This window comes from Triticum aestivum, chromosome 1B (assembly GCF_018294505.1).
Source record: "Triticum aestivum cultivar Chinese Spring chromosome 1B, IWGSC CS RefSeq v2.1, whole genome shotgun sequence".
NCBI lineage: Eukaryota > Viridiplantae > Streptophyta > Magnoliopsida > Poales > Poaceae > Triticum > Triticum aestivum.
The window spans coordinates 489,800,085-489,872,173 of NC_057795.1; positions in this window are offsets into that span (position 1 = coordinate 489,800,085).

Here is a 72,089-nt window from a genome sequence, read left to right on the forward strand (position 1 = left end):
TATTGTTCAGCCACCTGATTGGAATTTACCCTTTGAAATTATGTGTGATTCTAGTGATCATGTTGTTGGTGTTGTTCTAGGGCAAAGAGTTGATAAGAAATTGAATGTTATTCATTATGCTAGTAAAACTCTAGACAACGCCCAGAGAAATTATGCTACTACTAAAAAGGAATTTTTAGCAGGTGTTTTTGCTTGTGATAAATTTAGATCTTATATTGTTGATTCCAAAGTAACTATTCACACTGATCATGCTGCTATTAAATATCTTATGGAAAAGGAAGATGCTAAACCTAAACTTATTAGATGGGTTCTCTTGCTGCAAGAATTTGAGTTGCATATTATTGATAGAAAGGGAGATGAGAACCCCGTTGCAGACAACTTGTCTAGGTTAGAAAATGTTCTTGATGACCCACTGCCTGTTGATGATAGTTTTCCTGATGAGAAATTAGTTGTCATAAATGTTTCTCGTAATACTCCATGGTATGTTGATTATGCTAATTACATTGTTGCTAAATTTATACCACCTAGTTTCACATACTAGCAAAAGAAAAAGGTTTTCTATGATTTAAGACATTAATTTTGGGATGACCCACATCTTTATAAAGAAGGAGTAGATGGTGTTATTAGACATTGTGTACCTGAGCATGAACAGGAACAGAGAGATTATTATTAGATATTGTGATATCATCCTCACCTAGTGGTCAAGTAGAATTGAGCAATAGAGAGATTAATTGATTTTGCAAAAGACTGTTAATAGATCTAGATAGAATTGGTCTAAGAAACTTGATGATGCATTATGGGCTTATAGAACTTCTTATAAAAACTCTATGGGTATGTCTCCATATAAAATGGTTTATGGAAAGGCTTTTCACTTACCTCTTGAATTATAACATAAATCTTATTGGGCCATCAAAGAGCTCAACTATGATTTCAAACTTGCCGGTGAGAAGAGGTTATTTGACATTAACTCACTTGATGAATTGAGAACCCAAGCCGATGAGAATGCCAAGTTGTAAAGAAAAATTTAAAAGGTGGCATGAAAAAAGGATACAAAAGCGTGAGTTTAATGTAGGTGATCATGTTTTGCTATACAACTCTTGTTTAAGATTTTTTGCAGGAAAGCTTCTCTCTAAATGGGAAGGCCCTAACATTATCGAGGAGGTCTATTGATACGTCCATTTTGCATCATGCTTTTATATCGATCTTTATTGCATTATGGGTTGTTACTACACATTATGTCACAATACTTATGCCTTTTCTCTCTTATTTTATAAGGTTTACACGAAAAGGGAGAATGCTGGCAACTGGAATTCTGGGCTGGAATAGGAGAAAATATTAGAGACCTGTTCTGCACAACTCCAGAAGCCCTTAAACTCCAGAAAGTCAGTTTTGGAATATATTAAAAATATTGGGCGAAAGAAGCACCAGAGGGGGGCCACCCACCAGCCACGAGGGTGGAGGGCGCGCCCCTGCCTCGTGGGCCACCTAGCAGGCCCCCGATGCCCATCTTCTGCTATATGGTGTCTTTTGCCCTAGAAAAAACCATAAGGAAGCTTTCGGGACGAAGCGACGCTATCTCGAGGTGGAACCTGGGTGAGGGAGTCCTGGACTAGGGGGTGTCCGGATAGCCGAACTATCATCATCGGCCGGACTCCAAGACTATGAAGATACAAGATTGAAGACTTCGTCCCATGTCCGGATGGGACTTTCCTTGGCGTGGAAGGCAAGCTTGGTGATACGGATATGTAGATCTCCTACCATTGTAACCGACTCTATGTAACCCTAGCTCTCTCCGGTATCTATATAAACTGGATGGTTTTAGTCCTTGATCTGGCAAGACCAATCTAGGGCTCCGGCGGAGCTATTCTGTCGGGGAAACTTCCCTCCGAGAGGGGGAAACCGTCGCCATCGTCATCACCATCGATCCCCTCATCGAGAGGGGGTCAATATCCATCAACATCTTCACCAGCACCATCTCCTCCCAAACCCTAGTTCATCTCTTGTATCCAATCTTTGTCTCAAAACCTCAGATTGGTACGTGTGGGTTGCTAGTAGTGTTGATTACTCCTTGTAGTTGATGCTAGTTGGTTTATTCGGTGGAAGATCATATGTTCAGATCCTTAATGCATATTAATACCCCTCTGATTATGAACATGAATATGATTTGTGAGTAGTTAAGTTTGTTCCTGAGGACATGGGAGAAGTCTTGTTATAAGTAATCATGTGAATTTTGCATTTGTTTGATATTTTGATGAGATGTATGTTGTCTCTCCTCTAGTGGTGTTATGTGAACGTCGACTACATGACACTTCACCATTGTTTGGGCCTAGGGGAAGGCATTGGGAAGTAATAAGTAGATGATGGGTTGCTAAAGTGACAGAAGCTTAAATCCTAGTTTATGCGTTGCTTCGTAAGGGATTGATTTGGATCCATATGTTTCATGCTATGGTTAGGTTTACCTTAATTCTTCTTTCATAGTTGCGGATGCTTGTGAGAGGTGTTAATCATAAGTGGGATACTTGTTCAAGGAAGGTAAGTACCCAAGCACCGGTCCACCCACATATCAAATTATCAAAGTAACGAACGCGAATCATACGAGCATGCTGAAAACTAGCTTGACGATAATTCCCATGTGTCCTCGGGAGCGCTTTGGTTTATATAAGAGTTTGTCCAGGCTTGTCCTTTTCTATAAAAAGGAGTGGGACACCTTTCAGCACCTTAGTTACTATTTTTACTTGTTACCCGTTATGAATTACCTTATCACAAAACTATCTGTTACCGATAATTTCAGTGCTTGCAAAGAATACCTTACTGAAAACCACTTATCAGTTCCTTCTGCTCCTGGTTGGGTTCGACACTTTTACTTATCGAAAGGACTATGATATATCCCCTATACTTGTGGGTCACCAAGACTTTTTTTGGCGCGGTTGCCGGGGAGTGAAGCACCTTTGGTAAGTGGAATTTGGTAAGGGAACATTTATATAGTGTGCTGAAATTTACTGTCACTTGTTACTATGGAAAATAATCCTTTGAGGGGCTAGTTTGGGGTATCTTCACCCCGACCAAAAGTGAAAAGAGTTGCTCCTCAACCTACTGAAATTTTTTACTTTGAAATTCCTTCGGGTATGATAGAGAAACTGCTTGCTAATCCTTATATAGGAGATGGAACATTACATCCCGATATGCACCTAATCTATGTGGATGAAGTTTGTGGATTATTTAAGCTTGGAGGTATGCCCGCGGATGTTGTCAAGAAGAAGGTCTCCCCTTTATCTTTGAAGGGAAAAGCATTGACATGGCTTAGGCTATGTGATGATATTGGATCATGGTTCTACAACCGATTGAAATTGGAATTTCATCAGAAGTTTTATCCTATGCATCTGGTTCATCGTGATCGGAATTATATATATAATTTTTGGCCTCATGAAGGAGAAAGTATCACTCAATCTTGGGGGAGGCTTAAGTCAATGTTATATTCATGCCCCAATCATGAGCTCTCAAGAGAAATTATTATTCAAAAAAGTTATGCTCGACTTTCTCATAATGATCGCTCCATGATCGATACTTCTTGTACTAATTCTTTCAAGATGAAGACTATTGAATTCAAATGGGATTTATTGGAAAGAATTAAACACAACTCTGAAGATTGGGAACTCGATGAAGGTAAGGAGTCAGGTATAACCCCTAAGTTTGATTGTGTTAAATCTTTTATGGATACCGATGCTTTTAATGACTTTAGCACTAAATATGGACTTGACTCTGAGATAGTAGCTTATTTCTATGAATCATTTGCTACTCAGGTTGATCTCCCTAAGGAGAAGTGGTTTAATTATCATCCTCCCATTGAAGTGAAAGTAGTATAACCTATTAAAGTTGAAGAAAAAGCTATTACTTATAATGTTGATCATATTGTTCCTACCGCTTATATTGAGAAACCACCTTTTCCTGTCAGAATAAAGGATCATGCTAAAGCTTCAACTGTGGTTTGTAAGAGTTATACTAGAACACCTACACCTTCTGAGCAAATTAAAGTTGAACCTAGTTTTGCTATGGCTAAAGATCTCTTGGTCTATAATATTGATGGACATGTTATTTACTTCTGTGATGAAGCTGCTAGAATTGCTAGACCCGATACTAAAAATAAACATAGACCTGTTGTTGGCATGCCTGTTGTTTCTGTTAAAATAGGAGATCATTGTTATCATGGCTTATGTGATATGGGTTCTATTGTGAGTGCAATACCTCATTCCTTATACAAAGAAATTATGGATGATATTGCACCTGCCGAAATAGAAGGTATTGATGTTACAATTAAGCTTGCCAATAGAGATACTAGTTCACCAATTGGGATTGATAGAGATGTTGAAGTCTTGTGTGGGAAAATTAAATATCCTACTGACTTTCTTGTTCTTGGTTCCCCACAAGATGAATTTTGTCCCATTATATTTGGTAGACCCTTCTTGAATACTATTAATGCTAAGATAGACTGCAAAAAGGATATTGTTACTGTCGGGTTAGGGGATATGTCTGATGATTTGAATTTTGCTAAATTTCATAGACAACCCCACGATAAAGAATTGCCTAGTAAAGATGAAATTATTTGTCTTGCTTCTATTGCCATGCCTCCTGATGATCCTTTAAAACAATATTTTCTAGACCATGAAAATGATATGTTTATGAATGAAAGAAGGGAAATAGATGAAGTATTCTATAATCAAGGACCTACTTTGAAACACAATTTGCCTATTGAATCCTAGGGGATCCTCCTCCAGCCAAGGGTCATCCCGAGCTTAAACAATTACCTGATATTCTTAAATATGCTTACCTTGATGAAAATAAGATATATCCTGTTATTATTAGTGCTAACCTTTCAGATCATGAAGAAGAGAAATTATTGAAAACTCTGAAGAAGCACCGTGCTGCTATTGGATATACTCTTGATGATCTTAATGGAATTAGCCCCACTCTATGCTAGCACAAAATAAAACCGACAAAGATGCTAAACCAGTTGTTGATCATCAACGATGGTTAAATCCTAAGGTGAAAGAAGTGGTAAGAAATGAAATACTAAAGCTTCTGGAGGCAGGTATAATTTATCCTGTTGCTGATAGTCAATGGGTAAGTCTCGTTCATTGTGTACCCAAGAAGGGCGGTATTACTATTGTTCCTAATGATAATGATGAATTGATCCCACAAAGAACTCTTACAGGTTATAGAATGGTAATTGATTTCGCAAATTAAATAAAACTCTTAGAAAATATCATTACCCTCTACCTTTTATTGATCAAATGCTAGAAAGACTATCCAAACACACACATTTTTGCTTTCTAGATGGTTATTCTGGTTTCTTTTAAATACCTGTGTCACAAGAGGATTAGGAAAAGACAACTTTTACTTGCCCTTTCGGTATTTTGCTTATGGATGTATGCCTTTTTGTTTATGTAATGTGCCTACTACCTTTCAAAGATGTATGACTGCTATATTCTCTGACTTTTGTGAAAAGGTTGTTGAGGTTTTCATGGATGATTTCTCCGTTTATGGAACTTCTTTTGATGATTGCTTAAGAAACCTTGATCGAGTTTTGCAGAGATGTGAAGAAACTAATCTTGTCTTGAATTGGGGGAAGTGCCACTTTATGGTTAATGAAGGTATTGTCTTGGGGCATAAAATTTTTGAAAGAGGTATTGAAGTTGATAAAGCTAAAGTAGATGCTATTGAAAAGATGTCGTGTCCTAAAGATATCAAAGGTGAAAGAAGTTTCCTTGGTCATGCTGGTTTCTATAGGGGGTTTACTAAAGACTTCTCTAAAGTTTCTAGGCCTTTGACTAATCTCTTGGAAAAAGATGTTCCTTTTGTTTTTGATGATGATTGTGTAGAAGCATTTGAAATACTTAAGAAAGCCTTGATTTCTGCACCTATTGTTCAGCCACTTGATTGGAATTTACCATTTGAAATTATGTGTGATGCTAGTGTTTATGCTATTGGTGCTGTTCTAGGGCAAAGAGTTGATAAGAAATTAAATGTTATCCAATATGCTAGTAAAACTCTATACAGTGCCCACAGAAATTATGCTACTACTGAAAAATAATTTTTAGAAGTTGTATTTGCTTGTGCTAATTTCAGACCTTATATTGTTGATTCCAAAGTAACTATTCACACTGATCATGTTGTTATTAAATATCTTAGGGAAAAGAAGGATACTAAACCTAGACTTATTAGATGGGTTCTCTTGCTACAAGAACTTGAATTGCATATTATTGATAGAAAGCGAGCTAAGAACCCCGTTGCAGACAACTTGTCTAGGTTAGAGAATGTTCTTGATGACCCACTACCTATTGATGATAGCTTTCCTGATGAACAATTAGTTGTCATAAATGCTTCTCGTACTGCTCCATGGTATGCTGATTATGCTTATTATATTGTTGCTAAATTTATACCACCTAGTTTCACATACCAGCAAAAGAAAAAGTTTTTCTATGATTTAAGACATCACTTTTGGGATGACCCACACCTTTATGAAGAAATAGTAGATGGTGTTATTAGACGTTGTGTACCAGAGCATGAACATGAATAGATCCTACGCAAGTGTCACTCTGAGGCTTATGAAGGACAGCACACTGGAGATAGAACTGCACATAAGGTATTGCAAAATTGTTTTTATTGGCCTACTCTTTCCAAAGATGCCTGTAAGTTTGTGTTGTCTTCTGATGAATGTCAAAGAATTGGTAATATTAGTAGACGTCAGGAAATGCCTATGAATTATTCACTTGTTATTGAACCATTTGATGTTTGGGGCTTTGATTATATGGGACCTTTTCCTTCCTCTAATGGGTATACACATATTTTAGTTGTTGTTGATTATGTTACTAAGTGGGTAGAAGCTATTCCAACTAGTAGTGCTGATCATAACACCTCTATTAAGATGCTTAAAGAAGTTATTATTCCGAGGTTTGGAGTTCCTAGATATTTAATGACTGATGATGGTTCACATTTTGTTCATGGTGCTTTCCGTAAAATGCTTGTTAAGTATGATGTTAATCATAGAATTGCATCTCCATATCATCCTCGGTCTAGTGGTCAACTAGAATTGAGTAATAGATAGATTAAATTGATCTTGAAAAAGACTACTAATAGATCTAGAAAGAATTGGTCCAAGAAACTTTCTGATGCATTATGGGCCTATGGAACTGCTTATAAAAATCCTATGGGTATGTCTTTGTATAAAATGGTTTATGGAAAATCATGTCACTTACCTCTTGAACTAGAACATAAGGCATATTGGGCTATTAAAGAGCTCAATTATGATTTTAAACTTGCCAATGAGAAGAGGTTATTTGACATTAGCTCGCTTGATGAATGGAGAACCCAGGCCTATGAGAAAGCCAAGTTGTTTAAAGAAAAAGTTAAAGATGGCATGAAAAAAGGATACAAAAGCATGAGTTTAATGTAGGTGATTATGTTTTGCTATACAACTATCCTTTAAGTTTTTTTGCAGGAAAACTTCAATCTAAATGGGAAGGTCCTTACATTATCGAGGAGGTCTATCATTCCGGTGCCATCAAAATCAACAACGCGGAAGGCACAAATCCGAAGGTGGTAAACGGTAAAAGAATCAAACATTATATCTTAGGTACTCCCATAAATGTTGAAACCAATGCTATTGACACTGTAACCCCGGAGGAGTATATAAGGGATGCTTTCCAGAATGTTTCAGACTCAAAAAAGGAATAGGTATGTGGTATGGTAAGTAAACCGACTCCAAAACTGCTCAAATAGCATTTTTCTCCGTTTTGGAATATTTACAAAATTAGGAAAATTAAAAGTTGTCCGAAAGAGACATGAGGCATCCACGAGGGTGGAGGGCGCGCCCTACCCCCTGGGCGCCCTGGCCAAAAAATAAAAATAAAAAAAATTACGGAGGAACTTAACGAAGGAACTCGTTCATTAAAACGATCTAACCAGTGAACGTTTACTAATTAATTAAAACAAAAACTAAAAACCGATCTAAACCTAAACTAAAATAAACCAAAAAACCAAAAAGAACCGAATGGTTCTTACTGGTCAACGTGGTTTTCGGCACGGTCAACGGGGCGGTGAGATCAGGCGGGCGGCGGCGGCGGGCGGAGGCGGCGAGGCGGCGACGAGGCAAAGCGGCGACGCGGGCGGCGGCGACAGTGAACTATGGCGGCGGCGGCGCGACTACAGTGCGGCAGTGGCAGTGGTTGCGCGGGGCGGCGGGGCGATGCGAGGAGGAAAGGAGATGGGCGACGGCGGTTTTTAAAGGGGATCCCAAGGAGGTCGCTGACTTGGCAGAGGGGTCGGCGAGGCAGGGCGGCCCCGGACTCCGGCGAGTCCGGCTCCCGCACAGCATCGCGGCGGAGGAACGCGGCGCGAGCGAGCTGGGCCTGTTGGGCCTTCGGCCCAATTCGATTAGGAAGCGTTTTTATTTTTAAAAATAATTTCACCGTGAAGAAAAAATTCTAATAAAATATAAAAAATTCTAAAAATTCCAGAAACAATATTCACCATCCAAACCTAATACTTAGGACAAGATGAACATTTTTCTAGACTAAAATGCAATTTTAAAAAATGCAAGTTTTTCTCTAATTCTAATAAAATATCAAATAAAATTCAAATAAAATAATAATTTGATTTTAAAATTTCTTATCCTATATTTCTCTTCTGTTGAAGAAGTCATTTTATCTTCTCTCATTTACTTTTGTTGTTGGAATTAATTAGAGAGAAAATATTAAAATCAAATTGATCCTCTTTTCAAATTTGACATAAATTCAAATATGAAATTTTTTTGAAACCTCCAACTCTCTCCTTGGGTCCTTGAGTTGCTTAAGATTTCTAGGATCACAACCAAAATGCAAATAAAATTATGATATGCATATGATGATCTATGTGTAACATCCAAATTAAAAATTGGGATATTACATATTTTATTTTCAATATAAACCTGATGTTAATTCAACTTGAATATAACGTTGATCGAGTCATGGTGCCACTGAATCGAGGATTTCCCAGTGCGACCACATTTGGCTTTATGGGAAGGTCTTGATTTGGTCTGTTGTCATGCCTCTCGTTGGTGCCTCCAACGAGGGAAGTTTATGGGTGTGATGTACCCTGGCCCTGTAAACAGACATAACCTTGTGTGCCTGTTTGTTGTTATGGTACCTTGTCCTTGTTTGGGACCGTTTTTGCCACGACGATGGTCGTTGATGCCTTTGGTAGGCACGAGGTCACCCATGACTTAGCCCAAAGGGGAGTTGGTCAGAGTGGCTCGGGGAGTGTCATGGCAATGGGAGGGTTTCGTCGGAATGTTGTTGGTCCACCTGAATGGGATGCTGAGGCCATGGATTTCGTGGTGTGGGTAAAGTGCGCTACCTCTGCAGAGTGTATTTAATCTATCAATAGCCGCGTCCTCGGTTACGGACACAGCTCGTGAGTAAGTCACACCATGAATCAACATTAATAAGTAATCTTGCACACTAAAGATTTATTGTTGGCACTGGTTATGTGATGATCTGTGGGATCATGAGATGATCATAGTTGGCATAAAAGTGTTTACTTCATTTGTGATCTGGGTATGATCACCGTTAAGTTACAAGGTAACCCGTCTGGTAAGAGAGTCTGAGGGACTCGATGCACAAGTTGATTTCACCGCATCAGTCGCATGAATTGAATTGCATTAATCTGAATAATTGTCATGATATTGTTTGCAATTATGCTTATGTTTGTTGTGAGCTTGCAAGTACAGTCAATGTACTGACCTAGCGTGTCATGCCAGATTTCAGGCAAGTCATATCGGATCGAAGAGCTTCCCACATCTAGATCATGTCCACATCAGTGTCCCTATGCTATGGAGTTCCACTTCGTCGTTGTTCCAATTGTTGGGGAACAAAGTAATTTCAAAAAAAAATCTACGATCACGCAAGATCTATCTCTAGGTGATGCATAGCAACAAGAGGGGAGAGTGTTGTCTACATACCCTCGTAGACCGAAAGAGGAAACGTTATGCCAACACGGTTGATCTAGTCGTACGTCTTCACGATCCGACCGATCCTAGCACCGAAGGTACGGCACCTCCGCGATCTGCACACGTTCAGCTCGGTGATGTCCCACGAACTCTACATCCAGCTGAGGTCGAGGGAGAGTTTCGTCAGCACGATGTTGTGATGACGGTGATGATGAAGTTACTGGCACAGGGCTTCGCCTAAGCACTATGATGATAGGACCGAGGTGTGTAACTGTGGAGGGGGGAACCGCACACAGCTAACAAATGTCAACTTGTGTGTCTATGGGGTGCCCCCCTCCCCCGTATATAAAGGAGTGGAGGAGGGGGAGGACCGGCCCTCTCATGGCGCGCCCAAGGGGGGAGTCCTACTCCCAGTGGGTGTAGGATTCTCCCTTCCCTAGTTGGAGTAGGAGAGGAAGGAAGGGGGAGAGAGAGGCAAGGAAAGGGAGGCCGACCCCCACCCAATTCGGATAGGGCTTGGGGGGGGGGGGCGCTCTCCACCTGTCCGCCTCCTCCTCTCTCCCACTAAGGCCCAATAAGGCCCATACACTCCCCGGGGGGTTCCGGTAACCCCCCAGTACTCCGGTGAATGCCTGAACTCACCCGGAACCATTCTGATGTCCAAACATAGTCTTCCAATATATCGATCTTTATGTCCCAACTATTTAGAGACTCCTCGTCATGTCCGTTATCACATCTGGGACTCCGAACAACCTTCGGTACAACATATCACATAAACTCATAATACCAATCGTCATCGAATATTAAGCGTGCGGAGCCTACGAGTTCGAGAACTATGTAGGCATGAACGAGACACGTCTATGGTTAATAACCAATAACGGAACCTAGATGCTCATATTGGTTCCTACATATTCTACGAAGATCTTTATCAGTCAAACCGCATAACAACATATGTTGTTCCCTTTGTCATCGGCATGTTACTTACCCGAGATTCGATCGTCGGTATCTCAATACCTAGTTCAATCTCGTTATCGGCAAGTCTCTTTACTCGTTCTGTAATACTTCATCCCACAACTAACTCATTAGTCACAATGCTTGCAAGGCTTATAGTGATGAGTATTATCGAGACGGCCCAGAGATACCTCTCAGAAACATAGAGTGACAAATCCTAATCTCAATCTATGCCAACCCAACAAACACCTTCAAAGACACCTGTAGAGCACCTTTATAATCACCCATTTACGTTGTGACATTTGGTAGCACACAAAGTGTTCCTCCGGTATTCGGGAGTTGCATAATCTCATAGTCTGAGGAAATTGTCTAAGTCATGAAGAAAGCATCAGCAATGAAACTGACACGATCATAATGCTAAGCTAACGGATTGGTCATGTCCATCACATCATTCTCCTAATGATGTGATCTCGTTCATCAAATAACAACACATGTCTATGGTTTGGAAACATAACCATCTTTGATTAACGAGCTAGTCAAGTAGAGGCATACTAGGGACTATATGTTTTGTCTATGTATTCACACATGTACTAAGTTTCTGGTTAATACAATTATAGCATGAATAATAAACATTTATCCTAAATTAAGGAAATAAATAATAACTTTATTATTGCCTCTAGGACATATTTCCTTCAGTCTCCCACTTGCACCAGAGTCAATAATCTAGATTACATAGTAATGATTCTAACACCCATGGAGCTTTGGTTCTGATCATGTTTTGCTCGTGGAAGAGGCTTAGTCAACGGGTGTGCAACATTCAGATCCATGTGTATCTTGCAAATCTCTATGTCCCCTCCGACACTTGATGCCATATGGAATTGAAGCGTCTCTTGATGTGCTTGGTTCTCTTGTGAAATCTGGATTCCTTTGCCAAGGCAATTGCACCAGTATTGTCACAAAAGATTTTCATTGGACCCGGTGCACTAGGTATGACACCTAGATCGGATATGTACTCCTTCATCCAAACTCCTTCATTTGTTGCTTCCGAAGCAGCAATGTACTCCGCTTCACACGTAGATCCCGCCACAACGCTCTGCTTGGAACCGCACCAACTGAGAGCTCATTCATTCAATAAAAATACATATCCCGTTGGTGACTTAAGAGTCATCCGGATCAGTGTCAAAGCTTGCATCGATGTAACCATTTATGACGAGCTCTTTTTCACCTCCATAAATGAGAAACATATCCTTAGTCCTTTTCGGGTATTTCAGGATGTTCTTGTCCGCTGTCCAGTGCTCCACTCCAAGATTACTTTGGTACCTCCCTGCTATGCTTATAGCAAGACATACATCAAGTCTGGTACACAACATTGCATACATGATACAACCTATGGCTGAAGCATAGGGAATGACTTTCATTTTCTCTCTATCTTCTGCAGTGGTCGGGCATTGAGTCTGACTCAACTTCACAAGTTGTAACACAGGCAAGAACCCTTTCTTTGACTGATCCATTTTGAACTTCTTCAAAACTTTATCAAGGTATGTGCTTTGTGAAAGTCCAATTAAGCGTCTTGATCTATCTCTATAGATCTTGATGCCCAATATGTAAGCAGCTTCTCCGAGGTCTTTCATAGAAAAACTCTTATTCAGGTATCCCTTTATGCTATCTAAAAATTCTATATCATTTTCAATCAACAATATGTCATCTACATATAAGATTAGAAATGCTACAGAGCTCCCACTCACTTCCTTGTAAATACAAGCTTCTCGAAAAGTCTGTATAAAACCATACGCTTTGATCACACTATCAAAGCATTTATTCTAACTCCGAGAGGCTTGCACCAGTCCATAAATGGATCAGTGGAGCTTGCACACTTTGTTAGCACTCTTTGGATCGACAAAACCTTCCGGTTGCATAATATACAACTCTTCTTCCAGAAATCCATTCAGGAATGCAGTTTTGACATCCATTTGCCAAATTTTATAATCATAAAATGCAGCAATTGCTAACATGATTCGGACAGACTTAAGCATCGCTACGGGTGAGAAAGTCTCATCGTAGTCAACTCCTTGAATTTGCCGAAAACCTTTCGCAACAAGTTGAGCTTTGTAAATAGTAACATTACCATCTGCGTCGGTCTTCTTCTTAAAATCCCATTTATTTTCTACGGCTTGCCGATCATCGGGCAAGTCCACCAAAGTCCACACTTTGTTCTCATACATGTATCCCATCTCAGATTTCATGGCCTCTAGCCATTTTGCGGAATCTGGGCTCATCATCGCTTCCTCATAGTTCATAGGTTCATCATGGTCTAGTAACATGACTTCCAGAACAGGATTACCGTACCACTCTGGTGTGGACCTTACTCTGGAAGACCTACGAGGTTCGGTAGTAACATGATCTGAAGTTTCATGATCATCATCATTAGCTTCCTCACTAATTGGTGTAGGAATCACGCGAACTGGTTTCTGTGATGAACTACTTTCCAATAAGGGAGAAGGTACAACTACCTCATCAAGTTCTACTTTCCTCCCACTCACTTCTTTCGAGAGAAACTCCTTCTCTATAAAGGATCCATTCTTAGCAACAAAGTTTTTGCCTTTGGATCTGTGGTAGAAGGTGTACCCAATAGTTTCCTTTGGGTATCCTATGAAGATGCACTTCTCCGATTTGGGTTCGAGCTTATCAGGTTGAAGCTTATTCACATAAGCATCACAACCCCAAACTTTAAGAAACGACAACTTTGGTTTCTTGCCAAACCACAGTTCATAAGGCGTCGTCTCAATGGATTTTTATGGTTCCCTATTTAAAGTGAATGTAGCCGTCTCTAAAGCATAACCCCAAAATGATAGCAGGAAATCAGTAAGAGACATCATAGATCGCACCATATCTAATAAAGTATGGTTATGATGTTCAAACATACCATTTCACCGTGCCATTTCAGGTGGCTTTAATTGTGAAACTATCCCATGTTGTTTCAAATGAAGACCAAACTCGTAACTCAAATATTCTCCTCCACGATCAGATCGTAGAAACTTTATTTTCTTGTTATGATGATTTTCCGCTTCACTCTGAAATTCTTTGAACTTTTCAAATGTTTCAAACTTATGCTTCAATAAGTAGATATAACCATATCTTCTCAAATCATCTGTGAAGGTAAGAAAATAACGATACCCACCACGAGCATCAATACTCATTGGACCACATACATCGGTATGTATTATTTCCAACAAGTCAGTAGCTTGTTCCATTGTTCCGGAGAATGGAGTTTTAGTCATCTTGCCCATAAGGCACGGTTCGCAAGCACCAAGTGATTCATAATCAAGTGATTCCAAAAGTCCATCAGCATGGAGTTTCTTCACGCGCTTTACACCGATATGACCCAAACAGCAGTGCCACAAATAAGTTGCACTATCATTACTAAACTTCAATCTTTTGGCTTCAACACTATGAATATGTGTATCACTACTATCGAGATTCAACAAAAATAGACCACTCAGCAGGGGTGCATGACCATAAAAGATATTACTCATATAAATGGAACAACCATTATCCTCTGATTTAAATGAATAACCATGTCACATTAAACAAGATCCAGATATAATGTACATGCTCAACGCTAGCACCAAATAACAATTATTCGGGTCTAAAACTAATCCTGGTGGTAGATGTAGAGGTAGCATGCCGACTGCGATCACATCAACTTTGGAACCATTTCCCATGCACATTGTCACCTCGTCCTTAGCCAATTCTTTGCTTAATCCGTAGCCCCTGTTTCGAGTTGCAAATATGAGCAACAGAACCAGTATCAAATACCTAGGCGCTACTGCGAGCATTAGTTAAGTACACATCAATAACATGTATATCAAATATACCTTTCACTTTGCCATCCTTCTTATCCGGCAAATACTTGGGGCAGTTCCGCTTCGAGTGACTAGTCCCTTTGCAGTAGAAGCACTCAGTTTCAGGCTTAGGTCTAGACTTGGGTTTATTCTCTTGAGCAACACCCTTTTTTCCGTTCTTCTTGAAGTTCCCTTTCTTCCCTTTGCCCTTTTTCTTGAAATAGTGGTCTTATTGACCATCAACACTTGATGCTCCTTTTTGATTTCTTCCTCCGCGGCCTTTAGCATCAGGAAGAGCTCCGGAATAGTCTTGTCATCCCTTGCATATTATAGTTCACCAGGAAGCCTTTATAGCTTGGTGGCAGTGATTGAAGAACTCTGTCAACTCCCAGCTGAGTTAAGTGATTATGATACCCAGACATTTTGAGTATGTGTTCACTGACAGAACTATTCTCCTCCATTTTGCAGCTGTAGAACTTGTTGGAGACTTCATATGTCTCAACTCGGACATTTGCTTGAAATATTAACTTTAACTCTTGGAACATCTCATATGCTCCATGACATTCAAAACGTCTTTGAAGTCCCGATTCTAAGCCGTAAAGCATGGCACACTGAACTATCGAGTAGTCATCAGCTTTTCTCTGCCAGGCGTTCTTAACGTCATCAGTAGCATCTACAATAGGCCTGGCACCTAGCGGTGCTTCCAAGACGTAATTCTTCTGTGCAGCAATGAGGATAATCCTTAAGTTATGGACCCAGTCAGTGTAGTTGCTGCCATCATCTTTCAACTTAGCTTTCTCTAGGAATGCATTAAAATTCAAAGGAACGGTAGCATGGGCCATTGATCTACAACAACATAGACATGCAAAATACTATGAGGTACTAAGTTCATGATAAATTAAAGTTCAATTAATCATATTACTTAAGAACTCCCACTTAGATAGACATCCCTCTAATCATCTAAGTGATCACGTGATACAAATCAACTAAACCATGTCCGATCATCACGTAAGATGGAGTAGTTTTCAATGGTGAACATCACTATTATGATCATATCTACTACTAGCGAGGTAAATAGGCAAGCATCCAAATGCTCCTGTACATGCGCCGGGTTAAAATGATTCGTTCAAACTAAGATAGATTATGGGCTAATTATTTCCATCTATTTTTAACTTGAGTATAATATCCTTTTCAACAAAAAATATGTATCTTTTAATCTCAACCCTCAATTTGCATCGAAAGTTGTAAACATTTTAAAAAGTTCTAAAGCGGAAGTGAAAAAAGAGAGTTGTGTCTCAAATCCTCCTCAAACGTTCGGACGGACAGTTCGGTCACCGGCCCGATAGGAGAGAAAAGGAAAAATGTGACCAAACTAAACCCCCCACGTTGTCCTCATATGTCAGGACAGTCCGCAAACCCTCATACTCAAACCCTATATGAGAAAAAATTTGAGGGCTCGTGCGCACCCGGTCAACACACCACATAGGACGCGGTCCACTTCGGACCATCTTTTCTCTTCTCTCTCTCTCTCTATCTTCATCAATTATATGCATGTGACCGAACAATTTAAAAACAAAACCGGAGGATATGACTATGCATGCACAAAAGAGGGCTTAAAACAAAACTGTAGGATATGACTGCACATTTTTCATAAATTTTCTCAAGCTTTGAGTGTATTAGTCATTACACGGTGCTTAATGAAACCTTTATCATTCCTCTAAAATTTGAGATGATGAACATTAGAATTTCTTCCTTTGCATACAAAAATGCTAGTGGTACTACTATCTAGATCAATTGGACATGAGCTCTATCATATCACTTAAAAAAAGTTATTACTAGTAGTTGAGTCAGGTACCAGCTTAGTCAAGCTAAAAAGAATCAATTTCTTGGACTCTTGGGCAGACGTACAAGCATCTAGAAAAGTCACCTATCTTCTTCCACATAACTGGATCAACATTGGTGGCAGACCTGCTGCTCGCGGCGGCAGAGGCGAATCTGGCGCACGCTAGTTGTAGGATTTGTAAAGCTGGTGGCCGATGAATGGTAGATGTCAGCATGTTTTGGCAAATCAACGGCTGCAATTACTCCAACGACATCTTGGCCGGAAAATTGAGAGGGAGGTGGTAAATCCAAATTTGAAACTGGTACACTATAGTAGTATCTACTATATGATTCACGCTCGACCTTTCGGTCTCAGTGTTCTGAGGCCATATCTGCATATACTAGGCTCATCAAGTTTCGAGTATTCTGCATGTGCAAAACTGGCTTGCACCCGTTGTATGTGTACGTAGAGTTTATCACACCCGATCATCATGTGGTGTCTCGGCACGACGAAATGTAGCAATGGTGCATACTCAGGGAGAACACTTGTACCTCAAAATTTAGTAAGGGATCATCTTATAATGCTACCGACGTTCTAAGCAAAATAAGATGCATAAAAGATAAACATCACATGCAATCAAAATATGTGACATGATATGGACATCATCATCTTGTGCTCATGATCTCTGTAGCGACCAGACCTCAAACAGTCTAATCTCTGTGCATCAGTGTCATCCCTGGATCAGTAATGCTGACACGCACAATACTCGATGATTTATAATAGAGTAGCAATCACACACTTATTACATCGAATGTCTCAAAAGAGAACTTATTACAATAATATGGCTTAAGGCCATCTAAAAACGATAACTGCGGAAGGCTTGGAATATAAAGTGAGTCCATCAACTCCAACAGCATCACTGAGTGAAAGATCACGACCTAAGGCACCTTACTTGTCATCTGAAAAGTCTGCAACATGAACCTTGCAGCCCGAAAACGGGTCAGCACATGGAATATGCTAGCAATGTAACACATAGAGTAATGAACATAATAATTGCTATCACTACATGCAATATGGCTGGTGGACAACTCTATGGTTACAGTTTTGCATAAAGCCAATATTTCCCTACAAAAAAGGAATAAATTTTATTTAACTATCATGGTGGTTGTTAAACATTGAGAAGGTTCACCCAATTCAATCCCAATTAAGCATCATCATTAAACCCAATCAAATTATATTAAGTGTGATGAGATCAACTTGATAATCCAAGTACCAGATACTCAAGATGTCCATAACCGGGGACACGACTAACATGGTTAGTTTGTACACTTTGCAGAGGTTTGCGCACTTTTCCTCACAAGACTCGATCTCCGCCGTTGAATTTCTCGCACTACATGATGTTTGAGAAACGGATGACCGAGACACAGTCTTTCAGAAGCGTTAGCACCTTACAATGGGTAGACAGTTATACCTACTTTCCCCTACATATGCTAGTCTACCACTTTAAGAGTTCACACGACTAAATCAACTATGCTAGAGCCCATAATAGCTTGTGGCTGCACACGTCTAGCATGAATAATCTTATGATCGCTTTGAGCCTGGATGGCGGTCCATAGGATAATCACACGGTACCCCGGGATTTCCAAAAAAACAGGCAACACTGGGTTCCCCAGGTGTCTCAATCCACCCAGATGTGTATTTAAGTAGCCACCTTAAGTTAACCATTAATTAACAAAACTCACATCTGTCATGGATACACTCACCCAATCCACGTCTACTAGCATAGCATAGCATGATAAGCAATACGTAGAAGTAACTCCCAAAGGTTTGATAATAAACAGGTGAATAGGTACTACCTCATCTACTTCCCAAAAACCACATATTAATCAGATCCTAAACATGCAATGTGTAAGGATTGATCTAATGCAACAAAACTGGGTAGTAAAGAGGTATGATGAAAGTGTTACTTGCCTTGTTGATGATCCGCAAAACCTAGAGACTCGTAGTAGCACGCTTCGCACTCTGGGTACTCTATCGCAAACAAACAAGCATACAATAAGCACTCAACTAGAAGCACGGGTAAAACTCAAATAAGTACTCTTACCAGAAAGTTCAACTTAAGAACTCCGGTTTGCAAAAAGAATCAAATTAAACGAAGCAACGAAACTCAAACTGTGAAAGAAACAAGATCCGTTTACTAATCTGAACTAAAGTCAAATTTTACAGTACCAAAATCTTGTTCAAGTTGGTTAAACACAAAGAGGGCTTCGAGACAAAGATCTAGCCGCTTGAATCGGCTGATTCCGATAAACGAGCGAAAAGATAAACTAAAACTAAGATCCGGGCTGAAATCGCGATCGAAAATAATCACGGAAAACCCTCGAAAAAAGATAAACTGACGAACAGGCTAACGAACGAACGTTCGCTGTCTGCGGCTAAACGGTGAAAACCGTTCGTTAAAACGAACATACGAACGGGCGTTCGCTAAATAACTAAACCGGAAAAAAATAAACCGATCTAATAAAAAAAACCTAGGGTTTTCTAAAAAAACCTAACGGTTTTTCTTTGAAAACCGGGACTACCTCAGGACGGGCGGCGGGGCGGCGGGGTCCGGCTCCGGCGGCGGCAGGCTCCAGCGGCGGCGCGGTGGTGCCGTAGCAAAGTGGCGGCGGCAGGCTAGGGTTAGGGTTCGGCAGCGGCGGGCTTGGTGGGATGCAGGGTCCGGGTGGGCGGCTTATAAGAGGGCCGGCCGGGCGACTCCTAGTCGGGTACGGCCCGACTAAGTCGGCTGACATTTTTTTAAATAATTCCGCGAGCAGAAAAACAAAGAAAAGAAATACTAAATGGACTCCAAAAATCCTGAAATAAATTTTCCACGTCCTTTAAAAATAAGACGGACTGGGTGAACATTTATTTGGGCCTCTAATGCAATTTTGAAAAATGCAATTTTTTCCTATTTCAAATAAAATAGCAATAAAACTCCGAATAAAATTCTTATTTGATTGTAATATTTAATCTCCAATATTTCTTTATTTTGGGGAAGTCATTTTATCCCCTCTCTTTTATTTTCATAGAAGAAATATTTGAAAAAAAATTAAAATGAAATGATCCTCTTTTTCATAATTTGAGAAATCTCAAATATGAAAATAACGAAATCCCCAACTCTCTCCGCGGGTCCTTGAGTTGCGTAGAATTTCTAGGATCAAGACAAAAATGCAAGAAAATATGATATGCAGTGATGAACTAATGTATAACATTCCAAATTGAAAATTTGGGATGTTACAATCAACATCACCGAAGCATCGTCATGATCTCCAACGTCACCGACGCGACACCTTGATCTCCATCATAGCATCGTTGTCGTTTTGCCAACTATTGTTACTATGACTATCCCTACCGCTTAGTGATAAAGTAAAACAATTACATGGCGATTGCATTGCATACAATAAAGCGACAACCATATGGCTCCTGCCAGTTGCCGATAAATTTGTTACAAAACATGATCATCTCATACAACAATTTATATCACATCATGCCTTGACCATATCACATCACAGCAAGCCCTGCAAAAACAAGTTAGACGTCCTCTACTTTGTTGTCGCAAGTTTTACGTGGCTGCTACGGGCTTCTAGCAAGAACCGTTCTTACCTACGCATTAAAACCACAACAATTTTTCGTCAAGTGTGTTATGATGTCTACTACGCAACCTTCTCCTTGTAGACGTTGTTGGGCCTCGACGTGCAGAGGTTTGTAGGACAGTAGCAAATTTCCCTCAAGTGGATGACCTAAGGTTTATCAATCCATGGGAGGCGCAGGATGAAGATGGTCTCTCTCAAAAAACCCCGCAACCAAATAACAAAGAGTCTCTTGTGTCCGCAACACACCCAATACAATGGAAAATTGTATAGGTGCACTAGTTAGGCGAAGAGATGATGATACACGTGCAATATGGATGGTAGATATAGGATCTTGTAATCTGAAAATATATAAACAGAAAGGTAACTAATGATAAAAGTGAGCGTAAGCGGTATTGCAATGCTAGGAAACAAGGCCTGGGGTTCATACTTTCACTAGTGCAAGTTCTCTCAACAATAATAACATAATTTGATCATATAACAATCCCTCAACATGCAACAAAGAGTCACTCCAAAGTCTTTTATAGCGGAGAACAAGCGAAGAGATTATTGTAGGGTACGAAACCACCTCAAAGTTATCCTTTCTGATCGATCTATTCAAGAGTCCGTAGTAAAATAACATGAAGCTATTCTTTCCGTTCAATCTACCATAGAGTTGGTACTAGAATAACACCTTAAGATACAAATCAACCAAAACCCTAATGTCTCCTAGATACTCCAATGTCACCTCAAGTATCTGTGGGCATGATTATACGATATGCATCACACAATCACAGATTCATCTATTCAACCAACACAAAGTACTTCAAAGAGTGCCCCAAAGTTTCTACCGGAGAGTCAAGACGAAAACGTGAGCCAACCCCTATGCATAAGTGAAAGTGCAACTATCCCTAGGTGGTTTTGGTAATTCCTAACAACATATAGCTCATTGAGCTAACAGTATTTCAAGATAAATATTTCAGGTAAAGCGCAATGAATGGCATGGCATGGATGAGAAAAGTGGACACCTCAAAATGCTAAGGATAAAAGGATTGGCTGAAGCTCAAAGTTCAAGACTCTACATTTTATATTTTAGTGATCGAAGATCACATTGAGTCTATAGGAAATTCCAATACTATCAAGGAGGGATGAGGTGTTGCTTAATGAGGTTCTTGCTTCAAAGTGCTTAGTGATATGCTCAAAAACCCTGAACTACTTTCTCACATCCACATTTGACCTAAACCAAAAGTCAAACTCGGCCCCACCGATTCTTTCTATCTGGCACCATCGAGTTTAGATGTCATAGCCACTGCCACAAACCCTAGGCAAATCGGTCTCACCGATAGGGATCTCGGTCTCGCCGAGATGGAATTGTAATATCTTTGTTTCCCTTCGTAACGTTTCGGTACTACCGAGATGAGCGATCGGTCCCACCGAGATTCCAATGTAAACTCTCTGTTTCCCTTTCGTAACATTTTGGTCCCACCGAAATGAGCGAACCAGTCCCAGCGAGTTTACCTGACCAACTCTCTGGTTAGCTTATTACCAAAATCGGTCCCATCGAGTTTGTGTAGTAGGTCTCACCGAGATTACGTTACGCCCTAACCCTGACCATATCGGTCCTACCGAGTTGCATGTCGGTCCCACCGAAAATCCTAACGGTCACTAGATTTGTTGAATCGGTCTGACCGAGTTTCTCAATTCGGTCCCACCGAGATTGGCAAGTTGTGTGTAATGGTTAGTTTTTCTCTGGAGGCTATATATACCCCTCCACCTCCTCTTCATTCATGGAGAGAGACATCAGAACAAACCTACACTTCCAACTTACATTTTCTAAGAGAGAACCACCTACTCATGTGTTTCCATTCGTACCATATGAATCTTGATCTCTCGCCTTCCCCAAGTTGCTTTCCACTCAAATCTTCTTTCCACCAAATCCAAATCCTGTGAGAGAGAGTTGAGTGTTGGGGAGACTATCATTTGAAGCACAAGAGAAAGGAGTTCATCATAAACACACCATTTGTTACTTCTTGGAGAGTGGTGTCTCCTAGATTGGCTAGGTGTCACTTGGGAGCCTCCGACAAGATTGTGGAGTTGAACCAAGGAGTTTGTAAGGCCAAGGAGATCGCCTACTTCGTGAAGAGCTACCGCTAGTGAGGAAAGTCCTTCGTGGGCGACGACCATGGTGGGATAGACAAGGTTGCTTCTTCGTGGACCCTTCTTGGGTGGAGCCCTCCGTGGACTCGCGCAGCCATTACCCTTCGTGGGTTGAAGTCTCCATCAACGTGGATGTACGATAGCACCACCTATCGGAACCACGACAAAAACATCCGTGTCTCCAATTGCGTTTGAATTCTCCAAACCCTTCCCTTTACATTCTTGCAAGTTGCATGCTTTACTTTCGCTGCTCATATACTCTTTGCATGCTTTCTTGAATTGTGTTAAGATTGCTTGACTTGTGCTAAGTTTGCTAAAATCTGGCAAAGACTAAAATTGGGAAAAGGATAGATTTTTATTTGCTCAAGTAGTCTAATCACCACCCCTCTAGACATACTTCCGATCCTACAACTGGTATCAGAGCTTTGGTCTCCATTTGCTTTGATCTCCATAGCTTTTGTTGGTCATAGCCTTTGTTTCACAACCTAGGAGAATATGGCGTCTAGCAAGGGAAACTACCACCGTAGAGGTCCTTACTTTGATGGTACTAATTTTGCTAGTTGGAAGCATAAGATGAAAATGCATATTCTCAGACATAACCCTGCCGTTTGGGCTATTGTGTGTATTGGCTTGCAAGGTGAATTCTTTGATGGGAGAGAACCGAACCGTGAAGCTAGTGCGGAAGAGTTGAAGATGCTGCAATACAACACTCAAGCTTGTGATATACTCTTGAATGGATTGTGCCCCGAAGAATTCAACAAAATCAGCCGTCTTGAGAATGCAAACGAATTTTGGGACACTTTGATTGACATGCACGAAGGTACCGACTACGTGAAGGAATCCAAATTGGATGTGCTTCAAATTCAACTTGACAAGTTCAAGATGAAGGATGGTGAAGGCATCGCTGAAATGTACTCTAGGCTTGCTCTCATTACAAATGAGATTGCCAGCTTAGGAAGTGAAGAGATGACCGAAAAATTCATCATCAAGAAGATACTAAGAGCATTGGATGGAAGATATGATACCGTGTGCACATTGATCCAAATGATGCCAAATTACAAGAATCTCAAGCCAACAGAGGTCAGTGGAATAATTGTTGCTCATGAGATGTTACTCTAGGATAAGGAGGAGCTCCACAACAAGTCAAGTGGTGCTTACAAAGCCTCATGTGAAGCTCCCACATCATCAAGTGAGAACCAAACCTTCAATGAAAAATTGAGCCTGATTGGGAAGAACTTCAACAAGTTCTACAAGAGTAGAAGCAAGTAAAGAAGTTCCAAGTCAAGGTCCTACAATGACAAAAGATTTTCTAGTCGAGAGCGCAATTGCTACAACTGTGGAAGACCCGGACACTACTCCAATGAGTGTACGTCTCCCTACAAAAGAAGAGAAGAATCACCTAAGAGGAGAAGTAGAAGAGAAGAATCACCACCAAGAGCGAGAAGAAGTAGAGATGATCGTTATGAACGAAGAACATCTCGGAGAAGCAATGATTTAGAAAGGAAGGACAAGTCATGAAGGAGCTACACAAAATGAAGACATCAAGCTCATGTTGGTGAATGGGTATCCGGTTCCGACTCCGACAATCACTCCGAGAGAAGCTATCACTCCGACTCTGAACATACTCAAGATGAAGGTGTTGTCGGTCTAGCACTTGTGTCAAGCAACTCCTACGACATATTTGATTCACCAAATGAGGGACTTGGAAGATGCTTCATGGCTAAAGGCCCAAAGGTAACACACCCCGAGTATGTTGATTTCAATAGTGATGAAGATGACTTGCTAGGTGATGATGATTTACTTATTGAGAACTCTAGTGATGAATACTATGATGAAACGTCAATTAATCATGCTAATCAAGATAAAACAAATGACGATGATAAGGAGAAGATTGAGCTCCTAACTAAAGAACTAAACACTCACTACTAGGGAAAACCCTAGCAGTAGCGCTGGTTTTGTGCTCACTAGTAGCGCGGGTAGGCGCACTACTAATAAGGCGCTACAGCTATTGCTTAGCAGTAACGCGTGCCCGCACGCGCTACTGCTAGGACAAATAGCTGCAGCGTTTGTTCAGTACCACGCTACTGCTAAGGTAAGTACTTGCAACGTGTTTTCTGTCCATCGCTACTAGTATTTTTTATTTTATTTTTTTAGTGTATTTATGCGCCATCGTACAAATATTGGTACAATACCAGTTATGAGGTTTACATCATTATGTCCATAATAGTGTGTCAAATGAAGGTGGATTAGGTTCAAGTGGAGGCAATATGTGGTGCATGTCAAAAGTATATTACTAATCCAAACTTGATCTAGTTTGGACTAGTAGTACTTTTGATGTGCACCACATGTTGCCTCCACTTGAATCTAATCCGCCAGCACAAGCTATTTAATCATCATCATAGTCATTACCACCAACAGTATTTATTTAATCACCACTAACACTAGCTAATAACAATCATCATAGTCATTACCACCAACACTAGCTATTTTATCATCATAGTAATAGTGTAGCACATCATCATCCTCAAACTCATTTCTAGCTAGCTAATCACTCCTGCTGCTCTCTCTTAGGTAAAATAACATAAAACATGTATAGCTCTCCTCCTTGATCAAGCTGGAGCATGCAGATGAACCTGTCTCCTAATCGTGGGTAGCACATCTGTTTGCTGCCCCCTAGTACTTCTCTGCGCTCCCCCATCACATATTTGGTCCAGTCTTGCACTATTAAGCATCCGTCGCTAATCTTGAATGCACTAAAGTAATCTGTAGGATATCTTGGCCGTAAGCTGATAATACTCATGGTACCTTTAGTCTCGATCCCATAAGGCACAACATTCATCGGGAGTCCCTGTTGAAGAACATCGTATGGTAACATACTTAGCAATGAAGTTTAGCTTCAAAAATAATGTATGGAAAAGATGCACTGATGACAAATAGTAAAAATCTTACCATCCTTCCTAAATAGATGTGACCGTAGTTCATTACGAACACTATTGGTCGCACATTTTCAGTACTAACATTTCTAAATGCAGGAAGAAAATTTGTCTTGACAGTATCAAGATCCTCAAGCCATGAAACATAATGACTGAGCTCCTCGCAGTTGAGTTCAGCCCCAGGACAGTATACGGTCCTGTCTACCAAGCGCTGGACATGTTTGCTTGCACCGAAATAAGCTGACAATACAAATTAGTTGTCAACTATTTTTGAATAAACAATATCAAAGACATAAATATGGTTGAGAAACTTACATAATGGTATAACTGGAGGCGTCTGCACATCGACCCAGATGTCGGTATTACCTTCAATATCATCTTCCGGACGAATATCAAAGGTGATAACCATATCAGGCTCAAATGCATAAGTCTTGCATAGTGCTCGCCATGTTTTGCATCCAAAATAGGTGTAGTCGTCTGAATTGTACAATTTTGCATGGAAAATATAACCATGCTCGGTCTTCAAGTAAACTTTCTTTTCCTCCATACTATGACTGAAACCTATCTTATCCAATACAAAAACTCTTGCATGGCAGGGGATACGCTAGTAGAATAGTAAAAAAATATAAGTTGAAGCAAATGAAGCAGATGTCATGCTTAATTACGAAAAAAGACTTGTCGTTGTGACTTACTGTATCCACTTCGAAGTTCTCGTCCAGCTTGATGCTGAAGCGCCTATCATCATCTAGGAAGATTCCGTCGCACAGGCCGCGCTCGTCTTCGCAGTATTTGCAAATACCGAAATCCTTTTCGTCGTCAGACATTTCCTATGTTCATAGTTAAAACATTAATTGAAAATCGATCGAAGACAACTACCAAGATACTCAACACACAAATCCGGGGCACTCGATATTTCCTACATATTCTGGCACAAGTCATGCCAAAATTCACGGAAAAATCCGGCATGACCTTTGCTAAAATAGGACATATCGAGCGCCTGAAATTTGCCGGAACGGAAATGAATCAACACTCCGGCAAAACATAGGCCACTCGGAGGTGTAACCTGCAAACATGACCGGCCACTTGGATATTGAGCAACACAAGATATACATTTCAAAATATCTTATAGGACTCAAATTAGCATGCATTCAATAAGCAAAAGTAAATCATCTCATGCGTCCGTACATCGTCGAATATTATCACTAATACATCACGAATAGTGTCATACATATAACATCACTAATACAACTAAAACCCTAGCACACGATGGGTATCGGCGCGGGTGGTGGACACACACAAAGAAGGAACCATCACGGGATCATAGCTCCAGTGAGATCCCCGGAGAACCTGTCAGGTATTGGAGAACAGCCTGTGCTCCAACGCAAACAAGTAGCGACGGACGTGCGCGTCCTCCTCAATGACACGGTGACACACCACCTCCGCGGAGTCCTTGAGCCTCTAGATCGTCACTGGCCCACGCGACCACCACCAAAGAAGGTTCGGGTCAACGACAGGCTGGCTCCTCACCAACCTGCGCCCCCGGTAGGTAGCGCCTCCCAGTACCACCCCGGTGGAGCCCAGTCCCGGACATGGCCGATCTGGTCAAGCAGGTGTCGTCCTCCGCCGACTCGACGACGAGGATGCGGGATAGGCATCGTCCATGTCGAGGCGGAAAAAATGCTTTAACTAAAAAATAGAAACAAGTTCTTACTAACTAGGTCTATTAATTCAACTAGTTCTTACTAAAAATAAACTTACTATAAATAAAAATAATCTAGTACCTAATTAGTACCTAGTTCTTACTAACTAATTAGTACCTAGGAACTACTGCCCTAATTACCATCTAATTTGATGAACCTATAGGGGTGGAAAGTGGTAGCGGATATTTCAATTATTCAACTATGAAGTGAAATAAGTGGTCAAATTTTACTCGTTTTATGATTCATCTTAGAAATTTGATTCGTTTTCACCCTTACATGAACCCTAACTCATTTGAGCCGCATCCGCATCCGATTTGTTTCCGCTCTTACATGAACCCTAACTAATTTGATGCAACTAAAATATAAAGAAACCCTAGGCAGAGGTAGGGAGAGGGAGGAGCAGGCGTGCTCACCTCGGGTGCCTGTGATAAGGAAGGGGCAGGGCGGCGTCGAGGTCGGGGACGGGGCTCGGACGCACGGCGGATGGTGGCCGGCGTCGAGGTCGGGGTCGGGGCGGCGTCCGGGGCGGCGTTGAGGTTGGGGGCCGGGGCGGCGTTGAATCTGGGGTCGGGGCGGCGTAGAGGGTGTGGAGAGCGCGTGATGGCCGACGGGTGACGGCAGCGGCCGACGGGCGACGGCGACGACGAGAGTGGAGAGAGTTGGATTTGGGGGAAGTGGCCGCGTGGGGAAGGATGAACCCCGTGGTTAAGTCAGAAGTAGCAGTAGCGTGTTCCAGGAAAAGCGCTGCTGCTATCTTAGCTACAGCATGTTCTGTGATACACGCTACTGCTACTCCTTTCTCTTTTTCCCCCTTTTTCATTTAGTTTTCTTCACATTTTATTTGTTTCCTTTCACCTTATTCTATTTCTTTCATTTTCAATTACCTTTCCATTTTCTTTCCATTTAATTTTATAACCTTTAGCAGCAGCGAGTTTATATTAAAACGCGCTGCTACAAACAAAGTAGCGGTAGCGCGGTTCATCATAGATCGCTACTACTATGTGTAGCCTATCGGCTAAGCCATGGGAATTTTAGTAGTAACGTGTGTACAGCAAGAAGCGCTACTGCTAGATCTTTATCTGCAGCGCGGTTTCCTCAGGCACGCTACTGCTAATTAGCACCAGCGTGCTTTTTTGACCCACGCTACTGCTAAAGTTCTGTGTATAAGGTTTTCCCTAGTAGTGACTCTTAAGTTAGCTCATGAAACTATCTTAGGGGATCATCGAGAACTTTTAAGGACTCATGAGAAGTTACACTTTGAAAAGCTCAACCTTGAGCAAGAGCATGTGTTCTTAAAGGCAATCGATGGTGATCTTCGCAAGAAAAGTTCTTCTTACGTTGCCAAGCGTTTACTCTTATCTACTTACATGCCTCAAGTCAAGTCTAGTAACAAGAACAAGAAGGATTCTTCCTCTAGTAGTAACAATAATCATGTTAAATCTAATGTTGTTGCTTCTAGTAGTTCTCTTGATTCCACTAATGATTCTGTTAGCCAAGTTACACTTGAGCAAGAAAATAGCTTATTGAAGGGAATTATATAGAAAGGTGTTTACAAGAGCCTTGCCGGGAGTAAGCAATTCGAGGAAATTGTACGCAAGCAAGGAAGGCACCGGAAGAACCAAGGTGTTGGTTTTGAACAAAAGTTCAATGCCAATGGAGTTGAGTGGGAAGAAGATCAATATCCCAAGACGAAGTTTGTTCCTCAACAAGAGAAGTATGATCCTACTTCCTTCAAAGGGACACAAGCTCAAGATGATCTTCCACCACAAGACCACAAGCAAAAAGGCAAGGATGAGCTTCAAAAGGAGATTGATGCATTTGAAGAAGCTCCCAAAGCCTTGGTCAAGTGGGTTCCCAAGACTACGTCAAGTTCTACTTCATCAAGTACGACTACAACCCCAAGGATTCCCAACAATATGGTGTGGATCCCGAAGAAGAAGAACTAGAGTTCTTGAGGGTGACTTCGCCAACATACTTCACTCATATCATTTTGGCAAGGACAAGTGCAATCAACTTCCACATCTTGCACTAGTTCATGGAGTCAGAAACCCTCTTGTTTGTAAGACAAGGGACAAGGTAACCTAATGCTTTCATAGACATCATTTTGTGTGTGCATCACTCTATGTCTATGGATATCCTTGTTTGTTCCTTGTGGGACTAACCCGTGTAGGTATTGAAAGTGCAACTCACTCCAAAGGATTGCTCCAAATGATCTACATCAACATTGAGCATCCACATCTTCAACACCTACATGAAGTCATCATCGACAAAACCCAAGGTTAGTTCATCCCTCTAAGGGAGGATCTCACATCTAGGGGGAGCTTTACTCTAAGAATTGAGTTAAAGCAACTCTAATGGTGTGAACACATCAATGCATTATGTAAAAGTGGCAACCCCACTTGAGCTTAAACAATGAGTATGACCTATGATCAAGTGTTCTCATTTGAATCGTAAGTCAATATACTCATATATAGATGACCTAGTCATCGCCAATTGCTTGATAGATGCTAGAATTGGTTGTGCATGCTTTGTCACATATTTCATTTGTCATTTCATTGTGTGAGCATGTTGTTTGCATATTTTCCTCATTCGAGGACATCCACTTGTAGTTTTGCTTGTTTGGTTTCTTTTTCTTTGGCCAAGTGGATGGACAAGAATGCCTAAGAACCTTCTCTAGCAATCTATGCTTTTCTTGTCTCAAACTCTATTCATGCTACATCACAAAGTTTGATCAAGTCAGATTCGAACCACTCTGTGTGAGGAGCACTCGAAGTCCCCGATTCGTCATAGACTTAAACTTCCAAAACTTCTTTGTGTGTTTCGGTCTGACCGATTCTTCCATTTCGGTCATACCGAGATCACTAAGTAGATCTAGGTTTTCAATCTTGGTGCAACCGATTTTAACATTTCGATCACACCGAGTTGCACTAACTGCTTGCAGTAATGCATCTCGGTGCCACCGAGTTGTTCCACTCGGTCACACCGACAGGGTTGGGCTATATATATCCACGGGTAATTTTTTTGGAAATTTCTCTGAACTCTTTCGCCCGCGCTCAGCCCGCTCTGCCTCCTGGGTCTCCGGATCATCCTCCTCGTCGCCAGCTGCCTCCCGCCGCTGGTCTCCGCCGCCGTCAATGGGAATCATCTCCGCCGTTGCCGCCGTAGCAAGTCCATCACCGAACTGGGGTATGGACTTGATCCTTGTGCTAATCTCACTCTGATTCCTTGCGCATTGTTTTCGCCATGTATCTTGCCATGATTGACATCATGTTATCCAGCAAAAACTCTCCGTAGATTAGGTTTGGGTTGAAAATTTAGGGTTAGGTTTCTGCCGAAACCATCTCGGACCCACTGAGTTGTAGAAATTGGTTCCACCGATTTGGCCAAGGCCATTGCACATGTGATTCTCGGTCTGACCGAGAATTGCAAATCGGTGTGACCGAGTTTAGGACTTTGTGAAACCCTAGCAGTCTCGGTGCCACCGAACTGTGACTCGGTCTAACCGAGTTCACTAGTTTAGGTTCCTAAAGCTGCTTCGGTATCACCGAGTTTACAAATCGGTAGATCCGAAATGCTTTCTATGGAAAACTAAAACTAACTTTTTAACTCATTCTTTTGCAAAAACCTCTGTGCTTTGTGATGCTCATCCCCTCTATCTTATCTATATCTATTTCACAGGGTCTGCTGTCAGTGTTTGCATGATGTCTGATCAAAGTGACAGTCAGAACAAGTCAGAGGAGCAGGTTCACTTGAGTGAGGGCACTAGTCCCTCCAGTTCCTTAGATGAAGGCAGCAGGAGCACTCCCAGCAACTTTCCTAAAGCTACCATCAGGGCCAGAAAGAAGAGAACCTCAGATTCTGAGGATGAAGATTATGTGGCAGAAGAGGATGAAGCCACATCCAGAAAGGTGCTCAAGAAGGAATATGGCACAACTACTGCCACCAAGCCTGGTTTGAACTGGAAAGTCCCAGCCAAGAGGACTCCTATGCTGAAGGTCAGAGGATCAACTAAAGAAACTGAGAGATCTGAACCCAAAGAGCCATAAGTGACTGAGAAGAAGAGGAAGGAAAGGGTCAAGAAGACCATGGCCAGGGTTGTTGGAAAGCCTTCCATGATGGAAGATGAAGAAGAAGAGGTTGTTGCACCAGCACCTAAAGCTCAGAAGCTTATGGGTGATGCCATCAGGTCAGGGGCTGCTTCATCAAAGTCCAAATAAGCACCCAAGGCAGCTGCTCCAAAGCCTAAACTTGCACCGAAGAGGAATACTAGGAGCATTCCAGCTGCTGAGAAGAACAAGGCCCCAGTGCCTGAAGTTGTGGTTGAAGAAGAAGATGATGAGGAACATGTCTTGAGAAAGCTGAAGCCCAAAATTCCAGATCACAATGATGCTCATCATGTAGCTGAGAATATGAAGCTGAGAAAGGATGCAGGACTCAGACAGTGGAGGTTGACTGATCCCTATGCAGTCAGGAGGAGAACTACTGTGGACTACATGTTCTATACAAAGGAACAACATGATTTCTATGAGACAGTGTTGCTTGACAAGAAGCCAATTGTCTGTGATATGAGATGGGTGGACTGGAAGTATATCAAGGAGAATGAAGAGCACTATCCTGGTGTGTATGACAGTTTCCATGCTTGTGGAGTGGATGACTTTGTTGGGCAGAAGCTCACAAAGTGGAATGGTGAGCTTATAATGAAGTTCTACTCCACATCACACTTCTGTCCAGATGGGAGGATAGTATGGATGTCTGAAGGTACTAGGTACCAATCAACTATTGAAGAATGGGCTAATCTGATCAATGCACCTAAGGAGAAAGAGGATTACTTGGATGTCTATACCAAGAAGAAGATGGATCACAACTCTATGGCACATATGTACAAGGAGATCCCAGATGCTGCTGTTGAAACACACAAGTTTGGATCAGTACATTACCTTCTGTCAGGATTGCCAATCATCAACTGGATCCTCAGGCACACTCTTTTGCCTAAGTCAGGTGATCACAATATGATCAGAGGCCATGCTATCAATCTGCTTCACATATTTGATGTGCCTCAAAAGTTCAAGGTCATGAGCCTCGTAGTGGAAACTATCAAGAGGAAAGCTGCTGACCAGAAGAGAAGTTGTGGGTATGCCCCACAGATCTAGGAGCTAATTAACTCCAAGATGGGCACTGGCACATACCTATTGGACAAAGAACACATGCCTATCTATCCAGGTTTTGAGGAAAACACGGTGGTTATGGATGAAGATGAACCATCTTCTGTGCAAGCACAAGCAAAGAAGGAGAAGGCAAGGACTGAAAAGACTGCCAAGATGCCAACCATTGATGAGGCATATGAGTACTTCCTGAAGAGCAAGCAAGATCAGCTTGGCTACTTGATTGCCTCCACTCTGAGGATTGAGAAGGGGTTGGCCACCCTGACTCAAAACCAGGAGAGCCTGGATAGGATCATGGAGCAGAAGTTCTATGACTTGGATGTGAAGGTTACTGAGATACAGTCCGTTGTTGAGCAACTTCAACATGACATGCAGGAGAGGAAGGGCAAGACAACCACTGATGCGTTTGCTAGAGTGCCAAGAGCTCAGAGATCAGCTGCAGTGCTAGTGACAGACACAAGAGCAACTTCATCTGCACCAGCTACAGCTTCAGTGCCACCAGCTCCAACTTCATCAAATGATGCCTTTGTCCTTGAAGTCATTTCTGCACTACCACATCAAGACCAAGACTGAGAGTCGATTTAGTACTATGCATTTTCTATGAACTTTTTGGTAACTAGTTGCCAAAGGGGGAGAAAAATGTATAGATCATAGGCTTCGAGAGAGAGTGTTTGCTTTTGTTCTCTCTTGTTTTGGTGGTTGAACTTTGTTTGCTTGTTTGATATACTTTATGCCTATGTGATACTTGGATGATCATGTGTTTGATCATATGCTACATTAATGCTTGTTGGATGACATTATCCTTTTATCTCTATATGATCATTCACTTTGCTTGGTGATGAGTGCATGTATTTTAATTATTATCATTTTGAGCGCTCCATCAAGATGTATGTGACATGGGAGAGTAACTCATGATCCTAACTCATTGTCCATTTGCAGTCCAAAGCAAATCTTAAACTATGCACAAATTTAGGGGGAGCTCTCACATCTCACATACTTCTCAAAGCGACAATTTTGTCGAAGCTTTGATCTATATGTTGTCATCAATTACCAAAAAGGGGGAGATTGAAAGTGCAACTATCCCTAGGTGGTTTTGGTAATTCCTAACAACATATAGCTCATTGAGCTAACACTATTTCAAGATAAATATTTCAGGAAAAGCTCAATGAATGGCATGGCATGGATGAGAAAAGTGGACCCCTCAAAATGCTAAGGATAAAAGGATTGGCTCAAGCTCAAAGCTCAAGACTCTACATTTTATATTTTAGATCCAAGATCACATTGAGTCTATAGGAAAAGCCAATACTATCAAGGAGGGATGAGGTGTTGCTTAATGAGGTTCTTGCTTCAAAGTGCTTAGTGATATGCTCCAAAACCCTTAACTACTTTCTCACATCCACATTTGACCTAAACCAAAAGTCAAACTCGGCCCCACCGATTCTTTCTATCCGGCGCCACTGAGTTCAGATGTCATAGCCACTGCCACAAACCCTAGGCAAATCGGTCTCACCAATAGGGATCTCGATCTCACCGAGATGGGATTGTAATCTCTCTGTTTCCCTTCGTAATGTTTCGGTACTACCGAGATGAGCGATCGGTCCCACTGAGATTTCAATGTAAACTCTCTGTTTCCCTTTCATAACATTTCGGTCCCACCGAAATGAGCGAACCGGTCCCACCGAGTTTACCTGACCAACTCTTAGTTAGATTATTACCAAAATCGGTCCTACCGAGTTTGTGTAATCGGTCTCACCGAGATTACGTTATGCCCTAACCCTAACCATATCGGTCCTACCGAGTTGCATGTCGGTCCCACCAAAAATCCTAACGGTCATTAGATTTGCTGAATCGGTCCGACCGAGTTTCTCAATTCTTCCCACCGAGATTGGCAAGTTGTGTGTAACGGATAGTTTTTGTGTGGAGGCTATATATACCCCTCCACATCCTCTTCATTCGTGGAGAGAGCCATCAGAACAAACCTACACTTCCAACTTACATTTTCTGAGAGAGAACCTCCTACTCATGTGTTGAGACAAAGATATTCCATTCCTACCATATGAATCTTGATCTCTAGCCTTCCCCAAGTTGCTTTCCACTCAAATCTTCTTTCCACCAAATCCAAATCCTGTGAGAGAGAGTTGAGTGTTGGGGAGACTATCATTTGAAGCACAAGAGCAAGGAGTTCATCATCAACACACCATTTGTTACTTCTTGGAGAGTGGTATCTCCTAGATTGGCTAGGTGTCACTTGGGAGCCTCCGACAAGATTGTGGAGTTGAACCAAGGAGTTTGTAAGGGCAAGGAGATCGCCTACTTCGTGAAGATCTACCGCTATTGAGGCAAGTCCTTCGTGGGCGACGGCCATGGTGGGATAGACAAGGTTGCTTCATCGTGGACCCTTCTTGGGTGGAGCCCTCCGTGGACTCGCGCAGCCGTCACTCTTCGTGGGTTGAAGTCTCCATCAACGTGGATGTATGATAGCACCACCTATCAGAACCATGACAAAAACATCTGTGTCTCCAATTGCGTTTGAATTCTCCAAACCCTTCCCTTTACATTCTTGCAAGTTGCATGCTTTACTTTCCGCTGCTCATATACTCTTTGCATGCTTGCTTGAATAGTGTTAAGATTGCTTGACTTGTGCTGAGTTTGCTAAAATCTGCCAAAGACTAAAATTGGGAAAAGGATAGATTTTTATTTGGTCAAGTAGTCTAATCACCCCCCCTCTAGACATACTTCCGATCCTACAATAAGTTCACAAGGTCACTGAACCCGCAAGTTGATCACCAAAACATACATCAAGTAGATCACGTGAATATCCCATTGTCTCCACAGATAAGCACATGCAAGACATACATCAAGTGTTCTCAAATCCTTAAAGACTCAATCTGATAAGATAACTTCAAAGGGAAAACTCAATCCATTACAAGAGAGTAGAGGGTGAGAAACATCATAAGATCCAACTATAATAGCAAAGCTCGCGATACATCAAGATCATGCCAAACCAAAAACATGAGAGAGAGAGAGAGATCAAACACATAGCTACTGGTACATACCCTCAGCCCCCTGGGTGAACTACTCCCTCCTTGTCATGGAGAGCACCGGGATGATGAAGATGGCCATCGGTGAGGGATCCGATTGGTTTTTGGTGGCTACAGAGGCTTGCGGCGGCGAAACTCCCGCTCTATTGTGCTCCTCAATGTTTTCAGGGTATATGGACATATATAAAAGTGTATAATAAAGCCCATAAACATCCAAAACAGATAATATAATAGCATGAATGCTTCATAAATTATAGATATGTTGGAGATGTATCAGCATCCCCAAGCTTAATTCCTGCTCGTCCTCGAGTAGGTAAATGATAAAAGAAAGAATTTATTAAGTGTGAATGCTAGTAGGTGCACAAGTTTGATCTATGATAATTTCAGTCACCTTTTCTAGCATCATTATATGTAATAACAGTAGCTCATCTCATAAAAATTTTCATGATCAAGTAACAAGCTATTCACATGTTAAATATAGATCATAAACTTTCTTGAAAACTAGCAAACTACATTCTCAGTCATCAAACAATTGCAATTCATCTTATTTTCAGGAAGGGTCTACGTCAGAGCTTTGATTTAGCAAACTCCACATACTCAACTATCATTTAATCTTTCACAATTGCTAACACTCATGTGATATTTATGGGTTCAAAGTTTTAATCAAACACAGAGAAAGATAGGGACTTATAGTTCGCCTCCCAACCTTTTACCTCAAGGGTAATGTCAACAATAATAATTTATGAACGCCTACATCCAAGTGGATATATATATCCAGATCACCCCAACACAAAGTGCTTGCCAAAGGAAAAAATGTAAAAAGTAAAGGTGGTGATCACAATGACTCTTGCATAAGGGTAGAAGATAATAGTTTAAGATAAGCCCTTCACAGAGGGAAGCAGAGGTTGTCATGCGCTTTTATGGTTGGATGCATGAAATTAATGCAAAAGAACGTCACTTTATATTGCCGCTTGTGATAAAGACCTTTATTATGCAGTCCATCGCTTTTATTTCTTCCCTATCACAAGTTCGTATAAAGCTTGTTTTTCGCACTAATATATCATACATATTTAGAGAGCTATTTTTATTGCATGCACCAATGACAACTTACTTGAAGGATCTTATTCAATCCTTAGGTAGGTATGGTGGACTCTCATGGAAAAATTGGTTTAAGGGATGTTTGGAAGAACAAGTAGTATTTCTACTTAGTGCAAAGAATTTGGCTAGCATGAGAGGGAAATGCAAGCTCAACATGTTGGATGATCCAAGACAATATAACATTTCAGATATAGGAAAACATAACCCATTAAGTTGTCTTCCTTGTCCAACATCAACTTTTTAGCATGTCATATTTTAGTGAGTGCTCACAATTACAAAAGATGTCCAAGATAGTATATTTATATGTGAAATCTCTCTTCCTTCAATATTCTTTCATGAATTGTTCAGGTGACCAATACAATTTTTGCTAACCTTCAATAAATTTACCACCTCTACTTTTTATGTGTGAAGTCATTACTCCCCATGGGATAAGCACATGAAACATATATAGTTTCAGATTTATGATATTCAAATCATTCAACCATTTACTCATAAGATTTAAGTGAAGCACATGAGTAAATGACAAACTACTTCCAAAAAGATATAAGTGAAGATAAATGAGTAGTTAAATAATTATGTAGCTATGTGAGGACTCTCTCTCATTTAAGTATTTCAGATCTTGGTATATTATTCAAACAGCATGCAAAGCAAAATAAAATGATATTTCAAGGATAGCACACGTCATGTGAAGAAGCAAAAACTAAGGTTCAACCAATACTAACCGATAATTATTGAAGAAGAAAGGTGGGATGCCTACCGGGGCATCCCCAAGCTTGGATGCTTGAGACTTCTTGAAATATTATCTTGGGGTGCCTTGGGCATCCCCAAGCTTGAGCTTTTGTGTCTCCTTAATTCCTTTTATATCTCGGTTTCCTAAATCTCGAAAGCTTCATTCACACAAACTCAACAAGAACTCGTGAGATAAGTTAGTATAGACCAATGCAAAAACCTTATCATTTTCTACTGTAACAAATCACTAAAATTATTATTAAACATTGCATACTAAATGTCTCTTCATATTTAATACTCCTATCCTTAAATATAATCATTAAACAAGCAAACATATGCAAACAATGCAAACATAACAGCAATCTGCCAAAACGGTATAGTCTGTAAAGAATGCAAGATTCATCATACTTCCCTCACTCCAAAAATTATGAGAAAAATACTACACTGTAGAAGATTTATCAGAGCTCAATATGCAAAAAGTATCATTCTCTGACTTTTTAGGGAATTTTTGCAACAACGGTAAACTTTCTATTTTGAAACAACAACATGTATACTTGCAAAATAAGCATGGTAAAGGCTGTCCTTGACATTTTTATTGAAAATATAGATGAAAAACATTATTCTAAATAACATCAAGAAAATACTAACAAAAGAAAATGACGCTCCAAGCAAAACACATATCATGTGGTGAATAAAAATATAGCTCCAAGTAAAGTTACAGATGAACAAAGACGAAAGAGGGGATGCCTTCCGGGGCATCCCCAAGCTTAGGCTCTTGGTTGTCCTTGAATATTACCTTGGGGTGCCTTGGGCATCCCCAAGCTTAGGCACTTACCACTCCTTATTCCATAGTCCATCGAATCTTTACCCAAAACTTGAAAACTTCACAACACAAAACTCAACAGAAAATCTCATAAGCTTCGCTAGTATAAGAAAATAAAACTTATCTATTCAAATTGATGTAATATATACTGTATTCCAACTTCTCTATGGTTCATACCCTCCGATACTACTCATAGATTCATCAAAATAAGCAAACAACACATAGAAAACGGAATCTGTCAAAAACAACACAGTCTGTAGTAATCTGTATCATTCGAATACTTCTGTAACTCCACAAATTCTGAAATAAATTGATGGACGTGAGGAATTTGTCTATTAATCATCTGCAAAAATAACCAACCTAAAATCACTCTCCAGTAAACAATGGCAGCTAATCTCGTGAGCGCTAAAGTTTCTGTTTTTTACAGCAAGATCACATAGACTTCACCCAAGTCTTCCCAAAGGTTCTACTTGGCACAAACACTAACTAAAACATAAAACCACATCTAAAAAGAGGCTAGATGAATTATTTATTACTAAATAGTATCAAAAAGCAAAGAACAAAAATAAAATTGGGTTGCCTCCCAAATCGTTTAACGCCCCTAGCTAGGTGTGATGATATCAATGATGCTCACATAAAAGATAATAATTGAAACATAAAGAGAGCAGCATGAAGAATATGACTAGCACATTTAACTCTAACCCACTTGCTATGCATAGATATTTTTTGAGCAAACAACTTATGGGAATAATAATCAACTAGCATAGGAAGGAAAAACAAGCATAACTTTAAAATTTTCAACACATAGAGAGGAAACTTGATATTATTGCAATTCCTACAAGCATATGTTCCTCCCTCATAATAATTTTCAGTAGCATTATGAATGAATTCAACAATGTACCTAGAACATAAAACATTCTTTTCACGATCTACTTGCGTAGAAAATTTACTACTCTCCACATAAGCAAATTTCTACTCATGAATAGTAGTGGGAGCAAACTCAACAAAATAATTATCATGTGAGGCATAATACAATTGAAAACTAAAATCATGATGACAAGTTTCATGGTTATCATTATTCTTAATAGCATACAAGTCATCACAATAATCATCGTAGTTTGCAACTTTGTTCTCATAATCAATTGGAACCTCTTCCGAAATAGTGGATTCATCACTAAATAAAGTCATGACCTCTCCAAATCCACTTTCATCAATATAATCATCATAAATAGGAGGCATGCTTTCATCATAATAAATATTCTCATCAAAACTTGGGGAAAAAAATATCATATTCATCAAACATAGCATACCAAAGCTTGTGGCTTTGCATATCATTAGCATCATGGGTATTCAAAGAATTCATACTAACAACATTGTAATCATGCTCATCATTCAAAGATTTAGTGCCAAACATTTTATAGACTTCTTCTTCTAGCACTTGAGCAAAACTTTCCTTACCATCATTCTCACGAAAGATATTAAAAAGATGAAGCGTATGAGGCAAACTCAATTCTATTTTTTTATAATTTTCTTTGATAGACTAAACTAGCGATAAAACAAGAAACTAAAAGATTCGATTGCAAGATCTAAAGATATACCTTCAAGCACTCACCTCCCTGGCAACGGCACCAGAAAAGAGCTTGATGTCTACTACGCAACCTTCTCCTTGAAGACGTTGTTGGGCCTCCAAGTGCAGAGGTTTGTAGGACAGTAGCAAATTTCCCTCAAGTGGATGACCTAAGGTTTATCAATCTGTGGGAGGCGTAGGATGAAGATGGTCTCTCTCAAACAACCCTGCAATCAAATAACAAAGAGTCTCTTGTTTCCCCAACACACCTAATACAATGGCAAATTGTATAGGTACACTAGTTCGGCGAAAAGTTGATGATACAAGTGCAATATGGATGGTAGATATAGGTTTTTGTAATCTGAAAATATAAAAACAGGAAGGTAACTAATGATAAAAGTGAGCGTAAACGGTATTGCAATGCTAGGAAACCAGGCCTAGGGTTCATACTTTCACTAGTGCAAGTCTTCTCAACAATAATAACATAATTGGATCATATAACTATCCCTAAACATGCAACAAGGAGTCACTCCAAAGTCACTTATAGCGGAGAACAAACGAAGAGATTATTGTAGGGTACGAAACCACCTCAAAGTTATCCTTTCTGACCGATCTATTCAAGAGTCAGTAGTAAAATAACATGAAGCTATTCTTTCCGGTCAATCTATCATAGAGTTCGTACTAGAATAACACCTTAAGATATAAATCAACCAAAACCCTAATGTCACCTAGATACTCCAATGTCACCTCAAGTATCCGTGAGCATGATTATACAATATGCATCACACAATCTCAGATTCATCTATTCAATGAACACAAAGTACTTCAAAGAGTGCCCCAAAGTTTCTACCGGACAGTCAAGACGAAAACATGCGCCAACCCCTACGCATAAGTTCAGAAGGTCACTGAACCCGCAAGTTGATCACCAAAACATACATCAAGTAGATCACGTGAATATCCCATTGTCACAATAGATAAGCACATGCAAGACATACATCAAGTGTTCTCAAATCCTTAAAGACTCAATCCGATAAGATAACTTCAAAGGGAAAACTCAATCCATTACAAGAGAGTAGAGGGGGAGAAACATCATAAGATCCAACTATAATAGCAAAGCTCACGATACATCAAGATCGTGCCAAATCAAAAACACGAGAGAGAGAGAGAGAGAACAAACACATAGCTACTGGTACATACCCTCAGCCCCAAGGGTGAACTACTCCCTCCTTGTCATGGAGAGCACCGGGATGATGAAGATGGCCACCGGTGTGGGATTCCCCATACGGCAGGGTGCCGGAACAGGGTCCCGATTGGTTTTTGGTGGCTACAGAGGCTTGCAGCGGCGGAACTCCTGATCGATTGTGCTCCTCGGTGTTTTCAGGGTATACGGACATATATAGGCGAAGGAAGTCGGTCAGGGGAGCCATGAGGGGCCCATGAGGGTGGGGGACACGCCCAGGTGGTAGGGCGCGCCCTGGACCCTCGTGGCCACCTCTTTGCTTCCCTGACGTCTACTCCAAGTCTCCTGGATTGCGTTTGTTCCAAAAATAACTCTCCCGAAGGTTTCATTCCGTTTGGACTCCGTTTGATATTCCTTTTCTGCGAAACACTGAAATAGGAAAAAAAACAGCAACTTGGACTGGGCCTCCGGTTAATAGGTTAGTCCCAAAAATAATATAAAAGTGTATAATAAAGCCCATTAAACATCCAAAACAGATAATATAATAGCATGAATAGGCCCAGCCCATATTGTTGTTTTCTTGCCTATTTCGGTGTTTCGAAGAAAAGGAATATCAAACGGAGTCCAAATGGAACGAAACCTTCGGGAAAGTTATTTTTGGAACGGAAGCAATCCAGGGGACTTGGAGTGCATGTAAGGGAAGCTTCGAGGAGGCCACGACACAGGGGGGCGCACCCACCCCCCTGGGCACGCCCTCCACCCTCGTGGCTCCCCTGACCGACTTCTTTCGCCTATATATCTCCATATACCCTAAAAACATCGAGGAACACAATAGATCGGGAGTTCCACCGCTGCAAGCCTCTGTAGCCACCAAAAACCAATCGGGACCCTGTTCCGACACCCTGCCGGAGGGGGGATCCCTCACCGGTGGCCATCTTCATCATCCCTATGCTCTCCATGACGAGGAGGGAGTAGTTCACCCTCGGAGCTGAGGGTATGTACCAGTAGCTATGTGTTTGATCTCTCTCTCTCTCTCTCTCGTGTTCTTGATTTGGCACAATCTTGATGTATCGCGAGCTTTGCTATTATAGTTGGATCTTATGATGTTTCTCCCCCTCTACTCTCTTGTAATGGATTGAGTTTTCCCTTTGAAGTTATCTTATCAGATTGAGTCTTTAAGGATTTGAGAACACTTGATGTATGTCTTGCTGTGCTTATCTGTGGTGACAATGGGACATTCACATGATCTACTTGATGTATGTTTCAGTGATCAACTTGCGAGTTCGATGAACTTATGCATAGGGGTTGGCACACATTTTCGTCTTGACTCTCCGGTAGAAACTTTGGGGCACTCTTTGAAGTAGTTTGTGTTGGTTGATTAGATGAATCTAAGATTGCGTGATGCATATTGTATAATCATGCCCACGGATACTTGAGGTGACAATGGAGTATCTAGGTGACATTAGGGTTTTGGTTGATTTGTGTCTTAAGGTGTTATTCTAGTATGAACTCTATGGTAGATCTAACGGAAAGAATAGCTTCATGTTATTTTACTACGGACTCTTGAATAGATAGATCAAAAAGGATAACTTTGAGGTGGTTTGGTACCCCACCATAATCTCTTCGTTGGTTCTCCACTATTAGTGACTTTGGAGTGACTCTTTGTTGCATGTTGAGGGATTGTTATATGATCTAATTATGTTATTATTGTTGAGAGAACTTGCACTAGTGAAAGTATGAACCTTAGGCCTTGTTTCCTAGCATTGAAATACCGTTTACGCTCACTTTTATCCTTAGTTACCTTGCTGTTTTTATAATTTCATATTACAAATACCTTTATCTAGTATCCATATTGCACTTGTATCACCATCTCTTCGCCGAACTAGTGCACATATACAATTTACCATTGTATTGGGTGTGTTGGGGACACAAGAGACTCTTTGTTATTTGGTTGCAGGGTTGTTTGAGAGAGACCATCTTCATCCTACGCCTCCCACAGATTGATAAACCTTAGGTCATCCACTTGAGGGAAATTTGCTACTGTCCTACAAACCTCTGCACTTGGAGGCCCAACAACGTCTATAAGAAGAAGGTTGTGTAGTAGACATCAAGCTCTTTTATGGCGCCATTGCAGGGGAGTTGAGAGATTGAAGGTAAATCTTTAGATATTGCTATCGAATCTTTTGGTTTCTTGTTTTATCACTAGTTTAGTTTATAAAAGAAAACTAAAAAAATGGAATTGAGTTTGTCTCATACGCTTCATCTTTTTAATATCTTTCGTGAGAATGATGGAAAGAAAAATTGTGCTCAAGTGCTAGAAGAAGAAATCTATAAAATGTTTGGCACTAAATATGTGAATGATGAGAATGATTGCAATGTTGTTAGTATGAATTCTTTGAATACCCATGATGCTAATGATATGCAAAGCCACAAGCTTGGGGATGCTATGTTTGATGAAGATGATATGTTTAGTCCCCCAAGCTTTGAAGAGAATATTTATTATGATGAAAGCATGCCTCATATTTATGATGATTATATTGATGAAAGTGGGTTTGGAAGAGTGTCAACTTTAGGAAGTAATGATCCCACTATTTTGGAGGACGTGAAATATTATTGTGATAATTATGAAAGTGGATTTGGAGAGGTCATGACTTTATTTAGTGATGAATCCACTATTTCGGAAGAGGTTCCAATTGATTATGAGAACAAAGTTGCTATCTATGATGATTATTGTGATGACTTGTATGCTATTAATAATAATGATAACCATGAAACTTGTCATCATGATTTTAGTTTTCAATTGGATTATGCCTCACATGATAGTTATTTTGTTGAGTTTGCTCCCACTACTATTCATAAGAAGAAATTTGCTTATGTGGAGAGTAATAAAAATTCTATGCTTGTAGATCATGAAAAGAATGCTTTATGTGCTGGTCATATTGTTTAATTAATTCATGATGCTACTGAAAATTATTATGAGGGAGGAATATATGCTTGCAGGAATTGCAATAATATCAAGTTTCTTCTCGATGTGCTTCAAATCTTGAAGTTGTGCTTGTTTAGCCTTCCTATGCTAGTTGATTATTGTTCCCATAAGTTGTTTTCTCAAAAAATGCCTATGCATAGGAAGTGTGTTAGGCTTAAATGTTCTAGTCATATTCTTCATGATGCTCTCTTTATGTTTCAATTCTTATATTTTATGTGAGCATCATTGAAATCATCATGCCTAGCTAGGGGCGTTAAACGATAGCGCTTGTTGGGAGGCAACCCAACTTTATTTTTGTCCTTTACTTTTTGCTCCTGTTTAGTAATAAATAATTCATCTAGCCTCTGGTTAGATGTTTTTTTATGTTTTAATTAGTGTTTGTGCCAAGTAGAGCCTTTGGGAAGACTTGGGTGAAGTCTATATGATCTTGCTGTAAAAAACAGAAACTTTGCGCTCACGAGATTAGCTGCCATTTTTTTTACAGAAGAGTTTTTTAAGTTGATTCTTTTTGCAGACGATTAATAGACAAATTCCTCACGTCCACCAATTTAGTTCATAATTTGTGGAGTTATAGAAGTATACGTTTGATACAGATAACTACAGACAGTGCTGTTTTTGACAGATTCTGTTTTCATTGTGTTGTTTGCTTATTTTGATGAATCTATGAGTAGTATCAGAGGGTATGAACCATAGAGAAGTTGGAATACAGTAGATTTAACACCAATATGAATTAAGAATGAGTTCACAACAGTACCTAAGTGGTGGTTTTATTTTCTTATACTAACAGAGCTTGCGAGTTTTGTGTTGAGTTTTATGTTGTGAAGTTTCAAGTTTTGGGTAAAGATTCGATGGAGTATGGAATAAGGAGTGGTAAGAGCCTAAACTTGGGGATGACCAAGGCACCCCAAGGTAATATTCAAGGACAATCAAGAGTCCAAGCTTGGGGATGCCCCGGAAGGCATCCCCTCTTTCGTCTTCATTCATCGATAACTTTACTTGGAGCTATATTTTTATTTACCACATGATATGTGTTTTGCTTGGAGCATCATTTTCTTTTGTTAGTATTTGCTTTCTGTTATAGAGAATAATGTTTTGCATCTATATTTTCAATAAAAATGTCAAGGATAGCCATTACCATGCTTATTTTGCAAGTATACATGTTGCTGTTTCAAAACAGAAAGTTTACCGCTGTCGCAAAAATTCCCTAGAAAAGTCAGAGAGCGATATAATGGTGAATCTTTTTGCACGATGAGATATGATAAATCTTCTACAGCATAGTATTTTAATTATAATTTTTGAATTTAGGGAAGTATGATGAATCTTGCATTCTTTATAGACTATACTGTTTTGGTAGATTGTTCTTATGTTTGCATTGTTTGCATATGTTTGCTTGTTTAATGATTCTATTTGAAGATAGGTGTATTAAATATGCAGAGACATTTAGTATGCAATGTTGAATAATAATTTAAGTAATTTGTTATAGTAGAAAAAGATAAGGTTACTGCATTGTTTTATACTAACTTATCTCACGAGTTCTTGTTGAGTTTTGTGTGGATGAAGTCTTTGAGATTTAGGGAAACCGTGATATAAAAGGAATTAAGGAGACACAAAAGATCAAGCTTGGGGATGCCCAACGCATCCCAAGATAACTTTCTAAGAAGTCTCAAGCATCCAAGCTTGGGGATGCCCCGGTAGGCATCCCACCTTTCTTCTTCAACAACTATCGGTTAGTATCGGTTGAACCTAAGTTTTTGCTTCTTCACATGAGTTGTGCTATCCTTGCAATGTCATTTTTTTTGTTTTGCTTGCTATTTGAATAAAATACCAAGATCTGAAATTCTTAAATGAGAGAGAGAGTCTTCAATAGCTAAACAATTATTTAACTACTCATTGATCTTCACTTATATCTTTTTGGAGTAGTTTGTCATTTACTTGTGTGCTTCACTTATATCCTATGAGTAAATGGTTGAATGAGTTGAATGTCATAAATCTGAAATTATATATGTTTCATATGCTTACCCCGTTGGGAGTAATGACTTCACATCTAAGAAGTAGTGGTAGTAAATTTATTGAAGGTTAGCAAGCATTGTATTGGTCACTTGAACAATTCATGAAAGAATATTGAAGGAAGAGAAATTTCACATATAAATATACTATCTTAGAGATCTTCTATGATTGTGAGTCCCATTAGTTATTTTCAAACCTGAGCAATTTAGTTGAACTTGGACAAGGAAGACAACATAATGAGTTATGCTTGTGTGTATTTATATGGAAGTTATATTGTTATAGATCCTCCAACATGTGGTGCTTGCTATTTAGAATCCTTTGCTAGCCTAAATATTTGTACTAAGCGGGAATACTGCTTGTGCATCCAAACTCCTTGAACCAAGTTTCTTCCATGAGTGTCCACCATACCTACCTATATGCGGTATTTAGCTGCCGTTCCAAGTAAATTTGCATGTGCCAAACTCTAAACCTTCAAATAATAATCTGTTTTGTATGCCTGAATCGCTCATGTAGCGACTAGGGGCTGTCAGCATCTTCCATGCTAGGTGGGTTATTCTCACGATGAGTGGACTCCGCTCATCATTCATGAGAAAAATGGCTGGTAACTAGGATGCCCAGTCCCATGATCAAAAGATCAAAATCAAATCAAAATAATTGCAAACAAAAAACCCCCCAAGATTGATGTTAGTTGGAGGCACTCATTGTTTCGGGCAAGCCATGGATTGATGATTGTTTGTGGAGGGGGAGTAAAAACTTTTCCGTTTTGTTTGGGAACCGCCTATAATGTATGTAGTATGGAAGATATTGGGAACTCTTGGTTGTTATGTTGACAATGAGATCATACCTATCAAAATTATTTATCTCTATTTCAAAATCGTGCTCTGGCACCTCTGCAAATCCCTGCTTCCCTCTGCGAAGGGCCTATCTTTTACTTTTATGCAAGAGTCAGTAGTATTCCTTCTCAATCCTACCTACTCTTTAGTTGGCAAGCATCGTGTGTTGGGGAAAGATATAAGCATATATGGCCATGCAAATATATTTGATCATGAATTATTATTGTTGACAATTATCTATATGAAGTGAGTTGGGAGCGAAACACTAAGCCCCTATCTTTCTCTGTGTTCAGTGGATGCTATTTGTTCTAAGAATATGCTTTGAGTGGTAGCAATCATGGAAGACTATATGATAGTTGAGTATGCGGAGTTTGCTAAATCAAAGCTTTGACATAGACCCTTCCTGAAAATAAGATGAATTGTAATTGTTTGATGACTCAGAATGAAGTTTGCTAGTTTTCAAGAAAGTTTATGGACTATGCTTTAACATGTGAATAGCTTGTTACTTGATCTTGAGAAGTTTTATGAGATGAACTACTGTTATGACATATACTCATGCTAGAAAAGGTGATTGAAATTATCATTGATCAAACTTGTGCACCTGCTAGCATTCACACTTCATAAATTCTTTATTTTATCATTTCACTACTCGAGGACGAGCAGGAATTAAGCTTGGGGATGCTAATACGTCTCCAATGTATCTATAATTTATGAAGCATTCTGTTGACACACGAACACGTCACGTGTACCCTCGACGCCGGGGGTGATGCACCGCAGCTCACGTCGAAGGAGACCCGACCAACAGCGCGATACGCAAGACAGTCGGCGGGTGCTTTTGCAGACCCGAAACCCCGCGCACCCGGGAGGGACCCCGTCAGGGATTGCGGCGGCTATGGGCTGCCCTAGGTCGATTCGCTCGCCCCTAGAGCCTCGGGATTCGCAGCTCTCAAACACGAAGAACAGCGAAGAACGAGAGAGAAAAACGATGGAGAGATAAAAATTAGACAGGAAAAAGTAGTATATTTATTTGTTCGATTGTGTGTTGTCCAATCGGCCGTCACCCCCAACATATATAAGAGGCGGCTGGACTTCCCGTACAAGTAAAGGATTCATCTAGGCTTTCCTTACAAGAAAAATTACATCAATTCGCGTCCTAGAGTCCTAGTTCTATTCCAACTCGGATTCAGTCTGAATCTGGCCCAACTTCTGTCTTCCTCCTTGTGCAAGCCGCCGAGCCTCCATATGACCTCCGATCAAGATGGCCCAAACATCAAACTTGTGCGCCTCGACGATACGAACAACTCTCATGTTGACCACTTTTTCAAATAAAGCCATCCTGAATACTTTTCGAGGTCGTTTTTACCTTCCAGTCGGACTCGGTCTTGCGGTAGACTGAATTATCCGAGTGTTGTAGTGAATTTGCAGGTCATATACTATCTCTGATGACGATGACTCCAAAACCAAAGTTTACCGTCTTGATGATACGCACAACTTCTGTATTGAACACTTCTTCATCCGAGATTATCTTGATAAACTTTTGGGCACATGTTCAGTTTCACTCGGATTTGAGCTCATCCACTCGGATATTAGAGTCTTTTACTCGACTGGACCTTTTCACTCGGATGACTATATTTTCACTCGGAAGACAATCTTTCACTCGGATGATGACCACATTTTCAGTCGGAAGACAATCTTTTACTTGATCGACCAATTTTCACTCGACCTTTTACTCAATCGACCTTTTACTCGATCGGTAGGTTTTCACTCGACTTTTTACTCGATCGGTAGGTTTTCACTCGACCTTTTACTCATCGGTAGGCTTTCGACCTTTTACTCGATCGGTAGGTTTTCACTCGACCTTTTACTCGATCGGTAGGTTTTCACTCGACCTTTTACTCGATCGGTAGGTTTTCACTCGACCTTTTACTCGATCGGTAGGTTTTCACTTGACCTTTTACTCGATCGGTAGGTTTTCACTCGACCGGTGAGTTTTCACTCGGATGGTAAGTTTTTCACTCGACCAAAAACATAGCCTGATCTTGATTTGTCTCTCCAAGTCTCATACGACCTTGGATTGAGACGAATTATATATGAAAATCGATCGGCTCGACGAGACGAAACTTTTCCGTGCTGAAGGTTTTTCAATTCAAGGCCGTCTTGAAGGCCGAATTGCTCACGCATTGCGTCAGACACTTATCAACATGTGTCTGGTGTCAAGCGTAATATTTTGGTCTCTGACCTGTCCAGACCGTATTGACTATAACTTTTGCATATGAACCCGGATTGAGATGATTTATATATGAAAATCGACTGTCTCGACGAGACGAAGACAATTCCTTTAGAGCACTCCTTCATCTGAGGTCATATTGAGGACGTAATCGGCCGAAAAGCACTCAGAATATTAAATTTTGTCACTCGGAGTACAGCTTCGGCCACTGAGATGAGGTCGAATGTCGATAGCCTAAACATCAAAGTTATTCCACTCGGCGATATGAAATTTTCTCATGTTGAAAACCCTTTCACTTTGTATCTTGCCAAAATCAGGTGTCAACACATGCCCCCCTGTTTTTCGGCAAAGCTTGCATGCCGAAAAATAATATGCATAGTGTTCGTTCTAAGGACGATGTTAACACTCCATCGGCCATTTATTTTTCTCAGGGTGATAATTATGTATCGGCCATGTTTGTGCTAAGGGCAATAATTGTATATCGGCCATTGCCTACTTAGGCTTCCTGCCACACACTCGGGTGGTACTTCTTCAAATATTTGCCATTGAGAGCTCGAGGTAACAATGCCCCTTGTATTGATTCCACCAAATATGAATTTCCGGGAACGATTCTTGTAATCCTAAAAGGACCTTCCCAACTTGGAGACCACTTCCCGAATTTTCTATCTCTTGAACCAATCGGCAGAATCACTTTCCAGACAAGATCACCAACTTGAAAATTCTTCAACTTAACTTTCTTATTGTAAGCCCTTGCTACCCTCAACTTATCTCTCTCTATGGCATTCAAAGCAGCCAAACGTTTATCAGCAACCTCGTCAATGTTGTCCATCATCAAGTTATAGAAGTCTATTGCCGATAAATCATTTTGTTTGGCTATTCTCAAAGCATTCAAATTTACTTCCACCGGTAAAACAGCCTCCTGACCATATACTAGCTCATATGGAGTCACTTTCGTAGCACCATGCCTTGAGATTCTATGCGCCCATAATGCCTCAGACAACAAGTCATGCCATCTCCTTGGATTATCCTCAATCTTCTTCTTGATGAGCTTGATTAAAATTTTATTGCTAGACTCAGCTTGTCCATTGGCTTGGGCATAATATGGAGAGGAATTGAGCAACTTTATATTATAAGATTCGGCAAACTCTCTGACTTGGTGTGACATAAAAGACGAACCTTGATCTGTAGTTAACGTTTGAGGAATACCGAATCTATGAATAATATGCTCGGTTATGAATTGAATCACCTCCGTATGTGTCATGTTCTTGAGAGGTACTGCTTCAGACCATTTAGTGAAATAATCAGTTGCCACCAACACGAATCGATGCCCCTTTGAGGAAGATGGATGAATTTGCCCAATAAAGTCTAAACCCCATCCTCTGAAAGGCCACGGCTTGATAATAGGATGCAACATAGCAGCAGGAGCCAATTGAATATCACCAAATTTTTGACAAGCTTCACACCCTTTATAATATCTGAAGCAATCATTAATCATGGTCGGCCAATAAAACCCAGCACGTCATAATAACCATTTCATCTTAGGAGCCGACTGGTGAGTACCACAAATGCCCTCATGTACCTCTCCCATAGCAACTCTTGCTTGATCCTCATCCAAGCATTTTAAAAGAACATCATCAACTGTTCGGCGATAAAGGTCATCGTCCCTCATAGTATATTTAAAAGCCATACGCCGAACAGCCCTGTCCATCCTTTCACTCGGATTGCGCAAGTAAGCAACAATGGGCTTCCTCCAGTCGGATTTGTCATCTGCACTAGATTTTTTGTTAATGACCGAATCAATGGGTTCTTGTTCGGCCTCTTCTATACTGGTAAGACAAGACATCGGACTTTGAGAAATATGAAACATGCCATGATCAACATGATATCCAGATGCTTGCTGTGCCAACTCATTTTCTTTCCAATTGTCATGTCTAGATATATGTGCAATGCTAAAACAATCCAAAGTATAAATTATATCTAGACATCTATCAAGATAAACATTAAGTGATTCGTCAAAACACTGAAAGACTCTGGATATTTGCTGCACCACTAGTAACGAATCACCGTAAGCCTCAATATGTGTAACACCTATAGCAAGTAACATCTCTAGACCGAATAACAATGCTTCATATTCGGCTTGATTGTTTGTGCAAAAATATTCTAAGCGGCATGAGGCTTCAAAAACAGCACCATGAGGAGATATATAAACAATACCAACACCTTGGCCATTGCTACAAACTGAATCATCAAAGTACAATCTCCATGGTACTAATGAAACAAGGTTCATATCAACATCATGCTTGTCATTAATCCGATGTTCAACAATAAAATTAGCAACAATTTGGCCTTTCATGGGTTTTAGAGATTCATAAGCCAAATCATACTCAATCAAAGCATAAGCCCACTTGCCAATTCTACCACTAAGAATTGGCCTATGCAACATGTACTTAATGACATCGGTTTGACAAGCTACCACACAAGCACTCGGCACTAGGTAATGCCTCAATTTTGTGCAAGCGTAATATAAGCATAGACATAGTTTTTCAATAAATGTATACCTTGTCTCGGCGTCCAATAAACGTCTGCTCAAATATGTAATGGCATGCTCTTTTCCTTCGGTATCTTGAGTCAAAACAGCACCAATAACACCTTCCTTTGCTGCGATATAAAGTTTAAAAGGCTCTCTATGCTTGGGTGCTTTCATCACCGGAGGAGTGCACAAATAATTCTTGATCATATCAAAGGCTTCTTGCTGTTTTGCCCCCCAAGTGAAATCAACATCATTCTTTAACCGAAGGATAGGAGTAAATGCATCAACTTTCCCTGACAGATTAGCTATGAACCTCCTCAAATAATTGACCTTGCCAAGGAACTTTTGCATATCTCTCTTGCATGTTGGAGCCTCCACTTTCTGTATGGCCTCTATCTTTTTGGGATCGATTTCGATGCCATCTTCATGAATAATGAAACCCAAAAATTTGCCAGCTGACACGCCGAATGCGCACTTCAAAGGATTCATCTTCAGTCCATACTTTTTCATTCTTTCAAAAGCTAAACGCAAATCGGCCAAGTGAGATTCAAAAGCATCCGATTTGACAACAATATCATCAATATAAACTTCAAGTATGACACCGAGTAAATCATGAAAAATCAAATTCATAGCCCTTTGATATGTGGCCCCAGCATTTTTCAATCCGAATGTCATCACTGTCCACTCGAATAAACCAAGGAAACCAGGACATCGGAAAGCTGTTTTGTACATGTCCTCTTCGGCCATAAAAATTTGATTGTATCCGGCATTACCATCTAGAAAGCTAATAACCTTATGTCCAGAAGCATCATTAATAAGCATATCGGCTATTGGCATGGGATACTCATCTTTGGGTGTAGCCCTATTCACATCTCTGAAGTCAATGCACACCCTCAACTTGCCGGATCCCTTCTTCTCCACTGGGACAATGTTAGAAATCCACTCGGCATACCTGCAAGGTCGAATGAATTTAGCTTCAAGCAGTCGACCGATCTCTTCCTTGATCTGGTCATATGTTTTCGGATTAAACTTTCTGGCCGACTGTTTATAAGGTCTAAAACCGGCCTTTATAGGCAACCGATGCTCCACTAGCTCTCGGCTCAACCCTGGCATCTCATGATATTCCCATGCAAAGCAACAAACATATTCTTTCAATAGCTCGATTAATTTAGCTTTACAATCGGCTTTCAAATTTTTGTTTATAAATGTCGGTCGACTGACTGATCCGTCTCCGATATCTACCTCTTCTAACGGATCGGCCGATGTAGAACCTTGTCCAAGTTTATCCATGTCATCCAACTCCTCAATAGACTCATACATATCGTTCTCGCTGGACCGATATTTTGCAAGACGTTTTTGTAACCACTCGGAACTAGGATCCATTTAAACATATCATACCTTGGAGCCGATTGCATTCAGTCGGCTTTAAAGACACGTGCACAAAACCATTCTTGGTCACGCTGAGAAAATCAAACTCTGATAAGTCATGTCCCGTCAAGCAAGTAGCATTGGGATGTTGCCAATCCACCGATGCATCGGCCAAAGCAACACAGACCGAGTTATCCGCATGAATGACTTCCACTTCATCATCAACCCACTGAATCAAAAACTGGTGCATAGTGGACGGCACGCACTGGTTTGCATGAACCCAATCACGGCCTAGTATAACATTGTAGTTACCTTGCACCTCAGCGACAAAGAATGCAGTAGCCAAAGTTTTGCTTCCGACTGTAAGCTCCACATACATTACACCTTTGGCTTCAGTTTTCTCTTTGCCTTCAAACCCGTTGAGCACCATATTGGTCTTGATCAATTCTTCATCAGGCAAACCCAATTTCTTGAAGACCGAATAGGGCATAAGATTTACCACAGCACCACCATCACCAAGCATCCGAGTGAGCGGCGACCCATTGATATGACCTCTGAGATATAATGGTTTCAGATGCTTTACTGGTTCTTTCGGCTTCTCGAATATTGCATTTTTAGGACCAAAATCCAGCTGAGCAACTTCCCCTTCTACAGCACGAAACTCAGCAGGTAAGTAATACACCATATTGATATCCATACCTTCATGAACCGGTGTAGATTCATAGTCCACCATATCAGCCTCTTCTTCAAGTGGATCGACCGATTCTGAAATCTGGTCGAGTGAAGGAGAAGTAGGAAGTGTTGTAGACGATGTAATAGCTGTCGCATCGTCCTCCTTGGGTGGTGTAGGCACTTCTGTGATAGATGTAGAGGCTGATGTATCTTGTATTTGTTTAGGCCTCCACACTTGTTTTGCTGGAACCATGGGCCGAGTGTCATTGAACAACTTATCTCTTTGCTTCTCGGCCTCCTGCTCTGCCATCTCTTGACTCCTTAACCTCTGTAGTTTCCTCTTCTGTGTCTTTGTTAGCCCTGGAGGACACCACTTTGGTCGAGTGTATTTAGGATCTCTCACCTTTACTTGGCTGGTGCTTGCTTCATGGTCATTAGCCGAGTGCTTTGGCTCGATAGAAAGTATCGGCTCAGTCGGATTGCTATGCACAATAGGCTGCTGTATGGCAAATGTTTCGGTGCCCAAAATAAGTGAGTCGACATCCATTTTCTCCTTGCCTTTTCCCGACTCAACTGCTGCAACACTCGGTGACTTAACACGCCATTCTTTCCGACTTTCCAGATGCATGAAATTTCCACTCGGGCGCACCTTTTTACTTGGATGGAATCCACTCGGGTTGATGTCACTCGGATGGTATCCACTCGGATGGAACTCAGTCGGATGGAATCTACCCATCCACATTTTTTCACTCGGATAGCTTCCACTTGGGTGTATTCTTACACTCGGATAATTTCCATCCGGTCGCATATTTCTACCAGCCGACTGATAGTCACCGATGTTGAGCCGGCCATTATATGAGTAATCAAGTCGATCCCACACAGGTTGCTTCTGCTCTTCTGAAAACTGCGCCCTTGGTCCACTTGGTTTTGTATACCGACTGAACATATCAACTGATGGTGACCTTGGTCGTTTCAGATGAGTCGGTCGATTGAAACTAGAACCGGCCGACTGGTTAGCATATTTGGACAGCAACATATCAAAAGTTGGCTTGATCCGCTTGCGCTGCATTTTAACTTCATTCTTCTTCCACTTGCCAACTTCTGGACTCTTGGGCTTGACAAATTTAACACGAGTATTTTCTTGCACTTGCGGTTGCCCCCCGAGTGTAGGATTCTTGATGGTGATTTTGATCACTTCCTTGCCATCGGGTTGCTTATCAAGCACAACCTGTCTCCCCAAGACTCTGTTGTCCTCCTTGTCTTTCCTGGGCTCACCAACAATGACATTAGCTTTATTAGCAGATTCGGCCACCTCCGGCCGAATGAGTAGCTTCTTCCCCTCCAAATCCATGGTATTCATGGGAAAAGGTTGTTTATCAACCTGCATCTCAGAAAAGTTCAATCGTCCGTCATTAATGGCCGATTGTATCTGTCGTCGAAAAACATTGCAATCGTTAGTAGCATGAGAAAAAGAGTTATGATACTTGCAATAAGCACGCCGTTTTAGCTCTTCAAACGGCGGTAAAGTATGAGATATTCTAATAATCTTAGCTTGCAGCAAAGCATCAAATATTCTATCACACTTAGCAATGTTAAAAGTAAACTTCATCTCTTCATCACGATTCTTATGAATCGGTTTCAAATCATTGCAAGTAAAGGGTTTGGCCTTAGATGGCCAAACAAATTCAGTAGCAAAAACATCACCCTCATCGTCCGAGTGATCACTGTCATATTCCACCATATTTATCTTTGGACGATCGGCTTTGTATCTATGCACTTCTTTGAGGTCTTTGCTTCGGCTTTCCTGAGCCAAAGCCCTTTGTAAGACTTGGTTGATATTTAAGAACTCATAGCCTTCTAGCTTTTCTCTAATGGGAGTTCTCAAACCACTCAACACTAGGTCTGCCAAGTCTCTCTCGGTTATCACCAAACTAAAACACCGGTTTTTCGTTTCTCTGAATCTCTTGACGTAATCGGAGACCGATTCATCATGCTTCTGTTTAACCGATGTTAGATGTGACAACTTGAGTTCATTGTCGCCGCTGTAAAAGTGATCATGAAATTTCTGCTCTAGATGCGACCAAACTCGAATGGAACCATGTGGTAAAGAAGAAAACCATGAAAATGCGGTACCAGTTAATGATAAAGGAAATAAACGCACTTTCAACTCATTTAGTGAACCTGCTTCACCTAAATGTGCCAAGTATTGACTAACATGCTCCCATGTGGTTTTTGTGCCTTCTCCATTGAACTTAACAAAATCTGGAATTCTATATCCTGGAGGGCACTGGATGGCATCAAAGTACTCGGGGTACGGCTTTTGGTAAATCCGATTCCGAGGTAACTCAACCCCAAAATTCTCTCGAAGCATCTTAGCCATCTCCTCTCTAAGATTAGCTAGACCATCATCCATAGTGGACGATGAAGCTTGTGGCAGTGGCATAGGAGGAGTATGATTACTAGCTGTAGGTAGGAATTGTGGCAGGTATGTCGACCCATAATTTGCTAATGGTCGAGTGATTGTAGCTGTAGGTAAGGTTGGGTTCGGCGTTGCCACCGAACCTGGCATGCTCATAATAGGATTAATGGGTGCAGCCACAATCTGATTTGTTTGGGTAGGATAATAAGCCATCGGCACGGGAGGCGCCGATGAGACAGGTAAAGCCAGATTAGGGTTTTGCACACTAGCAGCTACACCATCATTACCACTAGTCGATTGAGATGTATTCTTCTGAGCATTAGTATTTTCTATGAAAGTTTGATAGACTAGATTGTTACCATCAGCAATACGACTTTCAATCTCAGCCCACTGCTCAGGAGAAAAGGCAGTACTTACAGAGGGTTTAACCTGCTTGGCTTGCAAAGGAGGGAACTTGATTTCTTCAATCGGAGTGATGTTGCCTTGGCGATCCTTCTTGAACTTTGCAAGGAACTCCTGCAAGTCCTTCTCCTCGCGCGCCTTCTTGTACTCCTCATAGACTTGGCGATGATCCGCCGATATCTCATCAAGACTGGGCTTAATGATGTTATCGGCGTCTACCTCAGATGGCTTGGGAAGATCAGACATGGTGGATGATGATGATCGATCTTCGTTCCCCAGCGGAGTCGCCAAAAAGTGTATTGACACACGAACACGTCACGTGTACCCTCGACGCCGGGGGTGATGCACCGCAGCTCACGTCGAAGGAGACCCGACCAACAGCGCGATACGCAAGACAGTCGGCGGGTGCTTTTGCAGACCCGAAACCCCGCGCACCCGGGAGGGACCCCGTCAGGGATTGCGGCGGCTATGGGCTGCCCTAGGTCGATTCGCTCGCCCCTAGAGCCTCGGGATTCGCAGCTCTCAAACACGAAGAACAGCGAAGAACGAGAGAGAAAAACGATGGAGAGATAAAAAGTAGACAGGAAAAAGTAGTATATTGATTTGTTCGATTGTGTGTTGTCCAATCGGCCGTCACCCCCAACATATATAAGAGGCGGCTGGACTTCCCGTACAAGTAAAGGATTCATCTAGGCTTTCCTTACAAGAAAAATTACATCAATTCGCGTCCTAGAGTCCTAGTTCTATTCCAACTCGGATTCAGTCTGAATCTGGCCCAACTTCTGTCTTCCTCCTTGTGCAAGCCGCCGAGCCTCCATATGACCTCCGATCAAGATGGCCCAAACATCAAACTTGTGCGCCTCGACGATACGAACAACTCTCATGTTGACCACTTTTTCAAATAAAGCCATCCTGAATACTTTTCGAGGTCGTTTTTACCTTCCAGTCGGACTCGGTCTTGCGGTAGACTGAATTATCCGAGTGTTGTAGTGAATTTGCAGGTCATATACTATCTCTGATGACGATGACTCCAAAACCAAAGTTTACCGTCTTGATGATACGCACAACTTCTGTATTGAACACTTCTTCATCCGAGATTATCTTGATAAACTTTTGGGCACATGTTCAGTTTCACTCGGATTTGAGCTCATCCACTCGGATATTAGAGTCTTTTACTCGACTGGACCTTTTCACTCGGATGACTATATTTTCACTCGGAAGACAATCTTTCACTCGGATGATGACCACATTTTCAGTCGGAAGACAATCTTTTACTTGATCGACCAATTTTCACTCGACCTTTTACTCAATCGACCTTTTACTCGATCGGTAGGTTTTCACTCGACTTTTTACTCGATCGGTAGGTTTTCGCTCGACCTTTTACTCATCGGTAGGCTTTCGACCTTTTACTCGATCGGTAGGTTTTCACTCGACCTTTTACTCGATCGGTAGGTTTTCACTCGACCTTTTACTCGATCGGTAGGTTTTCACTCGACCGGTGAGTTTTCACTCGGATGGTAAGTTTTTCACTCGACCAAAAACATAGCCTGATCTTGATTTGTCTCTCCAAGTCTCATACGACCTCGGATTGAGACGAATTATATATGAAAATCGATCGGCTCGACGAGACGAAACTTTTCCGTGTTGAAGGTTTTTCAATTCAAGGCCGTCTTGAAGGCCGAATTGCTCACGCATTGCGTCAGACACTTATCAACATGTGTCTGGTGTCAAGCGTAATATTTTGGTCTCTGACCTGTCCAGACCGTATTGACTATAACTTTTGCATATGAACCCGGATTGAGATGATTTATATATGAAAATCGACTGTCTCGACGAGACGAAGACAATTCCTTTAGAGCACTCCTTCATCTGAGGTCATATTGAGGACGTAATCGGCCGAAAAGCACTCAGAATATTAAATTTTGTCACTCGGAGTACAGCTTCGGCCACTGAGATGAGGTCGAATGTCGATAGCCTAAACATCAAAGTTATTCCACTCGGCGATATGAAATTTTCTCATGTTGAAAACCCTTTCACTTTGTATCTTGCCAAAATCAGGTGTCAACACATTCATGCTATTATATTATCTATTTAGGATGTTTATGGGCTTTATTATACACTTTTATATTATTTTTGGGACTAACCTATTAATAAAAGGCCCAACCCATATTGTTGTTTTCTTGCCTATTTCAGTGTTTCGAAGAAAAGGAATATCAAACGGAGTCCAAATGGAATGAAACCTTCGGGAAAGTTATTTTTGGAACGGAAGCAATCCAGGGGACTTGGAGTGCATGCAATGTAAGCTTCGAGGAGGCCACGGCGCAGGGGGGCGCCCACCCCCTGGGTGCGCCCTCCACCCTTGTGGGCCCCTCGTGGCTCCCCTGTCGACTTCTTTCGCCTATATATCTCCATATACCCTGAAAACATCGAGGAACACAATAGATCAGGAGTTCCGCCGCCGAAAGCCTCTATAGCCACCAAAAACCAATCGGGACCCTGTTCCGGCACCTTGCTGAAGGGGGGATCCCTCACCGGTAGTCATCTTCATCATCCCCGCGCTCTCCATGACAAGGAGGGAGTAGCTCACCCTCGGAGCTGAGGGTATGTACCAGTAGCTATGTGTTTGATCTCACTCTCTTGTGTTCTTGATTTGGCACGATCTTGATGTATCGCGAGCTTTGCTATTATAGTTGGATCTTATGATGTTTCTCCCCCTCTACTCTCTTGTAATGGATTGAGTTTTCCCTTTGAAGTTATCTTATCAGATTGAGTCTTTAAGGATTTGAGAACACTTGATGTATGTCTTGTCGTGCTTATCTGTGGTGACAATGGGATATTCACATGATCTACTTGATGTATGTTTCAGTGATCAACTTGCGGGTTCAATGAACTTATGCATAGGGGTTGGCACACATTTTCGTCTTGACTCTCCGGTAGAAACTTTGGGGCACTCTTTGAAGTACTTTGTGTTGGTTGAATAGATGAATATGAGATTGTGTGATGCATATCGTATAATCATGCCCACGGATACTTGAGGTGACAATGGAGTATCTAGGTGACATTAGGGTTTTGGTTGATTTGTGTCTTAAGGTGTTATTCTAGTATGAACTCTATGATAGATCGAACGGAAAGAATAGCTTCATGTTATTTTACTACGGACTCTTGAATAGATAGATCAAAAAGGATAACTTTGAGGTGGTTTGGTACCCCACCATAATCTCTTCGTTGGCTCTCCAATATTAGTGACTTTGGAGTGACTCTTTGTTGCATGTTGAGGGATTGTTATATGATCTAATTATGTTATTATTGTTGAGAGAACTTGCACTAGTGAAAGTATGAACCTTAGGCCTTGTTTCCTAGCATTGCAATACCCTTTATGCTCACTTTTATCATTAGTTACCTTGCTGTTTTTATAATTTCAGATTACAAATACCTTTATCTACCATCCATGTTGCACTTGTATCACCATCTCTTCGCCGAACTAGTGCACCTATACAATTTACCATTGTATTGGGTCTGTTGGGGACACAAGAGACTCTTTGTTATTTGGTTGCAGGGTTGTTTTAGAGATACCATCTTCATCCTACGCCTCCCACGGATTGATAAACCTTAGGTCATCCGCTTGAGGGAAATTTGCTACTGTCCTACAAACCTCTGCACTTGGAGGCCCAACAACGTCTACAAGAAGAAGGTTGTGTAGTAGACATCAATGTATCATGTTGTTTTAACCTTCAACAAGGACCGTGCGTAGCGACACTCGATTCAACTAAAGTTGGAGAAACAGACACTCACCAGCCACCTATGTGCAAAGCATGTCGGTAGAACCAGTCTCATGTAAGAGTACGCGTAATGTCGGTCTGAGCCACTTCATCCAACAATACCGCCGAATCAAAGTATGACATGATGGTAAGCAGTGTGACTATTATCGCTGACAACTCTTTGTGTTCTTCTCGTGCATATAACATCTGCGCATAGACCTGGTTCATATGCCACTGTTGGGGAAGTAATTTGAAAAAAATTCCTACAATCACGCAAGATCTATCTCTAGGTGATTCATAGCAACGAGAGGGGAGAGTGTTGTCTACATACCCTCGTAGACCGAAAGCAGAAGCATTATGACAACGCGGTTGATGTAGTCGTACGTCTTCACGATCTGATCGATCCTAGCACCAAAAGTACGACACCTTCTTGATCTGCACACATTCAACTCGGTGACGTCCCACGAACTCTAGATCTAGCTGAGGTTGAGGGTGAGTTTCGTCAGCACGACGGCGTGATGACGGTGATGATGAAGTTACCGGCGCAGGGCTTCGCCTGAGCACTACGACAATATGACTGAGGTGTGTAACTGTGGAGGGGGGCACTGCACACGGCTAAAACAACTGTCAACTTGTGTGTCTATGGGGTGCCCCCTCCCCTATATATAAAGGAGTGGAGGAGGGGGAGGGCTGGCCCTCTCATGGCGCTCCCAAGGGGGGAGTCCTACTCCAAGTGGGAGTAGGATTCCCCCTTCCCTGGTTGGAGTAGGAGAGGAAGGAAGGGGAAGAGAGGGAAGGAAAGGGGGACGGCCCCCCACCCAATTTGGATTGGGCTTGGGGGGCGCCCTCCACCTGGCCGCCTAATCCTCTCTCCCACTAAGGCCTAATAAGGCCCATACACTCCCCGGGGGGTTCCAGTAACCCCCCGGTACTCCGTTAAGTGCTCGAACTCACCCGGAACCATTCCGATGTCCAAACATAGTCTTCCAATATATCAATCTTTATGTCTTGATCATTTTGAGAGTCCTCATCATGTCCGTGATCACATCCGGGACTCTGAACAACCTTCGGTACAACATATCACATAAACTCATAATACCAATCATCATCGAACGTTAATCGTGCGGACCCTATGGGTTCGAGAACTATGTAGACATGACCGAGACATGTCTCTGGTCAATAACTAATAGCGGAACCTGGATGCTCATATTGGTTCCTACATATTCTACAAAGATCTTTATCGTCAAACCGCATAACAACATACGTTGTTCCCTTTGTCATTGGTATGTTACTTGCCCGAGAATCGATCGTCGGTATCTCAATACCTAGTTCAATCTCATTACCGCAATTCTCTTTACTCATTCCTTAATACTTCATCCCGCAACTAACTCATTAGTCATAATGCTTGCAAGGCTTATAGTGTTGAGTATTAGCGAGAGGGCCCAGAGATACCTCTCTGAAACACAGAGTGACAAATCTTAATCTCAATCTATGCCAACCCAAAAAACACCTTCGGAGACACCTATGGAGCACCTTTATAATCACCCATTTACATTGTGACGTCTGGTAGCACACAAAGTGTTCCTCCGGTATTCCGGAGTTACATAATCTAATAGTCTGAGGTACTTGTATAAGTCATGAAGAAAGCAGTAGCAATGAAATTGACATGATCATAATGCTAAGCTAACGGATGGGTCATGTCCATCACATCATTCTCCTAATGATGTGATCCCGTTCATCAAATGACAACACATGTCTATGGTTAGGAATCATAACCATCTTTGATTAACGAGCTAGTCAAGTAGAGGCATACTAGGGACTATATGTTTGTCTATGTATTTACACATGTACTAAGTTTGCAGTTAATACAATTCTGGCATGAATAATAAACATTTATCATGAAATAAGGAAAAAAATAAGTTTATTATTGCTTCTAGGGAATATTTCCTTCACCAATGCCGCGTAGTTAATGAGATTGAGGCCCCTTCATGTTCATTAAATAATGTACATACTGTTTAGCCGCACCGTGTGTGCTGCTTGGCCTCGCAACTGGATGTAATATCAGACCTATGTTCCCGCTAGCATCAATAAAGTGGTTGTTTTCTGTACCATGTTTGTTGTGTGTTGCTAGAAGACTTTACTTCTGGGCTGGCAATGTAAGGTAAACCGGTTGCTCTGAGTCGGGGTGCCACAACGCTTGGTACAATAGCTGCGCTGACTGTAGAACACACTAGACCGTCAATGCAGTAGATGAACGGTAGATGGTTTCATCTGAGTGTCGGCAGTCATAGAAACTGATTGTTGCATTGCATGCATTTTGTTTGTTGTTATTACTAACCGTCTAATGGTTGTGAGTGTAGATGGCTCCAGTTCCGATCATGTACCATCCCGAGCCAGCTCCATACACATCGCTGCACCTACTTCAGAATGTGTGGCGACGACTCTACCCAGAGGGTGCCGATCCAGTGTATCGGGAGCATCTGGCCGGTTCGATGTATGAGTACTATGCGGAGGTCACTCTACACCACAGTTCCCCTTTCGGCACGTACACCTGTTCCTCTAAGGGTGGTTTCGCTTCCACGCTGTCTCAGGCTATCCAGTTTGCTGCGATCGAGGCTTTTGTAGACTTGTCCTACAACAAGGTTCCAGTGCACACCCACCCAAGCTTCTATTACTACCCGTCTCTGCATGAGAACATGCGTATTCACTTCCCTTTTATTGATCCGGCGTGCCACCGTCCTGCTAGCCACCTTTCCTACGATATCACTGCCAGTTATCTCTTGATCTATGTGTTAGCCCAAGAGCTAACCTGAGCCCAGATAGCCCTTGACGTTGTTCGGAATAGGAACCCTCCGCCTACTGTCGGTTTCAAACCATTCATTCCTCCAGCCTCCGTTACCCCGGTTACTTCGGTGACCACTCAGGGTACCACTAACACTTTGGTAGTGACACCTTGAAGTGCCCCTGCTGCGTGGGCTTCCCTTGTCGCTACTCCTGCAGACCCTATGCTTATGTCTCACTCCGCACTTGCCCCTGATGGAGTGTTGGATTTCGGGTTCCGCAAACCCTTGATAGGTTCGAACTCTAGGGTGTGTGCAAAGATCTCAACCTATCCAGCCCGCCTACTCACGATCCTCACAGCCTAGCGGATCGAGCTCAATGGGACAGAGAGACACAACAGTTTATCCTAGTTCGGGCCACCTTGTGGTGTAATACCCTACTCTAGCTTTGTGGTGGATTGCCTTGAGGGGCTGGGGATGAACTAGTACAGTGGATGAACAACCTCAGGAGGTGAGGTGTTCTTGAGCTCGGGTGAGATGGTGGAGGAGGAATGGCTTCGCTCCATTTCGTTCCCCCTCTATGGTGGTCGCTAAGTCCTATTTATAGCGGCCTTGGTCCTCTACCCAAATGTTGGCGGGAAGGGATCTCACAACGACCAGATTTGAAGGCGGACAAGAAGTACACCCTATCCTGACTAAAGTGGTCTTCGCCTGCAAAAGCCTTTGGTCGCGACGCTGCGGTGGGCTCGGCGATGACCTCCGTCCTACCGTCCTGGCGGTCTTGGTCTTGTTGCACCAGAATGGAAACCTTTGGCTGATTCCTCGGGACTCCACGCCTGCTACTTGCCTCATTTGCGCATAAGAGGAAACTAGTACTCTGTGCCTGCTGGCGCCCGCCTGGCATCCGCTTGGCCTTGGTCATCATGGCTCACGTCAACTGAGCCTCGCGACGTGGACCTTGCGTAGAAGTCTCCGTTCCTCGGGAGCCAGCCTGAGGAGGTCGATCCCCTAGGACGTCTTGGCGTTGTCCGCCTCGCGAGGCTTGGCCCCTCATGAGGGTCTTGAGTTTTTGATGCTGAAGCTAGGCCGAATCAGGCTATTCGATGGAGTCATGCAGTGGGCCGTAGGCAGGCAAGTCTGGGTACCCCCATATCTAGAATGCCGACAGTAGCCCCTGGGCCCAAGGCGCACTCGGACTTGGCTTCTAGGTGAAGCCAAGGGGCAAGTGTGGAGCATCGCGGGCCCTAACCACCTATGGCCTTGAAGAACGTGTGGCGATTGATGGGGCATGGGCGTATCCACTTCCCCACACTGCCTCGGCAACCGTTTCCGGTTGACAAAAGGGTTGACACCTGCTGCCGAGCCTTTATTGCCTTTCCTTCGTCTTGCTCCTGAATCTCGATGTGATGCTTAGCATCTTCATTTGATGTTAGGACGCAGTCGTCGGCAAAGAAGAAGAAGGAGGGTGCTGAGGTCGCCGTGGTTGAGCATGTTGCGGCGGCTGCCGCGGCTTCGGTGCAAAGGGGCGCAGCGGTTCATGTGGCCCCAGCAGCGGCGCCGTCTTCTTGGAGCTCGGAGGCCCAGCACCGGGAGGAGTCGGCTTCCATGGCAGGGCTGACCCTGGCGGCACCCAACCCCGATGCGACTGTAGAGGACGCAATGCCTCCAGAGCCTCATGTCCTTCTTGCTGCCGCAGCTCCACCAGTCTCGGCGCTGGGAGCGCCTCTTCTTCCATCCACCGCGCCATCGGGCCATGGCGCTTCTGCTACCTCCAGGGCCCTGGAAGAGGCCCGATCCATGCTGGACCAGCTCCATGGTGATCTTCGAGGTCCGGACCGACCTGCGGTGTCGGGGCGCCTAGAGCTGGTCTCGGGGTGGCTCCTGGCCAATGCGTCTGTCTGGGCGGCCTGGAGTCAAGCCGCAGTATCCGTGGAGGAGGCCTGGAAGGTGGCCGGCGTAGCCGCTGCCGAGCATGACCTGGCGCTGAAGGAGACCAAGGATGCCCAAGAGCGGTGCCATGCAGCGGAGGCTGAGCTGAAGGCCCTCCAGGATCAGTAGGCCGCCCAGGACAGTCAGCTCCAGGAGAGAGAGAGAGAGAGAGAGAGAGAGAGGAGAAACTGAAGGCCCGGGAGGCTGCCGTCGTCGATCGTGACGCTGAGCTGAAGCATGCAACCCAGGAACAGGCTGCAGAGCGCAACCGCCCTAAGGAGCTGAAGGAGGAGGGGGAAGCGACCTAGGCGTCCCTTGCCGGGGCCAAGAGGGAGGCCATCATGGAGCATAGCACCTTCGTCTCCCTCGAGGCGAGGTTCCGCAAAGCTCGGCAGGAACTCTTTGGGAGCGATCCCCAAGGAACAATGGTGACCCCGAAGGAGAGCCCTGCTACTCTTCTCCCAAAGGTCGTCGAGGCGCTCGAGGACGTCGTCGACGGGTTTGGCTCCATGGTGGTAGGTGAGGCTCGCATACTCTCTTCCTTGGCCCTGATGCGCGCCTTCAGCCACCTCTATCTCCGGGACGCCAACTTTGACCTCACCGCCTTGCTCGAGTCCGTGGACCCCGACTCCTGCAACGCTGCTGCTGACGTCATGAAGGGTTCAGTGGAGGCCCTGCTGGTCAAGTTCCTCGTCGTTAGCCCCGCGGCTGGAGCCGAGGGCAAGGGCGATGGCGACGTCGTCGAGGAAGGGACTCCACAGGCGGGCGATGGCGACGACCATTTCTGAAGAGGTGACGTGGCAGTAGTGCTTCTTCCTGTTTTTAGTTTGTAACATGTACCATGCCTCGTGGAGGCGTTAAAACAGATACTTGGAACAACATGTTTTGTAATAATTAGCTTATGGTTTTGAGACTTCCTTTTCCGTTTGCTTTATTGTTCTGTGTCGGCAGGGCCCGACCCCGCACGTACCTCAACCACTGCTGGGTCGTCCGGATTGCCAGGACAAGGCCAGGGGGTGAGGGGCTACGTGGCCAGTTAGGCTCCTAAGACACGATGCTAAGGAGTCCCCCTTGACGTGCGAACAGCTTGGGAAAGGAGGTGTGAGGGCAAGCCTTGGCGTTCTATGTCGACAGGGCCCGGCCCCGCGCATACCTCAGCTGTCATTGGGTCAACCAGATCGACAGGATGAGACCAAGGGGTGAGGGGATACGTGGCCAGTTAGGCTCCTGAGACGCGGTGCTCGGGAGTCCCGCTTGATGTACGAACAACTTGGGAACGGAGGGATGAGAGTTAGGCCTTGGTGTTTTGCTTTGGTAGAGCCCGACCCCACTCGTACCTCAGCCACCGCTGGGTCGTCCGGATTGCCAGGACAAGACCAAGGGGTGAGGGGATACGCGGACAGTTAGGCTCCTGAGACGCAATGCTCAGGAGCCTCCCTTGACGTACGAACAAACCATCATACCTTTCCTCACCACGCTCTCGCTCGGGGAGGGGCACATGAAGACTAGGTCCGTGGGACCTGGCAGGGTGGCATAAGCCAGGCGTGACCTTAGCGTAGCCCCCATACCCAGCCCCCTCGCGCTACCCTCCCGAGGGAGAGCAGTGCGGTGAGGCTAAGCACTGAGCCCGGAGGCTCCTTGAGGTTGGTGCAGCCATGAGGCTACCCCAAGTTGTTTATCGCCATCACGGAGCATGGCGCTTCCACTCTTGCACGGGCATAGCCGCTCCTCGGCAGTGTCAACTACTAGAGCGGAGCATGGTGCTTCCACTGGTGCGTGGGAGGGGGATCCCTCTGAGGAGAGCCCCCGGGGCGTGTACAACCCCGCCCTGACACGTGGCTTGCACGACAGGGTTGGACGAGGTGTGTATGGGCACTCGTGAGCCAGCGCGGGACTCACGAGGCCCTACCTCAAGGCGGGTTGTGCTTGAATTTGGTCAGGAACACTTGTATCAGTCCTGCAAGATGGTTAGGCAACCAGCGCCGAATGCGTGTCCTTAGGTTATTACATGAGAAGGTCAGACACCAACGATTCCAGGAGGTGACGTGAACGGGGCCGGCCCGCCAGACAGAGCTCAGCCGTTGGGTTTATCGATGTTGCAGGGACGGACCTGAGCAAACACGCCGTGCCCAGTATTCTCATGCAAGGGTCCTGAAGAAAAACAACCAGCGCGCGGCTCCCATGGTGGCGAGGCACCAGGTCGCTCACCCTCACTCATCCGCCCGTGATTAGCTCATGCAAGAACAAGGCACCAAGGGCCATGGGAGGTGACTTACACGGGAGCTGTCTCGTGAGCCAGAGCTCAGCCTATTGGGTTTAGCGACGCTGAAGGGATGGACACAAGCATGGACACCGTGCCAGTCCTGAATCATGAGGCGGTCGTGGTAGGGCTTGCACGGGCGCAACACAATCTTGGCGATGATGCGTTGGTTAGGCAATTGATAATTTCAAGGCAACTCATAAAGGAAGGTAAACTAGTTCTGATAGATGCAAAAGGGATACATGTCGTAGGGACGGACTCACACGACTTGGGGATAATGCAGCCCGAGGGGTGCCCCCAACTGAACAAACTAAAAGATGTCACCTAGCACCGCTGCTGAGGAGATGTCGAGGTAGCAGAAGATGCACGCTGCTGAAGTCGTTCCTCATGAGCCGCCTCGGCCCTAAGACTCAAGAGGCTCCGGGGGCCTGGGGGGCTCCTGAGGACCCATCTCCACCTCACTGGGATCCCCTGGTGCCTAGCCGTCCGAGCCGCTAGGAAGCCCCGCAATGCGGCGCTGAAATGCAATAGCCGCGCTCGACAGACCAAAGGGCATGCGAACGTAGCTGTGAGGGGGACCCTCGCATCGGCCGACACGGGACGGCCAGAAGAGCTGCCGAGACGCGACCCTGTTGAGCCCTAGGATGTCGATGCGGAAGCAGAACTCCTTACCCTCTCCAGGGCAACGAGCCACGCCCGGCGGTGGGCGTCGATTGCCCTGCAGAACCCTTGCTTCCTGAATCTCCTCGACTACCTTGCTGATTAACTCCTGAGCACCCTGTGCCTCACGCCTTGCGTCTTCTCCTAGGAAGCGTGTGCTGAAGCATGCCTCCACATGGTGCCCGAGCGCCTCCCTCGTGACATCGGCTAGGTCTGAGGCCCTCTAGAGGAGATCCCCCGAGCCCAGTCTGAGAGGGGCTCCAGGCGCACTTTCCTATGCAATAGGTGAAGGCTCCCCATCCACGGACGCGAGGCTCAACGCAGCGCTGTCGTGAGATCCCTGGCCCAGCAGCTGCTTCTTTGTCTTGGGGGCGACCTCAGGAGGGAGGACGTCGCCCTCTACTTCAGGGTTCTCGACCGTTGCAGCTTGATAGCCGCGCTCGAGAGAGCACACCGCGTCCTTTTCCTCACAGGCGACTGTGATGATGATGCTGCTCCCTGGCATCTTGAGGACATTATAGACGTTATGCGTTGCCGCCATGAATTTGGCCAGTGCTGGGTACCCGAGGATGGCGTTGTATGGCAGGCGGATGTCGGCGACGTCGAAGTCGATGCGCTCAGTGTGGTAGTTATCGCGCTTGCCGAAGGTGAGAGGGAGGCGGACTTGTCCTATTCGGATGTGTGGAGCCGTCAGTCACTCCTAAGAAGGGCTTGGTGGGCTGAAGTTGCTGGTATGGCACTTGGAGCCTATTGAATGTCTAGACAGAGAGAACATTGAGCCCTGCTCCACCATAAATGAGGGTCTTGGTGATGACCACATTGTTGATGACGGGCAAGCAACACATTGGGAGCGCGCCGACAGTGGCCGCGCACTTGAGATGGTCGGACGAGTTGAAGGTGATGGCATATTTGGACCACCTGAGCGGGCGTGTCATCTCGAGCTTGGGGCGCGCTACATTCACCTTGCGCACGAACTGCTTGAAGACACGGTGAGAGGCTGGGTCCTAGGAGCCACCTAGGATGTAGGCGATGGCTCAAGGCTCCTGGAAGCCCCCAGCCCCTTGTCCTGGTGACGATCTTTGTTCCTTCTTGGCGATGGAGGCAGCGGAGGAAGACTAGCGTTGCCTTCAGGCCGATCCTCGCGAGGCTGGTCCCTCCAAGCGCCCTCGCGAGGCTGGCCCTGCCAATGGTCCTCCCGAGGCTGGTCGTGCCACTCCTGGCTTTGGTCGCGTCCATCCTAGCGTCCTCCACCTCGGCCACCTTCACGACCGTAGCCTCGATCGTTACGCTTGGGGCATCGACCGAGGTGCCCGTCACAGAGGGCTCTGAGCTCCTGGTAGTCATTGGTGTTGTGGTTGTGCACGTTGTGGAAGACGCAGAACGGTCGGCTGCTCTTGGATGACTCTGGGTGATCGCATGCACGCTTCATCTCTGGCTTGGCCGCAAGCACAGCTGGCCCCTTGCACTTCACATCCTTGACCTTGGCCTTCTTGTCTTCTGGGTCAGCATCGGGGAGCTCGAGGAAGGAGAGCCTCCCCTCCTCAGCCCTCGCGCACTTGTTCCCCATGTTGAAGATCTCTAGGGCCGTGCAGAGGTGCTCATGTATGGTGAGCTCATCCTTCATCTCGACGTCATGGACGCCATCAGTAAACTCTTAGATGATGGCCTCGTCCGACACCTTGGGAATCTTCACGCGAACGTTGTTGAAGCGCTGGATGTACTTCTACAGGGTCTCTCCTGGCTGCTGCTTGATGTGTCGTAGGTCATCCACGGCCGGCGGGCGGTCGCAAGTGCCCTGGAAGTTGGCGATGTGGTGGTCGTGCATCTCATCCCAGGAGGAGACGGACCCCACGGGGAGATTCAGGAGCCAGGAGCGTGCACCATCCTTGAGGGCCATGGGAAATCTGTTCGCCATGATCTTCTCGTCGCCGCTGCCCGCCTCGATGATCAGTTCGTAGAGCTGCATGAACTCTGTGGGGTCTGCAGTGCCATCATAGCATGGGGGCAGGTCAGGCTTGAACTTGCCCGGCCAGGCAACGTTGCGCAGCTCCGGGGTGAACGCGCGGAATCCTGTCATGGTCACGGGAGCCCGCCAGGGTGGTGGAGCCTGGTCTTGGCGCTCTAATACGTCTCCAACGTATCTACTTTTCCAGACACTTTTGCCCTTATGTTGGACTCTAACTTGCATGATTTGAATGGAATTAACCCGTACTGATGTTGTTTTCAGCAGAATTGTCATGGTGTTATTTTTGTGCAGAAATAAAAGTTCTCGGAATGACCTCAAAATCCATGGAGACATGTTTTGGAATTAATAAAAAATATTGGCGAAAGAATCAGCGTAAGGGGCCCACACCCTGTCCACGAGGGTGTTGGGCTCGTCCCCCTGGGGTGCACCCCCTGCCTCGTGGGCCCCCTGGACCTCCACCGACCTCAACTCCAACTCCATATATTCACTTTCAGGGAGAAAAAAATTAGAGAGAAGGATTCATCGCATTTTACGATACGAAGCTGTCGCCAAGCCCTAATATTCCTCAGGACGGCTGATATGGAGTCCGTTCGGAGCTCTAGAGAGGGGAATCCGTCGCCATCGTCATCATCAACCATCCTCCATCACCAATTTCATGATACTCACCGCCATGCGTGAGTAATCTCATCGTACGCTTGCTAGACGGTGATGGGTTGGTGAGATTTACCATGTAATCGAGTTAGTTTTGTTAGGGTTTGATCCCTAATATCCATTATGTTCTAAGATTGATGTTGCTATGACTTTGACATGCTTAATGCTTGTCACTAGGGCCCGAGTGCCATGATTTTAGATCTGAACCTATTATGTTTTCATGAATATATGTGAGTTCTTGATCCTATCTTGCAAGTCAATAGTCACCTACTATATGTTATGATCCGGCAACCCTGAAGTGACAATAATCGGGACCACTCCCGGTGATGACCGTAGTTTGAGGAGTTCGTGTATTCACTAAGTGATAATGCTTTGGTCTGGTACTCTATTAGAAGGAGGCCTTAATATCCCCCAGTTTCCATTAGGACCCCACTCCCACAAGAGGGTAGGACGTCATGCAAGTTCTTTTCCATAAGCGTGTATGACCATATTCGGAATACATGCCTACATTACATTGATGAACTGGAGCTAGTTCTGTGTCACCCTATGTTATAACAGTTGCATGATGAATTGTATCCGGCCTAATTCTCCATCATTGATCCATTGCCTACGAGGTTTTCACATATTGATGTTTGCTTAGTTACTTTTCCATTGCCAATGTTACAATTACTACAAAACTGCTACTGTTACTTTTGCCACCGTTACCGTTACTTCCATACTACTTTGCTACTAAATACTTTGCTATAGATATTAAGTATTTCAGGTGTAGTTCAATTGACAACTCAGTAGCTAATACTTGACAATATTCATTGGCTCCCCTTGTGTCGAATCAATAAATTTGGGTTGAATACTCTACCCTCGAAAATTGTTGCGATCCCTTATACTTGTGGGTTATCAAGACAATTTTCTGGAGCCGTTGCCGGGTAGCATAGCTCTATTCTTTAAGTCACTTGGGATTTATATCTGTTGATCACTATGAGGAACTTGAAAGATGAAAGAACCAAGATTTTTCCCTCAACTACGAGGGGAGGTAAGGAACTGCCATCTAGCTCTGCACTTGATTCACCTTCTGTTATCAGTAAATTTGCGACACCTGCACCTCCTATTGATTCTGATATGTCGCATGTTATTGATTATCCCACTTCTGCTATGCATGATTCTTATGAATAAACTACTTCTCTGGTTGATAATAATGTGCCATTAGGTGAATTTCTTGATGAACAACTTGCTAGGGTTAGAGAGAATGAAATTATTGAAAATGATGATATTGATGAAAGTGATGATGAAGATTCTCCCCCTAGATATGAATTGCCTATTGTGCCTGAGGGTTATGTTATGGATGAAGAAACTGCTAGAGACATTTTTGCTTGCAAACATAGATATGATCTTAAGAAACTGTTAGCTAAGCTGAAAGAAAAGTCTATGAATTCTAGAACGAAACGTGACCCTGCATTTGCTACTTCACCTATCCGTGTTACTGATAAGGATTATGAGTTCTCTGTCGATCCTGAGTTAATCACTTTGGTTGAATCTGATCCTTTCTATGGCTATGAATCTGAAACTGTTGTGGCACATCTTACTAAATTGAATGATATAGCCACCCTATTTACTCATGAGGAAAAAAATTCGTTATTACTATATCCTTAAGTTATTTCTGTTCTCATTAAAGGGTGTTGCTAAGATATGGTTTAATTGTCTTGCTCCTGGTTGTGTGCGTAGTCCCCAGGATATGATTTATTCCTTCTCTGCAAAATATTTCCCTACTCATAAGAAGCAAGCTGCCTTAAGGGAAATATTTAATTTTGTGCAAATTGAAGAAAAGAGTCTCCCACAAGCTTGGGGGAGGCTTCTCCGATTACTTAATGCTTTGCCTGATCATCCTCTCAAGAAAAATGAAGTACTTGATATCTTTTATAATGGACTAACCGATGCTTCTAGAGACCACCTCGATAGTTGTGCTGGTTGTGTTTTTAGGGAAGGAACTATTGTGCAAGCTAAATTGCTATTGAATAATATATTGAGTAATGATAATGATTGGAC